Below are 50,645 nucleotides of genomic sequence, written 5' to 3'. Positions count from 1 at the left end.
GAAGCTCGGCCACGCTGGGGGAGAAGTCGCGCGAGCACTCTTACCTCTTCCTCAGCCACGAGCAGCTCGAGACGGAAACTCCTGGGCTAAACTTCGGGCAAAGGGAATGCTCCCGAAATGTATGTGTGTAACTTGCTACTAGTTAAGTCAGTCTTGTTTTCTCTGTGGCTCGAATTCAGCTAAATATGGCATTCGATAATAAATAGTTTCTATTTTTGAGGATTTCACGTTCAAAGTCTTGAATCTCAACTCTGTTTTATGGATCTGTGTCTTATACTCGTTTTTTGTGAGGGAAAAGTTCCTTTAATTTAATCTCTTTTTCACGAAAATGTCAGAAAACCCAGAAAAGTCTCGCTTTGAAGTTTCAAAGCTTTCTTCCTCGCCTAATACAAATTCCACGCAAGATCTGAACTGAAATTGATCAAAAATATGACTTGTACAGTTTTGCTATGCAGTCACAGAATTCTGGCAGTAGTCTAGAAATTCTTTCCCAACTTTGTCCAGAGATACGTCTCCATGGACGATCATTTCTACACGGTCTCAAAATTTCGTTGCAATCGGATGCATCCATGGGCAGTTGCTCTCGTTTACTCGAGCATGAAGCCTATGAGTAATGAAGGAAAGTTTGGCCACTTTTGTTCTTCCTCCCTTCGCTATCACGCAAGACGCACGAGAACGAAGCTAACGAAAATTCTACGCGCGTGTTTTACTCGTGGAAACGCGAGGTGAACTCAATTCGAGGCGAAACGAACTGCGGATAACCGAGGGCTGCTTATAGATCACAGACACGCGCGGTAACTGGCCAAGTACGCGTTTTGTCACGAGTTACAGCGGATAAGTACGAGCAAGTTTCTATATTAGTTTAGTTGCTCGAGATTGCTTGGCTTGCCCTTGCAGGTACCTGCTCGCATACCTATAAGGCTCGCGCATTCCCCATAGGTACAAAGGCAACTTTAATTGCCACAATAATATATGCGCAGACATTTGCATCTGCCGCCGAGTCGCCGACTCGTGACCATGCAGCGCCGTGCACCCCATTTAATTTCAATTTTTACGCCAACCCCTCACGCGCCGAGACAACCTTTCCCTGACGTTCAAAGTACTGTACAGAGCTGGTAAGGTTGCATCTGGATAAGATGCAGATCTCTATGATTACAATAGATAGGATCGCCTGATCACACACGCACTTTCAGACGTAGCGTATTACTTCTCCAAGTGGTCACAACTGCTAACTGAGTCGACGTATCACCTACATACAGAAAATTCCTACTATGTCAATATGTGTCTAGGGTGCAACCAGAGGAGCTCTGCACAGTACATACTATAGAGTGACCGAGAAAATTTCTCAGCGACATCAAACTCAGAATGCATCGACTTTAGACTCACGAGAGCCATTCACGCGAAAAAGAGGTGATTGTTCGATTAATTTAGCAAATAGGATTTGATTTTTCCCTGTACCACTCTCGAAAGTCGATTTTCCACAGAATTCACGCGTCTTGCAATTCCACAGCATTGACTTGCACGACCTCGAGCATTACCGTAATGGTTGTAACCGCCTCAAAAAGTGGTCTCGGGCGCCATCGAGCAGCGCAACATGCAAATTGCCGGTTGTTCGAACCGACAGGGCATCCCGCGACCCCTCGATTGGCTAGCCAGCCGATGCGCACGTCGCTCCGTGTATATTTTGCCCGCGTGCAACGGCCACAGGGAAATGGGAAAAGATTTACACGGCCGAGATCCGTATAACCGTAAGAAATTGCACGATCCTGGGTCCAGGAAGTGATCTGACGTTTCGTGGAATATCGACGACGGTCTACTGTTACGAGGGATTATCTGTGCTCGAGAATCGGACTCTGCATTCGTTTCGCTAAGATGAAGATATCAGGCTCGAGCAAGTCGTGTGAAAACGAGATGGTTGAGCTTCTTCTTTGACTCGCAAATCGCGTGATTTCAGGGGTTGCGGGTAGTCGTGAGGTTCTGGGGGGAAGAATAGAGTACAGTTCAGAATCTGATTCTCTGATGATAGTCTGTTCATGATTAAAATTCTTTTATGCGGGAAGAATTGTTTTACGGAGATTAGAGGAAGATTAGGATTGTAGTCTAGTTAACTGAAATATTCAAAAATTCAAATATTCAAATATTTAAAAATTCAAATATTCAAATATTCAAATATTCAAATATTCAAAAATTCAAATTACTCCCACTAAAACAGTTATAAAAAAAGAAGCTCCACAGAAACCGAAAGAACACCATAATTTACCTAGGGGAATTCCAGGCAAATGTCTGCAGAGGAAACAGGAGTCTCCTGAACGGTGTGAAAAAAATTCAGCGATACGAAACGCGACAAGTAACAAATAATCTTCGTCGCGGCGGGCCCTCGTTATTCCTTTGTTCGAAATTTCCCGAACGATGGATGCCCGTAAAAGTGTTTCATCGGCGAGCTAGCACCGGACGTGCGTGTTCCGCGTCCCGCGAGATCAATGGATTCGTGGCCGAGGAACAAAGGGCTAGGAAGGCGAAAGAGGCGAAGGGGAGGCGATCAGAGGGACAGAGGGTAGAAGCGAGAGGCTCGAAAGTGTGACGAAGAGGGGGGAGTCGAAGGGCGACAAAGAGAGGCGAAAAACGGGAGTAGATCTGTCGTGGCGATAGGTGGTCTGCGCCTGGTGGCCGGGGACCCATGAAAAATAACGAAAATTTAGTCGAGGGCCGGCGCAAAGCGATTAAGTCCATTATACAGTTTTATCAGCATGAGAAAGATCTAATAGCGGCCTACCGCCCCCCTCGTTCGGCCCTGCCGCTCGCTAATTCTCACCCCTCGCGTGTGTACGGGCAAAGGAACCCCCCCGATGTGTCATACGCGCCACTTCTACTCGCGCCTCTTCGTCTATCGAATGCTGCCGCCTATTGCGCGCAAAGGAGCAAACGCCTGTGTAACAGCATAGGCGTGGACTGGTCGAGATTGATACGGGGTCGTGGCGTGATTAGGGTGGGCTGGCCCGTGGCCCTCGAGAAAGTGCGTAAATAGCGTTTCGTACCGTTTCTTCGGTGCCCGAGGGCGAGCCTTATCGTCGAGGTTTATCGTCGCCATAGTCACGGTCCAAGGAGCTTCTCCACGATCACGTGGACTGTTGATTGATGCCCGATTCACGTTCCCGATGGAAATTAAGTGGCGCAATTGTCGCGACTCTGAACGCGAGGTCGAGGCGATTCGCGCATTGTCTTTCGATCGGCTTTTTGGGGGCTGTTGCAAGGTCGACGCCTATGCAGCTGCGTGCACCGCACAAAAGAACACAGAGTCGCGGGCCTGTGTGCGTAACAGGCGGAACACACGGTATAACTAACGAGAGCTCGACCCGTCAACCCTCGCCGGTCGAAACACCTGCAGGAAATCACAACCCCCGAATGCAAATATTATCTTAATTGCTATAGAAAAGTACCGCCATTACCTGGAAACGCTTTTTTCTTTCAGCTTTCTGTCCGAGCCGCACACTAACGAGCGAACAGTGGTCGAGATTGCCAAAGGGGGTGGAGAGCGGACGCGTTCTCGACCCCTCAAAAAACCGCCCACGCCCTGCGCAATCTTCGACACGATGACTCGGTGGAAACGGCGTCCTGAAACGTTAATAATAAATTCGTTAATAGAAGCTATATTAAGAGAGGGTGGAAACCATAGCTTTAACTGTCAGCGTGAAAATTGTGGGGCATGGAATTGTGATGGAGCTTAACCCTTTTTGATCTGAGAATAGCATTTTCTAATAATGAAAATTGTGGAATTAATCCTTTCTGATATACAAATAATATTTTTGTTTTAAATTTACTGTTACTGTGAAGTACCTTCAGAACAAATACATATATCTTATAAAAGAGTAACACTAGGAACAAGGATGCAGCAACGCGCAAAGTGATTGGTTCCAGAGCTATCGTGCTCGCTATCAATGCAAATTGTCCGTAATGGAAGCTCTTAAGCGAAATCGGATACGCAGAACGAGGAGCTCGCGTTGTCAGTTCTCCTTACTCGTTCGGTTGACACGAAAACAGGATTGGCTTCTCGAAGGGAGGTTCTCCAATCCCATTGATGCTACGATGAACCAAGAGCAGGTGCATTCCTCGACACATTAAACATCTTTAGAAACCACTGTTCGAATAGCCCTGATCCACATACGGTTCATAAGTCTGTGAACGTGTTCTCGATCGAAGTGAATCCATTTCAACAACCATAGGATGCCGAGCAGTCCATTTGGCAACGGCCTTTAGGCAACTTCCGCCTGCTGTCAATACCATCAGCACACTTCTCTACCTCGCCTTTAATTAATTTCTCATGCATACCTGCCGTGGAAACTCGGATAGTTCGCGCGAATCCGTGCATAATGAGTCGGCGCGAACGAGGTTAAGAAATCGACAGCAACTCTTGTCTGCTCGTCAGCTTTCCTTCCTCCCAGCTTGTTCGAGTAATTAACGGTCGTTGTTAGAGACAGAAGAGCTATAATCTCGTTTCACGTACTCCGACTTCCGCTGTGCAGGTGGACTAGAAATGTAACATGGTAAATTGAAGCATCGACAGGATGTGCTGTCTAATATAAACAGATAATAACGAATCGTGATCTGGCTAGAAGATGAAACCCTCATCTTCCAATAATCCTATCACTTCACTTCACACCTGAGCTAGAAAACTGACACGACTTAGGTAAAATGGCCTACAAATTACTATCATAAACCAGTCTATATAAGATACACTTTGGTAAACTTATTTTCTGATTTGCAGCATTTTTCCATCAAAGATGCAATTTATCTAATGCCCAAAATATGTTCATTTTACTCTTCAATTAATCCTAATACACATTAGGTATATTTTTAGCCCAACTATACCCAGACATTTTGGACAAATGCTGCCCTCAGCGAGTACCGCCTAGCATCGCTGCAGTCGCGGTTCCACCTTCGATTAAGCGACCCCTCTCCATCCGAATTTCCGACGTTGCGCGCCCACGGGGACGCGTAGCGATCTTAATGAGCACTTAGCATAACAAACGCGAGATCGGATCGGGTTGCCAGGCGGCGCCGTGCACGCGCTCTCCAAGGGTTGTAGGGAGGGGGAAGGAAAAAACGGTGGAAAAAAGGTGACCAGGTAGGAGGAAACGCGAGGTAACAGGCGAGGGGCTGCAGCGAGGGAACGCAGAAGTCGCAGAACGGTGGGTGGAGGGCGGGAAGGCGAAGGTCCCTTCGAGTGAGAGCCTTTGGTTTTCGCCGCGATGCGCATGCGAGCGCCTCCGACTTATGGAAGTTTAGCCGTTAACTTAACCGGCGTTTACCTTAATCTAAGATCAGCTCTGGCCTGCCGCGTGCACTGCACGGTATAATGTATGGCCGTATGAATATGCATCGGACACGGTATGAGGTCTACCACCGACGTAAACGAGCGTACGTGAGCCACGTTGCTGCGACTCTGCGTTTACCCATCCACCCGTCCGTTCGTTCCGTTCCTACGTCTGTTCGTTTCCCTGGCGAGCGAGCGCAAGCCTCGGCAGGCGGATTCAGTGATACTGCCCAAGCTGAATACGAAATATCCTATGTTCCTATCCACGATTTCTTCAAAACTGCGAGAGAAGTTTCTCCACGATCTAATACGAATCAGTTACTGCAAGAGATTTAGGTGTATTATTCGTATTGAAAATAAAAGACAAGACATGCATATGAATTGATGATAAACCACTGTTTTCGAATTTCTGCAAGTTTTAGTGCTAAAGCAGTCAAATGTGTGCTCAATTTTCTATGTCTAACACAGATATTTATAAATATTTCTATTTTATTGATCCTTTTATCAAATGAGCAGCTCGAATAACAGAGACAAGCGAAAGAGAGGCTCAATTAATTCCCTAAATCTCCTGCAATGAATGCAACAATATGCAGCTGCATGTATATGTTAGCTGCATCGCGTGTTCCTTCGAATCGCCTAAACGTTCCGTCCAAGTCGGCGATTCCACCTTCATAATTCACCACAAAGAAAGAGTGTGATTTCTGCGATCGAGGCTGGGCCCCGGCGCGCGAGAAACAGTCGCGCGTAGGCCGAGCGCAGGTTGCACGCGCGAAACACTGTTAGCGCGCGTGGGAGTAATTTGTGAGCTCGCGAGTGCGTTTCGTGCGTGCCGGCCGATAGGGGCCTCGGAGAGGAAGCAAGTGGAAGGTGGATCCTTATCTGGTCGAATTTTACGAGGGTTTTAAAGGATCGTTAATTTTCGGCCGTTTATCGGTTGGCCCGCGGACCGCCAGCGTCCTCTTCGATCGCGACGGCAGCCCTCGAGACTGAACTCGACGGAAATTCGAGCATCGATTCCCCGTGACAATCTGTTTACGATGCGCTCCGAGAAATTAGAAGCGAGATACGCTTGTACCCGAGGCGCTCGAAACGAAACGACCTTTCGTGACGCGATTTGCCGGAAGCGTTGCGGGTTTTACGAAATTTATCCCCTCGTAAAGACGGTTTTACGGCCGATTTGTAACATTCTTTTTTCAAAGAGTTTCTCTTTAGTGATGCACGGAACGTGAGCGAGGCATCGATGGAATTAGGTTATGGGGGTAGTTTATTTTTATTGCCGGCGGAGCAGCGTTTAACAACCCTGTGGAATCCTAGTCCCTGTTACACCTTGCTCAAAGGAACATATTCTCCGAGTCGATGGACTCTTAAAAGCCCTTTTGAAAAGTGTCTTAAGCTAGCACCGTGGAGATTCATGAGGGCTAATTGCGTGTTAATGAAAACAGTTTTAACGCTTTTAACTTTTCACTTGCTCTTCTAGACCCAGAGCTCTCATGTATATTTAATAAACTGACACGTGGGTGCACTTGTCTAGGCCGTTGCTATGATACGTGTATCCATGTTAATTCCTGCCACGGCTTTAAAAGATTCAACGACCGAAGCGTGCCCGACACCTGACCCCTCCTCCTACGACCTCCTCTCGAGTTCCTTCTAATCTCTTATCTCCAGGAGACTCGTACAATTTTCCTCCAGGGTGGAGGCTCTCCAGATAGAAGGAAACTGAACGAGCAGTCGACGGAATCTCGTTTCGTCGCCTCGTGGCCGCGACGATCGTGACTAATTCTCATGTTCCTTTAATGAGCCGCCCACGATCCTGTTCCAGGTGCGCAAGTACGCGAGCGGCCGTGCGCACATCCGGAAAAGGGCAGCGGCGTAGGTGCAAACGAAGGGAGGAAAACTAAGCGGCGCGTTGCCTGGCTCCGACGAGCTTTAAATCGTGTCACGGTTTGATAGTCTCATTACAGGCTCCGTTAACCTGTTTTTTCACCGAGCCACGACCACTCTGCGCCTCGGCACGCTCCTGCCGAAAGAAAACCGTTGATACGCCGCTCAGCTCTTTCCTCGTTCCAGCATAATGGCACGCCTCGCGAACAGCCGAACACGTGACAGTGGGAGTGTCCCTGAGACTCAACCTGACCCTTGGAATTTCTCGGTCTCCCATGCCCTCGTGCAAAAGAACGGCGACATACCGTTTTGTTTTTTCCGCGATCCGAAATAATGCTGAGCGCCAGGAATAGTGGTGCATGGGAGTGCCCCTGAGACCCAGCTTGACCCCTTACAATTTCTCACTCCTGTACCGAGGGCACTGGTAAGGCAAGGTGTATATGGAAGAATATTCTATAAAATGGGCTGACTAATTATGACCTTCGTTATAAATTTGTCAATGAGTCAGAAGCCTATACTGTTCTACTATAGAGAAAAGCAGTAACTACAGAAAATATGTGAAATTGAGTTATTTGCATTTTACTTTAGTGCAAAATACCAGTAAAATATGTTTAGTAGAGGGAGCACTATACCTTTGAAGGCTCTCCACACGCAGTGGATATGCATATAACCACAGCCTTACGCAAAAAGGATTGCTCAGGTCTGAGTGCGCCATATGGGTCGCCGTAAACGTGAGTCGTCCATCGACAACCCCCTAATTAAATGATGCCGCTACCCTAATTTCTATAATTCTTCCATTTCGACCCACTGCCGCGTGGCTAATTCGATTTCGAACCGCGCCGACTGATAGCGGAATAATTATTCCTTTATGGATACGCGTCGATTAGGGTGACATTGTTTTGGGAGCGTGAACGAGCTATTTCTGGAGAGGAGAGTATAGTTTCCGGGAGACTGGTGTTCCTGAATTCGGCGAGGATCTATAGAAAGTGAGAGAATAGTATTCCAGCAGATGGTCGTTAGATTCGATTCAGTGCACCGATGGCGAAATTTTTGTTGGAAAGTCGTGTTTCCTGTCGGAAGCGTCCCTGGCTTCAAGCAGATTTCCCTGCTCGCGTCTGTGCTCACGAATTCTGTGTCTGACCAGTCGATCGTCTTGGACAGTGGAGGGGGAACGCGCATCGCAGTAAGTAGAATCCATTCGACGTAGTACGGCGCGATTAGCGGAGGCACTACCGAAAATTTGTCTGAGCGCCACGAGTACATTCTACTGGCTGCGTAGAGGAAGGCGTCGGGCAGGGCCTACTAGGCAGGCACTTATTCTACTGAGCTGTTGGGAGCTGGGAAGACGGCTGACAGGTCTGACTAGCTCCACTAAAAGAACAAACTGTATAAAGCCAAACTGAGCGAGAGTAGCTCCTACTCGAGGCCTGCAACTCTTTTCGCCTCTGTATCCTGCCGATGTCTGACTACTCAGCTTTTAATAGGAGATATATTAATACTTTTTTTCTACACTTTCTAGAACCAGTGAAGCACACTATTTTCTGGATACAAGTTCTCTAATACACTCCTACAGTCTTAGAATTATTTTTCCAGTTCCCTCAGTCCTCACTCGAGAGAAGATAAATTCATATTGCAAACTGATCTCAGAAAAGGATCTCTTACACTCTCTAACCTCTTGAGAGGTCGCAAATCCTTAGCTCGTAGCGAGACAAAACTGTGGTACGCTGGCAAACGAAGGACCCACGAGTCGATCGTCCAAGTCGACGGAAGCTAGGACCACCCTCCGGCCTCGATGGCTCTTCAACCCCTTCCAGGTGGTCGAGCCTCTCCTCCCGCTCGACTGCTCCGGGAACCGATCTCGAGAACGCAGCGGCGAGGAGAGAGAACGAGGGCAGACCTGCTCCAAGTGGGAGAACTCGTATCAATCTCTCCTCTGTTCCCCCTGGCGCGCAGCCCCTCGCCCCCTACCCTCCCTAGCTCTGCCCCACCACCCTCGTCGCTGGCCCCCTTCCCGCGCTATAATGAAAGATATTAACTACAATTTTATATCGAATTACCGCTGAAACACATTTCAAATTAGTTGGGCGTAGCCGCGGCACCGAACGGAGGCGCCGAGGTCGCGGCGCGTTCGATTGGTCGGCTGGTTAGCGCCGGGTCAGGGGATTGGTCGTCGAACAGCGGCAGAGGGGAAGGTTCAGGGCGTGCCAGAACGCCGAGATGGCCGCCCAGGAACGAGCGGAGGCGCCTGAGGTCTGCTCAGTGCGAGCAGATCAGTCGAGGCAACCCGATGCACACGCACGCCTCGCCCCAGACTACGCTCCCGACGCCTGACACGCAAGAGCCTCATCGTCCACCACCGCCGGGACAATTTCGAAATTTCCCGCGAGAAATCCGCCGATCAGCGGCCACGGATGTACGCGTCGATCCGCGGGTCAGGTGACACTGATAAGACGAACTGATAACCTGGATACCTGGAGAGGAGTCGACCCTTCGACGAGTCCAACCGAGGGGTGTCGCGTGTACTAAGGTGAACAGAGATCACAGAGGTGAACAGATGACCCAGGAGCATTGGACTAAGTGGATCGAGCAGTTTCGAACACGGTTCGCGTGGGAGTGACTCGGATGAAAGACACTGGAGGCTCGCTGAACGCTCGGGGAACAGAGAGTTTGACAAACCGGTTCGGTGACTGTCCATTAATCGCGATCGGGTGATAGCCAGACGATCGAGTGACTTATCGGAGGCGACCAGTTCTGCTAAGAGTCCTTGTTAAAGCGACGGATATAACCAGGACGATTAACGTCGCGAGCTGCCGTGACAACAGGCCTTTGACGGTGCTCAGTGGACAATCGGTCGCGGAGAAGCAAGAGGGAGTCGGTTTTCGCGTATAAAGAACAATTAATAATTAAACGGCCGAGGAAAGGGAGGAAAAGGAAAGCGGAAATGGCCGACGGACTGGCTGTTACGCGCGGCAATTATGCTAAGTGGCCAATTAGCAATTAGCCAAGGAGACCAACCGAGCGGCCCCTTAATTGCGGCTCAGAGCGCGCAGAAGAAGAGGAACAAGGCGGAGGCGGAGGTGGAGCAACCGAGTGAACGGGAGGAAGCGCAAGGTGCATCGCAACCATCTCACGCGCCATTTACTCGCGATTCTCGAGTCGATATCAACCGCGGGACTCCTGGGGATCGGTAGCTTAAGAAAACATCCCCAAACTCTAAATCAGTTCTCCGTGATACCTTACCAGCAACCTCTGAGAGGACACTAGACAACAGGAATGTCACTCAAGCTCCCGAACAGACGCTGGGGGAAGAGTCAGTGCTCGAGCGGATAAATAGGATACAGTGAAGTGTAGTTCCCTAGGAGGATTCGGTGACACGAGTTCCTGACGAAGTCGACGCCGTCACTGTCGGCAAGATTCTGTCTCCCAGGTACAGGGCGAGTCCTGGGGTGGCGACAGAGGCACCTGCAGGTGCCCGTAGCCCGAAGGAACCACCTACGTGTACCGTGATGACGGTCCATCATCATCAGAACCACCACGTGGCGGCTCTGAGCGGCGTCACCGTGGCCAATAACGGTCTGAACCTCAGCAGGATGTCGGGCCTCGAGGCGCATCGGTTGGAGAACATCGTCGAGAGGAACGGAGTCAGTGTGGAGCGACTGTCGAATGGTCTAGACGCGAGGAACAATAATCATAGTAACAACAACGGGTTGGAGCGAGGCGACGCCTCGACTACTATGCCGCAGAGGTCGAGGTTCATGATCACTGATATTCTCGGCGGAGCGTCGAGCAAGATGCACCAGGCGGGCTTGCAGACCCAGGAGCCGCCAGGGAGCCCGCCCTCAACCCCCAGGGACCTGAGTGTCAGGCACCAATCCAGGTCGTCCTTGAACAACAGCAACCTCGACGAGGATAGCGACGCCAGTCATCACGACGGTGCTTCCGTTACTTCTAATGGTAAGCGGTCAATTATGTTCTTATCTCGGTTTTGCCGCGGCTCGGTAAACGTTTCCGCGAACGAGGGCCGATTAAGTCGTTACGCGGTATAACGACGCGCCTGAATCGACCGAGTCGAGAGATTCGTCGCGTACATGGGGCCTTTAATCGTCCAAGCTGGTTAATTGGACCAATGGAAGGTGGGAGTGGAGAGTGGGAGAGGAGACAAAAAAGATTCATTTCACTGGTCGAGTTTGTTCACCTGACTTTCACGAAGGTGTCAAGGACAGGGCAGACTACTCTACCGGATGTTCCGCGCGGAGATTGTGTCCGTCGCTGGTTGCCAACACAAAACGCGAGCCGATCAGATGTTTCCCGCCAGATAAAAGGTCCATCCTCTGTCCCGACATCGTTTAGGGATTCTAATGGTCTTAAATTGGGCTCGGTCGCTCCAACGCTTTAATTATCTTACCCTCATTTGTTTCATTCAACTCTACTACCTGTGAGCTGTCCCCCAGACTCAGCCCCTCGGGGGCGTCAACTGCCCAAGTGAATTTACCGTTTTCGATCGAGCTGGACCCGCGTCGCCTCGTCAGTCGATGGATTTATGAAGGGAGGAAGGAAAGTGTTCAGATTTCAGTATCTGTTTAGTATCAGGTTCTCGGCGCTCGACTTTCGACGGTAAAATCAGAAAAGAAACCAGTCAGCGCCTCGCGTTTCCTCCATTCATCATTTCTGACCTGCTGCGGGCCTATCGCGAGTTCAGGCTGGGTCTACTCCATTAATTGACCGATGCTCCATGCCTGTTGACCCTTAACGACGCCTGAGCTTCGTGATCGACTCTACTTTCGAAATCTGATAGAACGGTGCGGTTTTAACGATCCAGCGAGTCTCCGTTTTCGGCGTATCACGTAATTAGAGGCCTACACGGTTTCCCTTGGGGTTAACGGAATCCCCGAGCGACCATTACGCGGGCTCAAGCTGACCGTTTCGACACTTCCGTCGATTATTCCGCTCAGGTCCCCCGTCTACACGTTTTTTATCTCGATTCATCTACCTATGACTAAGTATCCACCTCGAGTCTCTACTCGATGTCCGAATATCGGATATTTCGAGGAACAGGATTTCCATGCAACAACGACGATCGAGCATTACGCGCGTCGATGATTTGTCGAGTGACGATCACCGACCATAAGAATGCTAATTATGGCTATTTGTCAGCTCTCGGTCGCCTCAGAGGCGCATTGACAGAGGCATCGAGGATGGTACTGCTAATGCCAATCATCTCGGAACAATTTCCGTCAATTTACAAGCCGCCTTTTTTCCACCACGTTCCCGTTCTGCGTGCCTACGGTCGATCGACGTTCCACGGTACTTTCCTTTGAGGCTAAGTTCATACGCTTACATCGTAATCGGCTTATTTCCCACAAAAAGCACATTAAGAACAATTACGCGCATGACTACGGCTACGTGATTAGAGACACGGTCCCGAGCACTAATACCGCTTCAGACTGTGAGAACCGGGTAGACGGTTTCTTGCGAGAACGGGAAGGATCGTCTGTCCTCTGCAAAACAATTCCCCTCCCCGCGGGAACAACGATCTCCTCTCTTTTTCAACGATACGGAGCTCGAGCTGGAAATAAGAAGATTGTTCTGCAAATATGTGTGAAATAAAATTCTCGACCGCCTCCTAAGCTTCTTTCGAGCTCAATTATAACTGGATCCTTTTCAACGCTTCTTTAACTCTGCAGAGTCTCTAGAATCACCGTCACGGTGATTGCTGATCGTCCATCTGGGTAAATTAATAACGAGAAGAAGGATGAGAGTTCGAAAACGCTTGCTATTTGAATAGTTTAAGTACTTCGAGGGAAAGAGAAACTGCAGCAGATGTTTCATTGATATTATTCACAACTGAATCACAGGAACTATAATTATACTCTGAATCAAGATTAAGTAGAAAATCATCTGTTCAAAAAAAATTGAACGTATATGAGAATTCCAAGAGGACAGACAGCATTATTTGAAGACCACAGAAAGAGTATTTATTAATACTCCAGTGAATTCACGAACTCCACTAATCCAGAAAAGAATTAATAACAGATATTGTAAAGTCCAGAGTGATAAAAAATGAAATAAAAATCGAAAATAGTGTATCGCTACTCCCATATCTGTTTCTACCACCACATCAACTGAGGGTAAATTAGCTGAGAGACTCCACAGCGTCGACTATCCCCGGAACCGATCGCGTCGCGACAGAAAGGGGCTATCAGTCGCGCGAGGCTTTCTTCCGCGCGGATATCACACAGAGGGGCGTTATCAGTGGCGGTTAACCTCGCGCGGCTAATCGTCGGCCAGGCGTCTGCTGAAGAATTAATGAAGGCCAATTAGAAGGAGTAACGCTGTTGTAATTGCCAGCGAACACGCTTTACGGATGATTGAACCGGTGATTACGCGCGATCCATCCTCTCGATCTATCAACGCTTTCGACGCGAACACCGTTTCCTTCGATATCTTCCCCCAGCGGAAGACTCAACTTTTCCCCTCTCTCCGAAGGAGCGTGGTCGCGCAACAAATCGCCGCCTCGTAATTATTTTCACGCGATCTGCTCTCGATCGCCGACGATCAGCAGCTCCGTTTATCCCCAGCGTTTCTTCAGTCCTCGAAAAACAGCGGAACAGCGATGAACCAGGCAAAAATAGTTCCCTCGAGATTATCTCGCGCTTGTTTCCCCATGTACATCTAATCTCGTGGAAGTAATCGTCGCGCTCGCTCAATCCAGTGGAGAATTAATGAGAGTCGATTAAAAAAAATAACGTCTGTGTAATTGCCGTCGGGAACGCTCGCAAGGCACCAGAGTCGACAATTTTCCGCGATCAGTCGCGGAGTTTCATGGGCTTTTACGTCTCTGTTGACCGTCGCTGAAATGATCGCTGTGGGACACGACTCTTTCTGCTTGACAGTAGGCTTCATTCTTCCTCGACGCGTCGAAGAACCGTCGCCTCGATTTGGGTAGCGATTCGAGGCGCGTTCGAGGAACGTCTCCCTGTGAATGCCTCGGTCGAGGGCACCGACGAGCAAACGCGTGGAAATCCTTCCCTTCCCCTTGATATCTGGCGCAAAATAGAGACTTTTTCGGGCGCGTGTACAAATCGTTTGTAATCCGCTTATGAAGCCAACATTCGTTCCTCGGCGGGCATTGTTGGCAGCGGGCCGGAAGGGGCCAGCCAGTTTCACGCCCTTACCAAGGCCGACTTTTCGCGCGCGACTAATCCGAGAACCGGAAATGATTGGCAACCGTTTAGATCTCGGCGCGGATTAGGAATTCTATGAGAGCCGCGTAGTCGCCGAGACGAAAGCGACTTCGACTTCGAGCTGCCCCTTCCTTCCTTTTTTTTTCTTTCCTGCGCCGCTACCCTGAGAGCACCCTGACAAACGAGAACCAGCTGTCAGCTTTTTGACGAGACTATCTGGCGAGGATTAATCCGCGCTCCGGATAATCGAGAACCGAGAATGGTGACGTGAAAGGGTAACGTGGTGAGAGAGATTGGCCTTCGAGTGTGCGAGGCTGAGATTGAGAAGAAGGTTCATATCGAAGCTTGATGAGTTATAATTTGTAGAGAGAATTGTGAGAGGAATTTGAGAGGCTAGTGCCTTTTCGAGTTAAATAGTAGTAGGTCTAATAATAATCTCACGCTAATATTTAAAGTATTTTATAATACTTCTGAGTATGGTGAATGTCTCACCTCTTTCTGGTCACGTACTTTCTTATACAGTGTTCGATAAAAATTCGATGTATCACGTGCACAGTGATTTTAATATTAAATAGCCCTGCTAATAGTAGATCGATACTGAACCTCTTTCTCATCTTAAATCTCATTCTCCACAAACGCTTGGACTCCACAGTACTCTTCTATCCCTGTCTCAATCCCAGTGCACTTAAAACTTGTCTGACGTACCTGAAACGTAGTAATCCCGTGTATAAAACGAGCACATATATCTCATAACGTTTCTCATAATTTGATTACTGGAAGGGGTTAAAGAAACGAAACAGCTCGGGAGAGTCTCAGTAGCTGTATATCGCTTTAAAAATCGGTAGCTGCTTGTTCAGCCAGCCTGAGCCGTCACGTAACGAGTATCGCCGTCAATCCTATTGCTTTCAACGAGTCGGGGCGCACGAGGACGAATTGCCGAGCTAGAATTTCCTAAACATTTCCTCGTAGCGCTCGACCGACAGCCGGTGCACCGCTGTCGTTGGGATTCGCTCGGTTGGTTCTCGACGTTCTCTTAACGAGATTCGCGATCGCAAATCCTCTTAACTAGCTGGTCCCAGCGTTGACAGTGCTGACCTCGCTTTGCGCTACCTTTAAAAAGGCGACTTCTGCGTTGTTTATCGTATCAGAAACAGTACGACTGAACGTAAAGTGGTCGTCCAGACGATGTAACCTACCAAGCAAATCATTCGTGAAGAGGATAAATCGATCGAATCAACAGAAGAACGCCAAACTAGATTTTTAGGGAGACGAGGGTATTTGCACAAGTCCTGGGCCCTGAGCTGCGATGACTTTCGGGAACAGAAACGTCTGGGGAAGTTAATCGAGTCAGGGCGTATTGTTTCAAACGCCTAACTCCACGAGTGCTGGAATAATTAATCATGTACGCTTAATCTAAGATCGGCCGCTTTGTAAACACTGTACGGACCGCGCGAGGTGGAAGTTAAGCGCGCGATAATATACCCTGATTGCGATGTTTGTAATGTTCCTCCGGTATTGTGGAATCTATGCAATCTCACGGTCATTTTACGACCGATAAATATATTTATAAACGATCGAGCGATGGCACAGATACATGCTCCCTTTCCCTTTATGACAAATTCACAAATCGATGTGGCTAACTCCACTTTCTGATTTTTTTCAAATTATCATAGTTAAAGTCACTGGGACTAATTCTACTTTCTGGCGTTAACCAATTTAGCAAATGAGTGACTTACACTTTAATCTCCATTTCCAATTTATCAGCTCCAAACACACTATTAAATAGATGAGGATTCTACTAGAGGGTGAAGTTAGATCGAAATCACAGTTCTCAGGCAAAAAGCATCCATCTGTCCCCTTCGCCGCGGTTAATTGCTCGTGCCACCTTCGTCTACCGAAATTTCCTTCCACGTAATAACATCCAATGCAGTCGCAATTAACACGCGAGCACGGTCACGAACGCGACGCACCCACACGACACGGTGCACCGTGTGCAGGGCTAGGGCCACATACAGAGAGGTGGACACGTGTACACGAGCCCCCTGGAACACCGCTGACGACTGCTAGAAGGCCACTTGGCGAGTCGCTAACACGACTTTTGCGTGACCAAGGCGGCCTTGATGTCAGAAGGACCGAGTTTCGGTGCTGCTAGAACACTGTCTATACATCGACTCGATTGCTCCAACTGTTTTCCTTTCTGATTAAAACTGCCTTCGGTTAGGCCACTGAAGCAAACCTTCTGAGACTTGATGATTCACGGACCAAGCGAGAACACTATCAATTGTGACGTTGTCTCTATTCAACTATCTGTCAGAAGTTCCCAGAGATTTTCTTTATCGGTTTTCGGTCAACGCACGCGTAACATTCGATTTGTAAATATACAAGCAAATCCGATTTGAAGTTGAAACAAGCCTCGACTACTCGCAATTAGGGTAAGCTACTTGCACTAGACTCCAGTTCCCCTAGTCACCCTGCCGCGACCGGTGTCCCCGTTTCACCCTCCATCTTGTTCGAGCCTTTTCACTGTCAACAACCTCGGTCGAGGGACGAGCACTCTTCTCGCGATCGAATTAATTTCACCCTGGCGTGGAGCACTCGAAACTGTTTCTGGGGCGCAGAAGTCGCGACGGGGGATGAAACGATCGTTTGGAAAGGGTATCGATTCTTTGCTGGACTTCGGCGAAAGGGAAATATTTGTGGTCGATGGGACCCCGTTGTAAATCTTATCCCGTGTCCTAGCTAATTACCGCGGAACGATCGCAGAGTGCAGTAGTCGTGTATTCCTATTCACCGGCCACGCGGAATGCACTCATGAAATTCGAGAAACGCGCCTCGTTATGCACCCCGCGAAACCTTAGGCTCGCATAATTCGATCTGACAGTAACTCCCGATTGCGTTTTTACCTATAATGTTTCCATGCGGAGACAGATCGTTGTACAGGTCGACACTCGACACCTACGTGGCCTTATTACGATGCTCGGACTTTATTGTTGGCCAAACTTTTCGTTAATGACTGAGAGAAGAATATCTTATGGGAGACTTGATTGTCTTTATCTGGGGTTGAAGGTATTCGATGTATTGGTAATCAAAGTACTGTGGGCATATGAAGAATGTGGTTTTGTTGTAACTTCAATTTTGGGACAGTTGAAGGAGATCGTATTGTGGAAAACTAAAAAATTTGAATATTTGAATATTTGAATATTTGAAAATTTGAAAATTTGGAGATTTGAATATTTGAATACCTAAAAATTTCAATGCTTGAGAACGTCTAAAATTGAAACCTTACGCCTAACTCCAATTAAGGAAGAAAATCGAAACAATTACTAGTCCCTCCTTCCCTAATTTAGCACTAACGACAGCAGGGTTTGTTTTCCAAATTCTTGTCGTCAGTTTGTCCCCAGGGGTGACTGCAAATAAAGTGGGCAAGCAATAAAACGTTAGCCCTATAACATCATCCCCAGTGTTCTCTACCCCCAAAGGTGGCGACACGGTAACACAATACGAAAGAGGGGTCAGATTCTACCCCCTACTTGGGGACCGCCGCCCTTCTACAGTACACAAGAGGGAGGCAAGCTACGAAAGGCTAGCGACACGAGGCCAAGCGAGGAGGTGTGACTAGAATTGGGAAAACTGAATTCCTCAGCAATCCAAAGAAAATCTACTACGCCTGAAATCTGATATCGAAAAGTCAGAAGATCGAGTCATAACAAAGCTGTGGCCAAAAATTTGGACGAAAGTGCCACAAATGGTGCACAAAAAAAATAACTGGCCTGTCTTTTAATTCCTACATCATTTACGTAATTTGAAAGCCTGTGCTCCTTTCTGTTATATTATTTTTTAACTATTTCACCAACCACAGTAACTGATGCTCACAGTGCTTGAATAGCGAAGGCAAAGGGGTGGAAATTCAGCGTCAGTTCCTGCATTATGCGTCAACAGCCGCGATTATACTTGCTTATTGCTTTATTTCCCCGTAAGCGCGCCGCGGCTAACTAGTCCGCAGGTGTGCGTTTTTACCCGCAAGGCTGGCGCAATGCCGTTAACATTCACGGAATGTAGATGTAAACCGCACGTAACGATCCGCAATAAAAAGCACAACGCGGGAGGCTGCGATTGTCGCGTTCAATGGGAACGGGCACGGAGAGCCTCGTCGGATTCTGTTCCTCCATTTCACAATGAAAAACACCTTTTCAATTCACTTCGTCTCCCAACAAACAAAATCATTAAAAAAGGATATTAAATTCTTATATTAGAATTTTTTAAATCTACGCGAATGAAAATCTTGCAAATACAAATCTTGGAAAAGTCTCTAAAATAGATTTAAAGTAGATTTAAGTAGAGTAGACTTGGGTAGGATCTGTTATAGACATTTATAAAATTAGCAAAGAGACTGCAGTGAAAAGAAACTTGTTAAATTCGTTGATCGTTTCTTAATGAATTCCATCGCGAAGCTCTCCCATTCCTGCATTCCCATGATTTCGGAGCTGATTTAATCTACTGTAAGCCTGAAAATACGCATCGCTGCGTTCGGCCATCGGTCCTCCAAGTGCACACACTCGCCCCGTAATCGTCTGTACATCCTGCAGGTGTCGCGTTTCGTTGTAAAACAGGGAACGTTTTGCGTGAACTCGGCCGAAGGAGATACTCGCTCTGTCCCGCGGTGACGTGGACGACCATGCTGGCACTAATTGCGCCGGCGAATAATTGCTCGATAAACATCCTGTTAATCTCACTTTTACGTCCCATACATTGTACCGCGGCGACGACGCCGACCAAGCACGCGAGGCCCTCGTTTTCTCTCTCTGTTCGTCGCGCACGAAACACGACAATTTCCATCGGTGCATACACGTCGTGCATCCGGTGTCGTGTCGTACGCCGACTGTGTTCCGCCGATCGTCGGCTGCTGGCGTAATTAAAGCGACGACTCGCGGAAATCTCGAGTTCTCGGAACCGAGCCGCCGCTCGTGATCCAACTTCGAGGTCTGACCGATTTCTTGGGAAACTTTCGAAGCAAACTTTACCGAGGGACATATGTCATATGGAGGACTAAGATGCACGATGTTTGTTGAGAAGTTCCAGGGGAATGAAAAGTGGAAAGAATACTTACTGTTGGGAGTGGGAAGGAAAACAAGCGGGAGAGGGTGGCATTTCTGGAAAGTCTGAGAAGAACCTTCGTAGTTCTAGGGAATTAAGATACAGTGGGGCTTTGATTAACTCGGTCACAGATTGTTTTGAGACTTTGTTGTTCTAGTAGGACTCAGGAGTATCTAGAGTTGAAATTGAGTGGTGAGTAACTAACCCTCTGTTAGCCCTGCTTTATCTATAAGTACAGATAGTCACTCCTGTTCTCACTTTCTATGTCAAAGTATAAATTATTCTTTACTTGAGACGCGACGAAATATTGCTTGTTCAGACTTGAAATTTTAGTAGCTACGATTTTTATGGCGTATAAAGAATAACATTTTTCGTGTCACTTTAAAATCTTCTGTTAATCAAGCCTAGCTCCACTCCAATCGCAAACTCCAGCGAACACAATTCCGTTTTCAGTTCGAGACTCCGTGTCTGCCATCACAATCGTCGCAAGAACCGTTTTCCCGAATCCCCTTTGAGAGTTCCGTCTCCTATTACCCATCGGGGCAAAGTGAAACATACAAAGCGAGGAACAGGCATGTGAAGACGCGCGAGCGCACGAATAAAGCTCGCGAGTACGTGCTGCGGGAGTAAGCGGTGGAAGAACCGTAGAAAACGTACCTTTCCACGACGTCGAGGGTTGGGGGGAGTCGGGGGTTAGGTGGAAGACGAGAGGAGACGACTGTTTCGCGACGGTTCTCGAGTTACTTCAAACTCTCTGCGGGTGGGGTTCGCAGGGGGTGAAAAACTTCCAGTCCAACGTCTTGGAAGTGTCTAAAAAAGAGAACTGCGTCGGTTGAGACCCGGGGCACTAAGTGTATCACATAGTAAATTTAGTTTTCCAACCTCCGTTTCCACCGTCCCCATCTCCTTCTCTCTCGAGTCCCGTGACTCGATCTCGGGCCGCGGCCGTCTGCGATGAAATTCCTTTCCTGAGGGATCGTCGGCCATCTTTGCCAACATGGCGGATCCAGTGCTGGAACCGTTCGAGCGAATCTGGCCGATCAAACGGAGGCTAAGAGCCACGCTTTCGTTCGAGTTAACTCAATCCTCTGCCTCTCTCCGGCTCTTCCCTCCCTTCTCTCGCGCTGCTTCCTACGCCTCCCCTCCAGTCCCTTCTGATTCTACTACGTACGTACTCACTCCCCTGATGCATCCCTCCAGCGTCTTTCTTCCGCACCACCCACGACCGTTCCAATCGATGAGCTCGCGACAACGGCCCTTTAGATACTTTTAGAAGGCCGCAGAGCGGCTCCCAAGGGGTGCCTTCCTGATCGGTCCCCTCGCGGGACTCTCTCAGACTTGTCAGGGAATCTTAACATTCTTTATCGAGAGACATCTAAAAGACTAGAATTCTACATTGCCCATTCCCTTAAAATAGACTGCCCTATAAGCAGGAGATCAAGTGACGTCTTCTGGATCCTCTCTGATAATACCTGTTTAAGATATATTTTAAGAGGGATAATTTATCTTCCTTTGGCTCCCGATAGGGGTGGTTTTTGGAGAATAGATAACTCGTCGCTAAAAGAATATTATATAAACACAGAGGTGTTTCTGAGACTACAAAACACAATAGTTCAATTCGCCACTGAAATACCTCACCGCGTCACATCACTCTGAAGCAATCCATTGAAAGAGTATTGGAAACGAATTCCACGTGACTTCGATTACTATTCAAAAAGGCTTCGCTCCCCCGCGATATAGATTGCTGGAAAATGGTACCTCTATCAACGGCGAAAGAAAAACGTAGAAATAAAGGAAGCAGCGTTAACGAGATTCGTGGGGGATGAACCGAGGAGGACAAGGGGTGTCTGTCCATTCGTCTGTGTGTGTGTGCCCGCGCGTTAGATTTGATCCGGGGTGCGTGGCTGTGTGCGTGTCAGCGCGTGGAGGCGCAAGTTGCCGACGTGTATCGGGTGTAATCGGTTTCCTCGGGGAATCCCACCCTCTCCGTGGGTGCCGGCGAACCGGGGGATAATTTGCGGCGTCTCGACGCGGCTGCGTGGTCCAATCCGCGATACCAGCCAATCGGCTCTCGGCTGCGCGGACTCCGACTGAGAACAAAAGGATCTCTGCCGATAGAGAGGCGGCAGCGATCGCCATGCAGGGACCAGCAAAAACGGAGCGCACCCAGGCCATCGATTGCTTCCCCCGCGGCGTGCAATAAAAGCCTCTTCTCCGACCGATTTTACTCACCCCCCAGAGTTTGCCCCACCGAGGTATATTTGCTGACCTTTGACTCTAGGGTCTTTTTAATAGACTGATGCTTTGTCTAATAGGGATTGGAGGATGTGGTTCTGTATGAGAAAATTGGTGCATGGTTTAGGGTGGATTTAAGGGATTAGGAAACTTGGAATACAGTATAAAAAATTGAAAATTTTACAATTTGAGAATTGAAATATTTGAGACTTTCAATATTTGAATATCTGCAAAGCTTAAAATCCCAAAAACGTAAAGATCAAGTTTAACAAACGACTCTTTAATGGGGTTTCAGGTGGCAAGGAGGACGACCCAAAAAGTTCGTCGTCCAGCACGCTCAGCTCGGCGCACAGCAAGAAGCAACGAAAGGCGCGCACGGCTTTCACGGATCAGCAGCTTCAGACCCTGGAGAAGAGTTTCGAGCATCAGAAGTATCTGAGCGTGCAGGACAGAATGGAACTAGCGACCAAGTTGAATCTCACCGACACCCAAGTGAAGACGTGGTACCAGAACAGAAGGTAGGATTAAAACGACATTCATGAAACCGTTTGACAGACTATACACTTACTCCCCGCGATAACAATAGCGACCTGTAAACCTGAATACTCTCGATAAACAAACTCTCTCGTGACAAAAAGGAGGGAACAATGGTTTTCATCTGAAAACATGACTGAACGAGCAACACGAATTTCAAGCTTGATTACCGTTCGATAGACCATGTTACCACTGCAGGGTTTATTAACTCCGAGAAAGGGGACAAAGAAGTAGAAAAAGTAGCCCGTTGTTCTGGCCATTTAATATACCCCGCGGGTTGAGCCTCGATGAATGCTGTCGTGCAACAAAGAAACGCAACGATCACGATTGCCGCCCTTCGAGAGGCAGCGGTAAACGAAAGGCGTCGGATAGACAATGGGAGGATTGACTTTGTAAACGGTCGAGAGTCGCGATAAGAAACCAGACGAAGAAGTCGATCGATCAAGGGCAGGCTCGACACTTTCGTTACTTTGTGCATGTCAATCGGGGGATGCTCCTCATCAAGGTGCCCCGAAATGAGAAGCGTAGCGGCGCGGTGTTTCGTGACGGCGCGTATCGAATCCGAAAATGGAAATCGCGGCGGCTAACAAAGGCGCTGTTTACGTGGTTAAACGTGAGGATCATGGGGCCCAGGCTCGCCTTGGTATCTCGAAAGTCATGTACCACTTTGAGGCCTCGCGGACATCGATAATCGACTGTAGCGTGAACGAGCGTTTAAAAAACCGAGCACCTCGGGAGCCGTGGCTTTTTGCTCGACCTGCCTTCATTATTCTATGAATACCAAATCTTTGTCTGTTTCCAATGTCTGGTTGAATAGAGACGGGATTTTGCGTTAGTAGGGATTTCTGGAGACCTGTTGGAGAAGGTTCTGGATTGTGATAGTTTGAAGATCTGCGGTTTTAAGCTATAAAAGGTGATGTATGGCTCTGTGTTTGAGCTCTAGTGAAGAGATGAGTGTTAGAACGGATAGAGTCAATTTCAGAATACCCAGCGGCATCCTTTGTGCGCAAGGCCGTTTCTACCGAGTCATTCAGTGGCGCCTGCAATTTCGCCCTGTCGATACTTCGCAGTCCTATCGTTCCTCGATCATCACGCTCGTTAGTCACGAGAATTCGATGGTTAAGATCTACCGAGGAAAATTAAAATCACAGCTGCTCTGCTACTCTGGGTTACCAGCGAAGAAAATTTCCAAAGATAGTATTTTAAGACTCCAATTCCCACAGCTCAAATTGTGACAAAAATGTGGGTATTTATTAATATTTCAATCCTGTTACCTCACTTTATATATGTAAGTTCTGGAGGTTTGAGGACTCTACGATAGAACGAGGCTCACTAATCAAAGCTGATTCAATTACTCGAACGAAGAGGCTACTTGAATTTTAATCCTGAGACATTGAAACACCCTTCACGCATCTCTTTTGTTCTCCCCTCCAAAGAAACCTAGCTCCCTATAAAACACGAAAACTACGCGTTCTTTACTTAAATTTCAAAAGAATATTCAAAGAGTTTTCTATAAAGCGAAGAAAAATGTTAGTTTCTCAAGCGTCTAAGGGTCGCCCAGCGTTCACAGACGACCTTTCCAGAATACACCTCATTTTCCACGAAGCAAAGGAGCCTCGTTCGTTTCCCGCCCCGAAAGTGGCTCCACGCCAATTTCCACCCCGTCGTTGCACTTGGTCGGGCCGACAGCGCTCTCGAGAGGTGATTAGCTGCGGAACACCCACAACCAGTGACTCGCGACTTCTCGGCCGTTTAGTTTGGACAAGCGGTCGATCGAGCTCAAAGAAAGCGAATCGTTAATGAGGATCTCCGAGGCTCCTGCGCCACGTATGGCGGCGAGTTCAGGGCAGAGGGGAGGAAAGAACCGTAGACTCTAAACCGTGCCATTAGACTGTCAATTACGAGGCGAGCGAATGGCGTAATGACAGACGTTGTCAGCAGTTGCATCGTTTCGACTACCTGCATTTCGGTGGAGCTGCCTTTCGCCACTCCAATTGCAACTCTGGTCTTTGGGTTTGGGAACAAACAGTGTATTTATCGATAAACAGCGATGCACTAGCAAGTGATCAATTTCTATAGTGAGAGATTTACTGTGATTTCTAATTTGTAATGGTGACTTGGTTTGGATCCTATGAGACACGATTCTTCTATCGATATTTCTATCAGATGTTTGTTATGTTTCTAACAGAAGAATATATGGGGTTTATTATCAATGGTATATTGTCTTCATTATTTTTGTAGCCAGAGTCTACATATGTTTGTAATTTCTGGTCACCGAAATACCTTTCGCTACCCCCCTTAATTCAGAGACTCATCTATCAGAAACCTAATTAACAATATCGCCCAAGGGTCACCCATATCAGCAAGCTACTCACTAGTCACTAACCTCAACATACGAAAATCCCCTGCGCCATGAGAACACGCTTCATCAAAACGAATCGCAAAGGCCGGCAAGCACGCGTGCCACGATTATCGCAGCGCGGAGGAAGGTGGTAAAGAAAGGCCGCAAAGGGCGCAAAAAGCCTGGAAAATTAGTGACGCTTCTGTCGGGCGGCTTCTTAAGTGCCCGCTTAAAGTTTTGTTGCTCGACGCGCTGACTCGGCGCCTTTTCGCGGAGGCGCCGACCACACCTCGGGCGCCACGGCGACGGATTTCGTGTCTCTTTTCCGCGGCCACCGCCTACAACCCCGTCTGATCGACCAGTCTCGGCTAATCGTAAACCAGGACGAGCGTCATTAATTCCTCGTTACGTTTTGCGCGAGCTAAGTGCGCGATTAAGCACTCCAGCTTTCTCTCCTCGATCCACCGACTGTCCTCCTCTATCGGGTGGATCCCCGTCGAGTCTCCTCGGCAATTAGAGGCGTCGTGGCGTTGATTCGCTAATCGCACGTGTAACGAGACGCCGAGAGAGAACGGCGGTGGCTCCGCGGGACGAAACAGGTCGCGGCGTAATGAATACTCCGCTCGACCAGTGTTTAACCGCTCTTGAGTCTCTCCCGTGCTTGGATAGGCGTTTAAACCGTCCGGTTACGGTGATTTTCTCGGGCGAACGTGTTTTCCTCGGAATCGATCGAGGATAGACTACACAGACGCTAAATCGCTTCTGCGGACGCGATAAGCGATACGCGCTCGTTGCTTTTTCTGCGCCCAGAGTCTCGGTTATTTAGAAGTCGTTAGGACTCGCTGCTCGCGCGAATACCCTCCCTACTTATCGGCTAATTACCTACACAGCCCAGACGGTGCGTCATAAGAGAGCACACGCTTCGAACACTGGTCGCTTGCGGTCTTTAACGTCCCTCGAGAAACTGCATTCTAATGAGACGCACCGAGCTCGCTCGTTTATGTAATTCGCAACGAACATCGAGATTTATCTGGTCGAGGGGAGATTTATGCGTTCTAGGCGAATTTATCGCCGTGAGCTGAGCAGAGGAGGTCTGCTACCCCTAATTAAGTGGCGTCGTTGTGATAGGCTCGGCTAGCCCTTTGCTGGATCGCTGGAGTGAAATTCACTTCGATTAATGTTTCTCTTACTTTATGAAAATACTGTAAAAAGCCTGGTAAGGTTCAAACAATGAGAAGTCGAGAAGCTTAGGCTTGCAAATGAGGAGGATGATATTCTACAAAAGAAGGCTCGGAGCCATAGGGGGACGTGGAGCGGCGATTTTAAAAAACCCGAGCCTAGCTAGAAAGCATCATCGAGCTACCGCATAATACTCTAGAATTACGAGTCACGTCCTCGGGCAGGGTTCTCTAGCACGAACAAGCTCCTGAATATCTCAGGCGCACGTACAGCACTTGGCCCCAAAAATGATGTCAATGTCACTTCATTAATAAACAAAAGAGAAGGGTAAGGTAAATGTCCCAGTAATTGACCATGTCCCCATATCTAAACACTGACGTTAATTTTATTTATTTTTAGGCATAAACTCTAATACATTACGTACACAACTAGTATCATAAAATAGTATCCTCAGTTTCTGGGACCTCACAACTAAAGCATGAGAACATACAGTTTTAAATTGTTTACTTAGTGGGACATTTGACATCTCAAACGTTTAGGTATTGGGACATTTACCTGAATATTCCTAATAACTATTCCTAATAAATCCTCAGCGATAAAAGATATGGAGTGAACGCAACTGTGTTACTGTCGAAAATTCCATTTCCACTCGGAAAGAGAAAGTTATCCTTGGCACGATGTAAATCAAAATACGACAAGGTGAAAATGTCACGAGAAGACAGGGCTACAGGACTTTCTTATGACGCGGTGGGGGCCGAGAATCCTTCGCGTGGTTTTGCGCTCGTTACACGCCATCAACGTTAAACACCATCACCCGTGAACACGCTGTAATACTTTCCTACATGGCTATCTAGAAGTACACGGGATGGATGCGAACCGAGAGTGATACGGGTATAACGGTCCATGGAACGTAGATGCCGTTGCGATAATAAGATAGCGATAACCCAAGAGGAATAGAAGAAATCGGTAGTTGGAAACAGCGTACGTGTGAACGTAACGCTTCAATCTCACTCGCTGGCGAAGTAAATTCATTCTCCTACCTTTGCAGTAGAAAGGTGATCCTCAAGAGCGTTGATCAGTTGCAAAGTCACACAAGTGAAGCACAAATTCGAAACCGCATCGAGTAATCGAAGAAGACCACAGGATCAATCCACGCATACACAAATTCAATGGAACACTGGTGGCATAAAATGTCCACGATTCTAGCGGCGAATCCGCGACGCGATAACGTATCGAACTACCGTGTTACGAGTCCAGACGAGTTACGTAAAGTAACTATGAAAGGGCTCGATTCAAAGCTCCTTCCGTTGACCTTTGACTTTGCCTGGAAGTCACCATGTAAGGGCCGATAGGCATTTCCGTTGCACCCAATTAATAGATTTTCTTCGAAATTAATATCTCTCAATTTTCTTGGAAACTCTGCGATGCAACCGAGTCCCCACCATTTTCCCTATAGATTTTTGACTATAAAAAGGCTAAGAAACTCGGTCTAGCGGGCTCACTCGTAATCCAGTTTTGAAGTTAGTACGTGGCTTAGACCGGAAAGCAAGATCGAGCATTAGTTCTCCTTCAAGCAAAAATCTTTGAGTACAGTACGTAAAAACTCACTGTAACGTAGTCTTAACGACGCGTCCCCCGCATACCTCTGTGCGTAATCGAGAGAGAGAGGACTTAGTTCCGCGACACGTAAAATCATAAACACTTGTATTCCTTCGAGTCAACTCAAACGTGTAATTATATACAGTTTTATAAGGTTTGTTAAATTGGATTTAGTTCAATCAAAACCTTTCCTAAATCCAATAAGAAGCGAACGCGTAAACGATCCCACAAATAATATATCTTTACCGCTCGAGATATATATATTGTAAATTTAAAAGTTACGAGGCTATATTAACATCTTCGCAATCCTTGCGAAGGTCCTTTTCCTAACCTACAAGTGGCTCCCGGTGTTGGCAGTTGCGCACTGGTTCGTCCACGTCCCGGTGGCTCCTGGCGAGTGCAAAGTTACTCGCTGGTTCGTCCACAGTCTTTATTCCATCCTAGTGGCTCCCGATACTCGCCAAGTTGAGTGTCGGTTCGTCCACGAAAACCTACCCAAATCCTAACGTGGCTCCCGGTGTTGGCAGTTGCGCACTGGTTCGTCCACATCCGTGAGGTGGCTCCCAACGAGTGCAAAGTTACCCGTTGGTTCGTCCACGAAAAAATAACAATATTCCAAAAACCCTGACCCTCGGTCAGACCATCTAGCCCTCGGCTCGTAACAACCGATATTCACTCGGTGACAGACTAGCAATGACTGAGTGACCTGACAAGGAGACAGAGGCATCGACTTATTTGTTATTGCTTCGAACGCGTGGGTCAAATCGATGAACAACAAATACCTGTGTCTCGAGGATTCACTCCCCACTCTTTTTGTACTCAGTACCATAGTACTCTATTTGAGGGCTCCCTGGATTTTCTTTTAAGTCAAAGTGTTTGACTTTGTATCGACAGAATTAAAAGAGTCTTCACGAAATTGTTTTTGGGAATTTCTACGAAATTAAAATGTCTCTAAACTTAAATATCATTGAGATAGCTAACGTTAGTTCACTATTAGAAATCATAGATGATACAAAAATTCTACCTCTATATTTTCTTCTAAGCATTTTACTATTCTCAACAGCGCCGCATACGTACTCAATTAAGACAGCATTTTCCTCTCCAATGAGAAACTAATCTCTGTTAGTCAATACTACGTAACACCTTCCATTTATCATATTTTCATTAGCCATTGCAACAGTCCACATAAAACTACCAAGTTCCACCTCGAACAGCCCGCTAGAAATCGCGGTGAAAGAAGTAACCCGAAAGTCATCGAACAAAAAATCCACCAATCCTCCTCTCTCCATTCAAAACTCCGTTTCACGTGCACCGAAAGAATGTTCCTAGCGCAAAGAGAAAGCTACCATAAATATAGCAATTATCCTGAACAGAGGATCGACGTTCGCATCGAGGTACTAAACACGAGCAAAGTCGTTCTAAGGCGATTCGTTAATTAGAGACGCGCGCGGCATTCCCATTGAGGCCGTTAAATTAGGTGCGAATTCTGCCGCGGGAGCGAGGGAAAAGAAACACGTTTGCTAGGAACGCAGAAAAAGAAACGGGCGCCTAGTGTCTCTGTTTTCCCGGTGTTTCCATTTTTTTGCGTGATCCGCGGCGCCGCAGCCGAGCGGCGACATCGCCTTAACGCGTCGTGATACATCGCGATCGTGAGAATCCTGGCTCCGTTGTTTCTTGAGGCTTCGCCGACGCCAGCCGGAAGAACACACGAGCTTCCCACGCCTCCAGTAAACCGCTTCATAACGGGCCCCGTCTTGATTTCTCGGCTAGCCAAACGCGCTCGAAACGAGGCGATCCTTTTTCTCCCCCTCGGTCGAGGCAGAAATTCGTGTCACGAAAGCCATTCCCTGCGATTTCGTGTACGATTTCAAGTACACGAGGAATTTCACGAAATAGGTAGAAAAACGAGGCTAATCGGTCGACCGACGATAACCCCGAGGGGAGCGAGGGTGTACCGATGTAACGATGTGTTTGCATGCGCGTTTGTCGGCCTGCTCCCTATAATATTCCGCACGAGTTTTCCCTCGAAAAATGCTCGGGCGACACGGCAGCGGGAGACCTCGGCTCTGAGACCGATCGCTATTTTCTCGGCTCGTTACGTGTTACCCGTTTAAATTCGTTTATCTGTAACGAGCGTACACGGCTCTCTAAACGAGGTTGAATTTGTTCCCGTGTTATCTGAATTTCCCTCGCGGAATTCTTCCACCGATTGTGTGTGCTCTCTTAGTATCTCAAATATTACTTCTTTGCATTTCAATGTTTTTAAATGTACCTACGTGTTTACATTAACGCTCCAATCTCGATTCAATCGTGCGTTAGAAGAATGTAACTCTAAGAATTGATCATGAGCGTATCGATAGTGTGTCTCGACTCTTACTCCAGGGAGGGTTGTCGCGAAAATTCCCTCTTTAGGTATAGTAGCAACAGTAATAACGGGTGACCTATTGGTGCAAGTCTAGGTACCAGACTCAAACAAGACCTTAGCAACACACTACAGCAGGACACTCAGTACATCTTCCTCCTCTATAGTCGAAGAGGGAATTCGTGTGGCAACCCTGATTCCAACTCTCTTTTCCCCCTGGTTACATTCCCTGAAACGTTGACTCGAAATTGGAGTAGTCTAGATGCTCCCGTCGAACATGTGTTCCGAAGCCAGCGAGGCAGGTAATAATTTAAAAATATGTCGCCCTATTCATCGCTTCTCTGTCGCCGTTATTATCGCAAGTCGAGGCAGCAGCTTGGGTGCATTAGTGTCGCGCGGAGTCGTAACCGCAAAACCACCGACCAGTCCCAACCACCATTATAAATGCATTAACTCTCCCCCGTTCGGTTTCGTCCCCCCCTCTGTACCTTGCGTCGCCCACGTAATTCTCTATCCTCCGTTGATTTAAGTAAACTCCATAATTCACGCGCCTAAACGGTTCGCTTGGTGCTCTCGAACGAATTTCCCGCTGGCTCGTAGCAGCGTTTCCCAGAGCCGGAAGAACCCCCTTCCTCGAAGACTCGACGATCATTAAGCCCGATGGAAGCGATCGTTACACTTTCTTAACACTTCTCTCCCCCCTCTGCGTCTAGGTCCCTGGCCCCTTTCGCCCTTGTGTTCGAGCAAGATCGAGGCAGCCCCCCTGGGTACCTCTCGAGAACGATAAATCAATGACTCTCGCTCTTTCCGCCGCCACTTCCGACCCTCGCTCTCTCCTTCTCCCTTTCGCGGTTATTCAATGCCGATACAAAGAGCCGGCGCGGCAATTAAGGGTGTTTTAGAGTGGCTGCACTCGAAAATGACCGGCCACCCCTAGCCGACGGTGGGGGTATTAAAAAACATTACTCATCACATAATCGCACGAGTGGTTTTCATTGCAACTTGTCGTCTCCGTTCTTCTCTGTCCGCCCCTCTGCCCTGTCCCTCTCCCTCGTTCGAGCGTGCATCGGTGCTCGCCTTTTCTGCAGCGTGCCAGCAGAAAAATGAGAAATGATCGTGGCTCGATTCATAGGCCCCTGTTTAAAATTCATGAACGATTTTACTGCTACCCCCTACCCCCGTCGTCGACCATCACAAAAGGTCAAGTGAGAGAGACAGAGTGGCCCACATTTTCGACGATGCACACGTTCGCGGAGTTAGGAGAGAGCGAGAGAGGGATACTGGTGGCGAGAGGGGTGGGTTAGAGAACGAGAGGCGGGAGAGGGTGAGAGGGATGCGCCCCACGAAATATATTAATTGTCGAATTTTCCGTGCGAGCTGCATATCCGTTAGAGCCGCTTTGTCCCTTGCCAGCCACGGATCTCCTGATTATTAATTACCCTGACAGCCCAACTTCATCCCCCCTCTCACCTGTCCCCCCCCACTCGGTTCTGGCGTCCCGTGAAATTCGCGGCCTCGTTTCGAAGCTATGACTATTTTTTTTTCGCCGTTTTAATTTTTATTTCCCGCTGCCGGTTTTTATGGAAAAACCCGTAACGAATGTACCACCCCCGCCGCTCACTGCGCCCGTTAATTATCGTCTCGAATTCCGCAACGAGCGGATCGTCGGCTTTTAATTGAGTGGGATAGGTGGCCAGGCGTCGGGCTGATTTATCGCCGCTGGTAATCGCGATGTTTGACTGCGCCCGTCGACAGGCTTGGTTAACCGAAATTTTATTGGCGGTTTCACCCTGGAACCTCTACGCGAAATCCACATCAATTTTTCTCATTATTCTACAGTAATTACCGCGGACCGATCGATGGACGATAATTGGAGCGCGAGCTTGAATGAGGATCGATTACGCGTGTAAGCGTTGTTAATCACACGAACCGAGGAATTATTTTTTATTCAAGAACTCCCTAGCGTTGCACAATAAAACAGTGTTTATGTTGTGAGAGCAGAAAGACTGGTTAACACAAGGCGACAAAAATACTTAAAAAATTCTTTACCCCTTGAACCCTATGTCCTAATCTGTACCTAGTCACGAATTCCTATTTTTCTCAGAAGACTGTTATTACCCAAAGCAAGGATAAGAGAAACCTAAGCGAGTCTATCTTTCATACAGGATTAAAAATTAGAATTGAAACCTTTAAGTAGCTGCAATAACTGGAGCTGAATTACTGTGAACCGTTTCACGAGAGATCTCTGCACTCTTTACCAATTACACGCGATGCAACGAGTTGCATAATAGATCCGATTGAAACGCTATGGATCGAGCCTTCTTCAGAGTCCTCTTTTATACCGTTCAGGTTATTTCCATAATGGCGGGAGTCTTGATAGAACCGGATTCCTATCGCCAAGCTTTTTCTACGCTCACAGACGGATGCATTTCCCTATCGCTGCTCGCGATCAACCACTGCCCTTCAATTTTCGCAAATGATCGTAATTCTCCTGGAGGCATCGCGACCAGCACCGTGGCTCGCGCTAGATCGCTCATTGTTTTTTCACCCTCCGTCGATTTTCCCCCCCCAATTGGGTCTCTGACCAACACTGGTCGCTATCAACCCCCATCCCCGACGATATATCTCTGGCGCGTCCAAGAGCGCCTTCGCAGGTGGCGGCGTAGGAACTTGCGCGCGTGGCATGATACGTGATGATTAGGCAGCGAAACTCCACGGGCTATTTGTTAGTATAATAAGCCCTCCAACAGTGTGGCCAACGTAACCGCTCGCCGACACGCCAGCCCGTTTTAGCGTAATTGTCTCAGATGGAGATTTACATACGCGAACAAAGATTGGGAGGCGGTACAAAGGGAGGGGGGCAAAGTGGGATTCGGGGAAATTGCGGCATTTTCCTTATCCCTCAATATCACTCCATTTTTAATCCTTTGCATTCCTACGTCGAGATCAGTTTCATTACAGGTACTCCTGTGTAGAAATCAATTTCTTTACAGGTTCGAACTTGGACTTAGAATAATAGGGAATTATGGGAAAGAGGATTTTAAAAAAAAATTGAGAATGCAAGGGGCTTACTTAAATCAAGACACCATCGATGTTATTGCAGATTAGGATATTTAGACATCTATGTTAGCAGAGGTAACAAACGAGAAGTAGTCCTAATCTACCCTTCCCTTCTCTTTCCAGAACGAAATGGAAGCGGCAGACGATCGTTGGCTTCGAGATAATGGCGGAGAACAATTTCGCGGTGGCAGCGTTCCAACAGCTGTACAGCAGCGGCGCAGCAGCAGTCCCAGCGCACCCTACAGCAGGACGATACTGGCCCTATCCGACAGCACACGCGCTGCCAACCAACGGGCTCTTCTACCAGCAAGCATCAGCAGCGGTGACTCTACAGAAGCCCCTGCCCTACAGACTCTACCCCCCGACGATGATCCTGGCAGGGCCTAGCAACCCTCTAGGTTCCCTCACAGCGAGCTCCAGTTTGTCAAACCTGAGCAACTACTACAGGGACAGCCCTGAAATGGCCGATGGAAGGGACAGGGAGAGCATGGAAAGATCGTCCAGGCAGAGGGACAGAAGCAAAAGTCCTGTGATGAGGGAGAGGTCGCCGCTGAGGAAAGAGGAGAGACTCTACGCACCTGCGATGGTTCAGGCAGGGTCGAGCAACACTCTTGGGACACTTACTGCTAGCTCTAGCCTGTCGAATTTGAGCAATTATTATAGAGACAGTCCTGAGGTGGCGGACAGAGGAGACAGAGAGAACAGAGCGCACAGGCAGAGAGACAGAAGCAAGAGTCCTGCGCTGAGGGACAGGTCACCCCTGCGCAAGGACGAGAGACTATATCCACCCACGATGCTCCAGGCTGGCCCAAGCAACACTATGGGCTCCCTCACGCCAAACATGGCGAACTATTATAGAGACAGTCCTGATATAATAGAAGGCAGAGAGAGGGAGAACCTGAGCAGGGTGAACAGGCAGAGGGACAGGAGCAACAGTCGTGATACTTCACCTATAAAAAGGGAAGACAGCCCTCAGAGTATAAGGGCAGACAGTGATGAAGAGAGTATACACGATATCTAGGGCACAGAAGCTGAGGAAGACGAAGAAGAAGAGTTGAATTGCAAGATAGAGGATCAGTTAGATCCTCCAGAGAGTGAATAACTCTGTGACAGTGAAGATTGCGTCTCCACACAGCAGCTACTATCGCAAACTATCAAGGAGGCAATTTCCAGATCACGTCCTCGATCTACACAAAAGTTGATTAAAGAACGATGTCCTAAAAATCGAGGGGCAGCTTGAATCCCACGCAAGCATCGCCACGGGAAGCATTTGGCAAGGTGGGGCACAGGAAGTGACATGGCAGGGATTTCCTAGATGATAATGGGGACTGGACAGAGGAAGTATTATGCGGTTAACCAAAGTTCGCGATTTGAGCGTTTAGTGAGTGAATGGTACAGTGAAGCAGGGTTCGTGCTTTCGATGTAATTGTCGTACCAGAACGAACACGAACTTCGCGCCAGGATAGGTGGTCCTTTGAATTTCGAACTTCCTGCACCTACGGTGACCACCGAAACAGAGGGTGAAAGGGAATCGAAGCGCAGCTTACTTTCCACAGTGTAAATAAAAAGTGTCGATCCGTCTGGGAAAGGGGATAAACCACAGGTTAGAGCGGCGACTAGGTCTACCATCGAGAACGGTTACAACAGTCGCGCCAGGAAACGAGCCGATCGCATACGAACGCGAATCTACAATTAATATGACATTAGAGGGGACCTGCCTGCGGGGGAAGAAATCTGAAATGACACGAAATTACACGCGGTCGTCGGACAAAAAAGGTGGGGAAAAAAGGGGGTTGGAACGGGGGACTGTCGAAGACCCAGTGAGGCCTGAACTCGGGGCCCTGGAGTATTCAAATAGCCGAGCGTCTCGTGTTCCGCGGCGAAACCAGCACTTTGCCATTCTCTCGAGACACTGGGATGATCGGCGAATCCGAGGGTATGTGTTCAGCTGAGAGTGGAACGCAGTATTGATCAATTATGCAAAATTAGAAATTTCGGAGCAGGTATTGTAGACTCTCGAGTGGACGTGTACCCTCAAGTGTATCGTGATTACTAAATACACCGTTGTAAATAGAATCTCGTCGAGATGCAAAGCAGAACTGTAAATATCCGCAAGCTGAGAAGTCGTGTGTAAGTTTCATGCGCGGTTGAGTGGAAGCCAACCGTGGTAACGAGATGTTTCGAAGTATTTTCCAGATTCCAGTATACGTAGAGGAGCGCCGAGGACGTGTTTGGATGGTCCAAATCTCTGATTTCACAAATATTTTATTTTTCCTTTCTGTTCGTTTCTCGAGAACTTCCGTTGTCTTTCGACAAGAGAAATAAGTTGGACGATACAGACACGGTACTAGGCGCTCGCTGATGAAATACCAGTATTATGAATGTATAAAATTAGGCTGTACGAAGGAGGCAGGTGTGTAAGAGAAATTAGACGCTGCGAATTCGTCGAGGCTCGATTGAGCCTCGCGATCGCGCGACTTAACGTTAAGTAATGCAGCAACAAGTACATAGTATAAAACCATGCTTTGTAAAATAATGTCTGTATAGCGAGAATTATTATATGGAAAATATATTATACTAAATTTAACGCTTCGTCTTGTTCCTATCGTTAACGCGTCCTTTCCCCCCCTTAATGAGTTCGTTAGTATTCCGGGATAATTGATATAATCGAGATAAACGACGCGAGTAGAGAACGCTAGAAATCGACTGCGCGAACCAGTTGTAACGGGACGACTCGGTGATGGTAGCTACTCGCGATTATCTTCCCCGCGGACGTGAAATTTAATTGATTCCTCAAATTAGCACTTTCTTCTGTGGGAAGCGAACGAAGAACCGGAAGCGATCGTAGATCGTCAGTGGACTTAATTCCCTGTTTATTCAGAGGTAGCCACCGTCGAAATCCTCGGCCCTTCTCTTTTGCTTGTCAATCCCCTCTCTTTTCAACCCTCTCTCTTTTTCTCGTGCATAATGCGCGCAGGCCAGATCGGTCTTTAAACGAGACTTAAGCCGTACGAGGCGCTTTTCACGCGACGATGCATATTGCAAGACTTTTACGATCGGGTTAATACCTGTGCAGGGATCGTGTCTACATCGTGTTTCTCTATTTGCATTTCCCCATTTGCATACACATGCTTGCATATACGGACCGTTTAATAATACGCCTCACAAAGTGGGGAAGAGGAAGCCAAGGCCTTGGATTAAGGTTACAGGAGACCACTCAACTTTTCAGGACTCTTTAAAGCTAGGTAAACGATCCAAACTTTATTAATCCAAGAAACCAGAATTAATATATAACTTATCATAAAAATGAGCGCAAGGAGGCGTTTATCTAACTCGTCAAGAAAATCCTCAAAAAACAACCATGCTTGGTGATTACCTGAAACAATTTACTTTCTTTTTCTTTCTCGCCAATCATGTCAGAAGACCAGAATCAACCGATACCAACTGCACACTCATAACTCTAGCTGTTCCAAGGTAAATGAAGTTTTATCCCCGATTCGCGTGAAAGAATCCCAAGCGTAAAGATGAGAAGTCATTACGAGACCACTGGCAGCGGGCCATCTCCATTACCCCTTCGAATTTCGGCAGCGTCGGTCAACGGGTGTAATTTGCGAGGGCCTTATACGCTCTCGTAGTCGAAGGGAAGAGCCGGGGGACCGTGACAGCAGCGCTCTCTCTCCGGGGCATAATCGCGTTTGCTTATTTCCGGCGTTGGCCAGCGGACGCTGCAATTATGTAGAAGCGAGCGCGAGCGCTAACTGCTGCATAAGGGCTTATTTTATTCCTATTAGGGTAAAACGGGTAGCCAGGGGGACGCGCGCGCGGACGCGTTCGCCTGCCTATCCCCAATTACGTGAAATTAATTTGGGCCCCATTAGCGGTCGGCCACTACCACCGCGCTAACGATTTTTCCCAACCGACCATGCAGCTCTCCTCAATAGTTACGTGCTTTAAACGGGAACTACTGGTTGTGTGAAGTCTCCTAGTGGAATAGAAATTTGGGGGCTGTCTCGATATAAGCTCGAGGGGGTGTTATCGTAGTGAGGCTACTTTTGAAGTGGATGAAAAAGAATTGGTCATACAAATCTTGCAAAATTTACCTGTCTTAAGTAGATTTAAGCAGAGTAGACTTGGGTAGGATCTGTTATAGATCTTTGTAGAATTAAGAATCGTAGCTTGACTACAGTGAGTGTAGTACTCTTAAATTCATAAAATTGACTCCTAGTGATTCTGTTAATAATTTCAGCTTAACATTTTTTTCCGTATATGTCTACTTAAACTTTTTAGAAGAGATTTCGTGGCGATATAGAAGAATCTTTCGGTGAAAGGAAACAGTTGAAGGGGAAAGTGAAATATTAATCCTTCCCCTCTCTTTTTTCCCGCCTTTCGGTTGTTTCGCTTTCTATGGAAGGATCTCGCTCGCGAGACGCGCGTCACTTCCGTGGGACAGCAGGGAATCCGCTAAATAATATCGCGGTTCTTTAATGTACCGGCTCGTAAAATGTTTTAAGATGCGCGGTTTGCATAATTGCAGGCTGCGCAGGGTAGAACGGATGCGCTTATTAGCTGAAAGCAGTAGGAAATCACAGTTTCATTTTTTCGCGTTCAGGTTCCACGCGGTTTGTTTCCCGAAGGTGCATGCCCGATGGAAACCGAAGAAGAAGAAGACGGGGAAGGGGAGAAGGGACCGAGTGGCCGAGAGAGGATGTGGTTAACCCACGGTCAAATCGAGCTTTTGCCGGGCTTCTGCATCCTGAAACTGGCGACAAAAGAGAATCACCGGAACGAAAATACGCGTGTACGCTGCCCCCGCTTCCTGTCCCCCTGTTGGGCCTCCCCTGTCGCTCGCAAATTTGCTTTCCTGCAGTGTCAATCGCCCTGTAATGATACTCTGTTCTACAGTGTTAATTACAGTATTACAGGATTATAGGTAGGAGATTACAAACAATATTCACTTGTTATAAACTAGTCATGTTTAGATAGAAGAAGACCGAATACTCATTTTGTGAAAAGTCATTACACTGAAATGCAATACCTGAACCCTGCAGCCAAGACGTATCATTATCATGACACGCAAAAAATAAGTAGACTTGGAGTACACTTTGACTCTGGTGTTCAGATATTTAATAGGTAATCTAAGCGACTAATCATTGGCTAAACTACTGAAGCACTGAAGTAGCAGAGTCTGCTATAAAAACAAAAATGATAAACTTCTATCGAGACAACACTCTATTAGGAGTCATCATATACCATATTTTTGCACTGCCTCACGGAAAACAAGTACCCACCCAACGTGATGTCGCGAAACTGGCCGAGTAAGATGCTCAGCATCTCGTTTGTCAATGTTTAAAGCCACACGATGGCCCATTATTATCCCGTTATCTTAGGATTGACAATTTACGCGGTCCCAGGACATGCCAAAAATCGACACTGACCGACACCTACTTAATATTAATGAAGCGTCCCGAGGGAACACAGCGGGAGCAATTAACCGTGGCCTTTTAATCAAATGCAAATAACCGGTCGACGATCGATTACAGGCGGCAAATAAAGTTATTTCGGCGACATCGCGGTCCGCGGTGGATCGCGATCGGAGCGTTCCGCTTGCGCGCGAGCAGGGGGAAGAACGAGTGGGTCGGGAGGTAGCACGCGGTTCGAAAAAGACGAAGAGGAGATCGGGGCGAGCAAGAGAGTATAATGTGTCCAAAAGGCACCTGCCTCTTTCGAGCTTACTATCTTCCCATCGAGTGGTCGCAAGAAAAGGAGCTAGACTCGAGTCGGCCGATGTTATCGCGGCTCGAGACCAGCGAACCACTTATATCGTTAATTGCTCCCACTTCCGGCCTCCCCCTGCCTCCCTCTTTCTCCACCTTCCGCCTTTGTTCCTCTCTCTCTGTCTCTCTCTCTCTCTCTCTCTCTCTTGGCTCCTCCCTGCCCCTCGCTTTTATCTGCTCGGTCGATGCGTGCGCGCGTTAAGAGCACGCATTATGGCCTCCGCTGAACTTAGAAAAGCCAAGCTACGGAATCTTCTGCCCTTTTAAGCGCCCCGATGAACGTTCAACCTGGCTAGCCTCCTCGAGCTGATGCAGCTAATCGACAAATTATTTATCGCCGCAGAGGCAGCGGGAAAAGCTTGTAATTGGACCGTGCTGCAAGGAAATCGTGCAGCGTTTTTCCGTGTACTGAGGGCAGCGCGGACCTGGAGTAATTAATTGCAGAATATGCGAGCGAATTCTCTGACACGGCCTCGGGCCGTGCTGGAATGTAAAATCAGCGTGCAGCGATGACGATTAACCTCAATTTATGCGGGATTTTACGAGTACATTAAACAGTTAACAAATTGGTCAAGTTTCGTTACTCCCAGATTCTACAGATCTATGGTATGTCTCACGATAATAATTGGTTCCGATTTTTTCTATTTTCAAGGTTGCCACGAATTCCCTCCTTGGATATAGTTGGGTAAATTAGAAAATGAGAGAAAAAATAACGAGCGTCCTATTCTATTACATTACTAAAGCTTCATTCTAGGCCTTAGATCTACACCAATGGAATACTCATTATTTCTTCCCTCACCTCCCAATTTTCCTCCCCATACCCAAGAAGGGAATTCACATGGTAACCCTGCGAGCAACCGTCACACGCTGATGCTGCTACACGCTCCTAGCAAGCTGCGATAGGCTCCGTGGATGAGTTCGACTCGCTGGGTTGTATTATACGCCATTTAGTGCTCGCAGAAGATCCCAGCGACAGGTGTAGCACGCGAGGCAACAAAGTGGCCGCGATTCGGAGCGATAGGACGCGGCGAGAAACGGCGCGTAATCGGTCGTCGCGCATCGAAATATCGCTCGGCATTCCTCTTGGCGTCGTGTTAACGATCTTCTTTTTCCACCGCGGCCACGGAGATTCGTCGAAGAAGATTAAGACGAAACCAGTCCGTCGGACTGGCGTGACAGGACGCGGAACGAGAGGAGAAAAAAGAAGGGCTGGGACCACGGGGCGTAATCGCGGCGCGAACAGCTACTTGCGTAAACGCGTGCGTGCACCAAAACTCGACTCGCCTCGTATTTCCAGGATGTTCGGCAAAATGAACGTAATGCCGAACACGGGCCGATGTGCTGCAACTGGTCATCCTGTCTTGTGGGATTCACGCTATGCCCCTTCTGTCTTTATAAAGAGTCGCTACAGTGTACTGCAGGCATCAAATATTTTGGAGTTCTTCAGAGGGATCAGTTTGTACATACGTGAGCTGATATTATGTACCTAAATTTTGCTGGAAATAGATTCATTTATTTTGGGGAAATTTATAGAGCACACCTCGTCAGCCGAAAAATAATGAAGTATAAGTAATTAGCTTAATTATCTGAAGTACCTCATGTAGGGATTGAAATCTGTGGCTATATTATGTTTAGAATTTCTCAAAACGATCTCATCGATTTTAGTTATCCTTCTGTACCTAATCTTCCCACGAGTTGCTTCATAATTTCTACTCGAATTTCTAAAGCAACTTTCGTTTAATCGAAGGTGATCGCCGAGCGCTTATGCAAATAAAATTTCTCAATGTATGGGGGCTTCGTGATCAAAAGTAAAACCCCGCCGAGCGTAACTCATCTTCGACGGCTATAATAAATTCTGAAACTTGGGAGTAACGGTGTATTGAGATCTTTATCGGGTAATCGAGAATGCTTCAATTGCGCGCCGGTTTCGGGACAGATCCAGGCGCGTGCAGGTGTGCGGAGGCAATATCCGATATAATCGACAGTGTCTCGTCATTATCGAGTATCGTGTATTATCGAGGCTCATCAGTGCGACAGACAAGCGAGATTTGTCGTTCGCATCGTTACCCACGCGGCGACAAATCATCGTCGACCGCTTCGACACGATTCTCTAATGCCACTCTAGTTACATCGCCTTCATTAAGGAAGAAAAAACTCGCCCTCGCGAGAACGTAAATAATTAAGCCATTTGCCAGTGGAGATAAGGGGCGTGCACATTATGGCGGGTTATTAATCGCGGGAAAAAGTCGTAAACTGCGGGAAATGGTTGACTTTGAATTCTCAGAACATTATAAAAAAATCCTAACTACTATCTACAGTTTATCAGAACTCGAATCACATTTCCTTGACGAGATTGACCATTTCACGAAGACAGCCATCTTAAACAAGTCTTGTATTTTTCTTATCGAATTAGATAAGATCGCTTCACTACTTCCAACGACTACCAAATGTTTCTCAAATACTAACATTCCATGAATTTTACAAAATGACGAATTGCCACCGATGAAAGTATTAACTAGAATATTTGAACACTTGAAACATTTTGACATCCAAAAATTGTTTAATTTAAGGATAAAGGTCTTTGGAAGCTTCCAAATCTTCAAACCATAAGTCGATGTTGTGTTATTCACATATCAAGTACTACAGATTAACTTCTAAAGAGGGAGCGTGACAAAGTCACATGTATCGCGTGTAAGAAAAAAATAATTCATCCGATGGGAGGGAAATTATCGAAACAAGCGTCGCGCTTCTTCTGCCAACCAGTCACACGTACTATCTGATGTGGCCGCATTATAGGGCAATGAATTATCGCCGACCGATCGCGATAACCGTCGAAATGTTTAGCCAACAGTTTTCTCGACTACCCTCGCGCAATTTGCGTGCGTAAGCGCGCGTGCCCACGCGATCGGCTGAAATAGACGCATCACCGTGTCGGCCGATAAAGAACAGGGACACCGAGTTCCGAGCACATGGCCCTGCTCAAATTTGAATATTGTAATTAAGAAGAAACCGCGCGCAATCGAGATGAAGCCTGAGCTTCCTCCGCCAAACGTTTCGGTGGGCGAACTTCGAACCAGCATATGGCTGGACAATTACCACGCGAACACTCAAAACACAGAGGGGGCACACTGTCCACAGCTTATCTCTCTTCAAGATCCTGCCCATTTTCGGAACCCTGGTTCGTCGGTTGAAACGCTCCTTCAAGGATAGCCTACCCTTCTAACGAACTTCCTTGAAGCCCAAAGTTTCCTTTCAGGGAACATTTAGGAAAAGTGTCAAGTCAGAACTGAAGTGAATTTTATTGCTTCATTACTCAATTTTTTATTGCCTTTCTCCATAGTTGAGCAACTTATAGAATCATAGAACCCCCCTTGTGAAACTCTGCTCCAGAAGACACTAGGAGAGATGAAAAAAAATACACTTATTAATTTTATTCTCTCTCAAAAAGTTCCAACTCTTTCCTAGATGCTTACGCAGGCAAATAGATTCACGTAGGACAGCAGGTGAGTTCGATTACCGATTACAGGGATGAGTAATGCGCGCGGCAGCCGTTCGGCAGTCGACGCGAAGACAGAATCATTACTTAAGCTCTGGTGCACAGTGCACGGTGGGCAGAAACTATAAGTACACAGCGGATGCCCAGTTTACGTGCGTAAAGCCGAGGTCTCCAGCGGCGGTAAATTGATAAAGTGGGTGACAAGTCGTTAAATCACCGGCAGGTACGGTCATCGAGATGCGATTGCATGTGCACTCGCGTTCTCGCGTGTGCGCGTCGCTGCAGCTCGGGAGAAAGAGGGCGAGAGGGGGAAGGAGGATCCCAGCGGCGGAGAGGAGAAAGGAGGAAGCGGAGAATCAGATTTAGCAATCGACGATATATTTCAACCATCAACATTTTTGTAAGTTATCGTTTTAGCGCGCGGCAAACATTTGCATGCGCGTTTCGTAAATCATTTATAAAATACGTTAGCCACGGAATTTACGGCTTTCCCTCGCGACTGCTTTATGAACGATTCGCCTTTCTTGTTGTATTAATATTCTATCGTTTAGGTGAAACCTTGGTACTTGAAAATTTGGTTGGAGTCCAAATTTTGAGGCCCCTATGATGAGAAAAATGACTCCAATAATAAATAACTGGAGTTCCACTTGCCGAAAGAATTGGTTCATAATCACCGTGGAATTTGAAGAAATTAGCAGGTGTGTCGCTTAAAGACCGCCACAGCTGCCCACTGAACGTAGCTAATTTTTTGTTCCTTTCACCTTGCTCCGAAAGGCAAGATAGAAATAGATTCTTTCATTCGATTTAAGGAACAATCGCTATTATTTTAATACGTGAGTCAGCAGTCGGACTCAAGTTTGTGGTATCCACTGAAACGACTTCTAGAGTGCCAGGGATAAAAGACTGAAAAGAACTAGAAGTGAGTCTAGAAATCGAGTAGAATTTTATTGAACTGACGATAGAAAATTAATTTCCTGCTCGTTGATGTGACCTGAACAATCGCGAATGAATCGCTGGAGATCGAATAGGCGTTCGCGATATTAAAGGAGGAGTGACGGTGGGAAGCGGTTTCTGGGAAATCGAAAGGCGAAGGTTCAAAAGTCGGACACGCGATGATGGATGAAGAATCATTTAGAGACGGAGCACAGGGGTCTCGCGGGGAGGACTATTAATTACGACAAAAGGGGCCGCGGTTCGGCGTCGAGTATATAAGCGGCGGGACTGAAAAGGGCGAACGATTAGTTACTTTAACCAAATTATCTCGCGGACAATGGGGCCAACAGGTGAGAAGTCTTCTTTTGCTTCGTGTTTCCACCACGAAAGATCATCATCCTAGCATGTTACACTTTACAGAAAAGCTTCCCTCCCAATCCTCACGAAACCATCCACCTTCACCTTCCACTCGTCGCAGACTAAAGTCAAAATCCAAATAAAAAAAGGGATAATGACAATTGAAGTGGCTTCAGACAGCCAAACCTCAGACACACTTGTCGGCTCGAAGGCACCTGTAACGCCAAAGGGTATTCCACTTTCCCATTGCTAAGAGGAGCTGCGAAGGGCAATGATGACAATGACAGGGCAAGCGGGACAAAATGATCCTTATTATACCGAAATCGGTGGTCAAATTGAGCGCGGGCGCTGTTAAAGGAGAGCACAGGTTATCCAATATATGTAGAGTGTCGTGACGGCGTCTGGCAGCGGGGTCTCAGGTCGTTGTCGTTTCCCATTGTGTCTCGAGTGGACAGGATGATCGTCGCTCATTTGTTTCCTGGCGGGACGGCCAGCGGGTAGGGACAGGGATCGAGAGGAAGCGAGACAGAGCGAGAGGGAGGGCGAAAGAGAGGCGTCAAGACGGCAAGAGCAGCCACCGGCGGCAGCAGCAGCAGCAACAACAACAACGACGATGACAGGAACGCGGCGGACAAGGCTGCCTGTAATTTCATACGTCAGCGCCGAATATTAATTCGAATTCCTCCCTTAGACCGCTCGTCCTCGCAACGAACCGAGGCAACGGCCGCCGGAAGGAGGGGAACGGAGGGCAGTTTTTGTCCGGTAAATGAAATATCTTCGGTAGCTGGGCGTCCTGCGGCGATCGAGTTCGCTTCCACTGGCTTTTGTGCCAGCGTTGGATTCTTCGGGGACTCCCCGTCGCGGATAAGTGGAATCATTTCAACGATCCATGAGGATCGAGGCCGCCGCTACGCTCGACTACCGAATACCGTCTCTAATACAACTCTCTTCGACCGATCCTCGATGCTCTCAGGGAATCTATCTCGAAGATTGGATCATTTTTACCGAGGCACTGTCCAGCGTCTCGGTGCCAGCTCCACCTCGAACGCCAAGAAGAACCACCAACGTGAATGCATCTACACAGATTCTATAGGGGCTGTAGGGCCAATAGTGGCTGATGGAAGATTTAAGGACAAATATTTGAAATCTTCGTGACCTGATAGAAACGTAGAAACCTGAAGTTAAGAGACCGTTCTCCACCCTCTAATCTTACACTCTGATTAACCCAAGAGAAACTATAGCGTCACGCCTCCATAATTGAGACCAATCAGATCCAGGTAAGCAACGATAGAATATATTAAAGGAATTAATTAACGAGTGGTAAGCTTATGTTAATGGGACCATCTGTAGCAGCGGTTATCAAAAGGTGTACTCCCAGCGTTCGATAAGGCAGAGCAAGGGCAGTGGCAGCTGGCCATTGGTTCCTCTCGAACGCACGCGGATCGGCTCGTTTACACGGTCGAGGTCCGAGCACGGCGTGTCCGGTCGTTAGAAGGAACAGACCGATCGCGGCAGATATCAGAAAAGCACGAGCACCGTCGTCGCGAGCTAACTGACCGCGCCAAAAGAGAGGGCGAGAGATAATTAAGGCGGTCCGTAGTAAATACTTGCTCGTCTCTGATGCGAGCGTGTTATATACATATATCGAGAGCAGTACATATCCCGTGACACATATTGATGATGGTAGCACCGCCATCTTTTAACTACCACGCTCCTCTTTTTCGCCTTTCGTTTTCTTCCCTCGACCCGCCGGATAAATATTTTCGATAACGACCCGAGGGGACCGAGAGGGGCGAGGAAATCACGTCTACCGAGAGACTCGAATTTCCTGGCCAGGAGCAAATTCCTAGCTCCTGCGTCTCGTTGGGATAGGTGTCGTTGCTCTGACTATGGACGGAGAAATGCTTCCTGGCGCGACGCCGTGAAAGAAATAAAGTTTAATAGAAATTTGCATATTACTCCCGTCGAAGACGTGGCGGGCAAAAAACATGATTAATTCACGAAATAATGGCACACCACGGCGCGCGCTAAATGCTGCGCCGCGCGCATTATATAATATAACACGTATACGTGTAAAGATAAGCGTATAACGCGATGACACGTATTGATGATGCCAGGCATCGCCGTCCTTTCTTTTCCTCGGGGAGCGGTCGCGTTGCCAACGGAGATCGGAGAGAAACGACACGGGAATCGGTACAGGAGGAGGGCGTATCGAGAAGACAATTTGGCAGCGTGCCGGTTGTTAATTTTAATTGCAAAAATAGCAGGGCAAAAATTTTCGCGCCAATCCAACCACTCACCCTCCTCTGGACCATCTTCTCTTAAGAACCCTGAATTACGAATTTTATCTTGGACCGAGGCACCCTGGCACGTCTCTGCCAAGCCCTTAAGCCAAATGTTTTGCGAACTATTAGCGCTGGCTAATTTTCCTTTTTGGCACTGCTGTTTGTCACTGAGAACTAAATTGTGAACCACAGATTGTACTACTGACGAATTTTTATGGTAAATATGAGAAGACACTAAGTACTAGAGGAATTCTGAAAATTCAGCTGTAATGGGAAAAAAGTTGAATATTTGAATATTTGAAAATTTGAATATTTGAATATTTAAAAATTTGAATATTTAAATATTCGAAAATTTGAAGTTCTCTTGAAGCTGAGACATGGCGAGCTCTCTTCTTAATACACCCTAAGCAACACGATCGCGGATCAGCCACCATATCGTAAGCTGGAAATTCCAGAAAAACGAGCCCCGCGGCACCCTAATGACCGAGTTTCTTCGAAAAGCATGGGCTGGTTCGTGGCGATGTAACGCGAAAGGCAGATCCTTTGAAGGGCCTTCCGACGGGTTTCCAGGCACCGCGAGGACGTCGCAAGCTGCGCAGACCTCGGCGGAATAATTTGTCAAACTTGTCACCGAGACAGCGGCGCGGCCGTGGTTTCGCCTAATGAAGCGTCACGAAATTCCTCAGCGAAACACATTGACGATTTATCCGGCCCATTGCTTTCGAGCGGCGCGCGTTATGGGAATGGAAGCGGGCGTTATTTCACGGAGCGTTATGACGTCTTTAGCTCCGTTCCGCGGCCCCTTTTTTGCCCAGAAAAGTGTCCGCGCGCGGGCACCGCGCTTAAGGCCTGCGATCCGCGCCGAGATGCGCGTCTCCGCGGCTGTTCCCCGCCACAGGTCCATTAAATTAATTACTGTCATGCTCGTAAAGGGAGCGATGTTCCACTTAACGTTCTCTAATCGCTTTTTTCCGCGTGCGTTTTAATTAGCGAACGCTGAATTATGCAGCACCGCGTTAACGCGCCAAAACGCAGTCGGGAACTAATGGCTACCGTTAATTCGCAGAGTCAATAGTGTGAATTTCCGTGAGGGACTCCAAGACGATACGCCAGGGACTCTACTAATTGAATTAATCGCGGCGATTAATTAGCAGTTACCGTCAGTGGGAGAGGAACCCTTAAGACGCGATAAGAAATGATGGCCCTTTTTTTATCTACTGTACACAGCTGGTAAGATTGCATCTGGAAAAAATACGTAGTTACAGGGGAAGCCCTCTAATGAGTAAGAGAGTTAACCATTTACTATGCTAAAAGCATTTAAAATAGATGCTGCCAACACTCAGAGAGTTTTCAGATAAACTGACCGTCCTGTATATGGTTACAGTAGATATGACCCCTGATTTCACACGCACTTTCAGACTTAGCGTGTCATTGTTCGAAGTGGTCATGACTCGAGTGGAATCGACATATCCTCCACATACAGAAATGACCACTATGTCACATGTGCCTCGAGTGCAGCCTTACCATTTCTGCAAAGTGCAACTCCCAGTCGTTCAACGACCCATTTTCGGGTCAACTCTTTTCAAAGACGATCCCCCTCAGTGCCTTTCGATCAACGAAAACCACATCCTCGTCGCGGCCGATGCTCACTTAATAAGCCGACCAAAGCAGCTGGCCCTAAGTGAAATTAATTGACTCCGATAAGTTAGCGTACAGATAGCAGACCGTGAAGGCAAGTAGCACGGGCCACCGCCCGCGTACGTGCGGTTTCGCGTGCACACTGCGCTCGTGTGTGTCCACGTACCAGAGCAAAGAGAGGTTGGTGTAGGTGCACTATCCTGCTGCACGGTCGCCTGCATAAAAGGCCAGCTCTGCACATTGCCTTTATGATGCAAAGAAGGCCAGCATTAGCCGGCAACAATGCCTCGACCAGTGCACCTTCCATCCCCTCCCGTCTCTTCAACCCCTTCCCGCGCCCCCGCTCTTCTCTTATGGGTTTTTTTTACTTCTGGTAACAGGCTTGTTAAAGTAATAACTCTAATTACACACCGTTCGAATACACCTTCTCACCTTTTCGAATGGACTGGGGGAGGCCCGTCTGCTGTTTCATTATTTCCTTCGTTTCGTCGACGAGCTCGAGTCGAATGTTAGTTGCATCCGGTGCAGCATCGAGTCAGGTGTAATGTGGGCTTGGGAACGTCGTTTCAACATGGTTGAGAAAATGGAGCAGAGTGGGTGGTAATATGGAGTTTATGTTTGATTAAGTGGAGTTGGGTCAGATTTTGGGCCCAAGTATAGATTTAAGTTCCTATGTACTTAGCTCTTCTATTCTTGTGACAGATATAACTTTCATGGTTACCATTGACATGGTGCTTGTGGAAGTGAAAGTGCTTTCAGCTTTATCCTTGAAGGTTAATTGTTTCGTATAAATGATCTTTGAGTGTAGTAGAAGGATCCAAAGGTCCAGATTCCACTCCTCTTCAAAGCAACCTAATATTTAACGCTCAAAAAAATTGCAAATTTATTTTTCAGCAACCACCACAGTTGAGAGTTCCAATTTCAATAAGCTACCCCTTCTCTTCTAGTAGAAACCATTAGGGAAAGGGATGATGACACTTAACTCTCATCAGCGTCAGAATTTTCACTTATGAGAGACCTCGTTGCGGTGAAAAACGAGAGACTCTAGCGTCTCAATCTCAGTCAAGCTTCCAACTAAAGGGGTTGAGGTCGGCGATCTTCAACTACCCCTTTACCTCATCGAGCAGCGCGTAAACAGTAAGGAGGCGCAGAGTCCTCTGGTCGGTAGGACGTGGTGTCGTGGTAGGCTTCCAAACAATTCGTCTTTAAATCCAATTAAGTCGAGCCCTGGAGTCGGTCGGCGGTCGCAACAATAACACTTTGCCCTTTACAATGCGGTGGCGCGGTTGCTTAATACCGCATGTGCCACGCCTCCTAGCTGCCCCCTCATCCCTTCCTTCTTCCTTTTACCCTCCTGGACGACTGGCCGAACCCCACTCCCCATCTATTGCGCCGATGCCCTTTTGTTTCGCGGTTCATTTGTCTTTCTTCCTCGCCCTTCCTCCTCCCTGCCCTTTTTCTTTCGCTCCTTTTCGTACCTTCGCCAGCATCCCCCTTCGCCCCTCGCCGCGTCTACCATCTCCCTCGCTCGCCCTCCGCAACCGCCGCTCTTTTCTCTCTTTTCTGGCTGGCTGACTGGCTGGCTGGCTCGGCCCATCCGACGGGGTTCTCCAGCACCGCTACGGTCGCCTCCACGCAGCCCCCGAAAGGACCATAAAACGATAAATTAAGCCGCACCGAGAGCAAGAACGACCGTAAAGGCATCATTCACGGCGCACCGCACATTATTGCCGATCGATGAGGAAGATGTCACTCGACGAGACGAGTCGGCTAGCTCGCGGAGATTTACGGGGTGAAATATGACTCGTTCCGTCGACCACTCTGGGGGTGGTGCCCCGACGCGAAGCTCCCACCGTCGAGCGCTCGCTGATAATCGCCGCGATGCTAGTCTCGTTTTGTTTCCCCCAGCGTAGACTATAAGCCTCCTTCTTTTTCGACTTTTTTGCTAGAACCGTGGATCGTGCGCGATGAAAGCCAGCTACGAGGACGGGGGTGGACCACGCTTCACCCCTCGACGTCCATGGGCCAGCTGCCCATGGCGCAGGGGTAAAGGCCATTAAAGAGGTTTGTCCCGAGACCGTTGTTTACGCGGCGGAAGTGGGCTATAATCAGGCCGTGGTGCACAAAACCGCAAGGCAACGATATTACTGTCATTTGAACGGGCCTCTCCCTCGGCCGACGGAATCCTCCCTCGCACCGAGGCGAGGGGGACCCCGAGAGACCTGGAAATTAAATGGCTCGGATTGTTCCGTCATTATTAAGGGCAAAGGAGAACGCGTAATTGCCGCCCGATCGCGTTTGACTCGTGGAAAAAGCTGCTTGTGATTGCGACCGATTCGTGTCGCCGGAACGATCGTGGCCAATCATCGTGCCTGGCCCTTATTATCAATCTCGAACGAGCCAGGAGTCTGGACTTAGGCGAATCGGGCGAAAATTAAGTGTCTCTCCTCGACGATCGTTCTTCGCGATTATGGGGTAATACCGTTTTGCCCAATGATAATGATACATTCGGGGAGATATAGCTGCCCAGTTCGATACGGATTTATGCACTTGGTCTAGAAACTATTTCGATGCTATGAACATTTCAAGACCATTGGAATTCGTTTGCCTTTGCGACCGAAAAGGGAACGACTAGATCGGGTCATGGCGAAATCGTCCGGGTATTACTTTAATTGGGACTGCATTTTGCCCACGAAAGCTGCGTCGTAGCCGCTGCACGCGATTTCACGGAACGTTCAATTGGAAATCGTGATCGACCGAGGCCGTGCTTTGACCATCATTATTACTCGGTCATTACGCGATCAATCGAAACGTTGCCGTTAGAGACGGAACGAGTCACCGAAAATTAAACGTCGACAGTCGTTACGAAAGACATTTCCAGCGCAATCCTCCGGACAATAACGAAATTGGGAAAAAATTGTGTCTCTTACAATGGCTCTTTGTTATCGAGAACAAAGTGGATTGCCCAATTACCAGCGATCCCGTTTGTCTTGGAGACTTTCACGACCATGACTTTGTACGATAACAGATTTTATTCCCAGTCAGTCTCGATAATCATGTAACTCTACTTAATATGGTAGGACCTCGATTAATCAACTTGAGACTAAATTTGGGGCTAAAGAATTCTTTTCATAATTTTCTGAATTTTAATATACCTGAACTGTGGATCGAATTCTACTCTTGGAATTGCTATACTCTTACCACTAGAGTGATTTCAGTAGTTGCAATTTCGATAACTCGCACGCGAACCTTATCTCTTCCACTTTGTCAACACTTAATGGAGAAGATAACTCAGGGGGTGTTTTCACCCCTAGGACCAAAATAAAAAAGATTCTCTTTATAAAATCATTTCATCTATATCTCTGCAAAGTTTCAATTTTCT

General features: G+C 47.7%; 1 protein-coding gene across 1 annotated transcript; it reads left to right on the top strand.

Annotated features, from left to right (window-relative positions):
- Window positions 1–10,651: 10,651 nt before the first annotated feature.
- LOC143178001 (uncharacterized) lies at window positions 10,652–34,540 on the top strand. The gene is made up of 3 exons (XM_076376383.1): window positions 10,652–11,146; window positions 22,001–22,223; window positions 32,904–34,540. Exons 1-3 carry the CDS (start codon window positions 10,699–10,701, stop codon window positions 33,799–33,801), a joined length of 1,569 nt encoding a protein of 522 aa, XP_076232498.1. The 5' UTR covers window positions 10,652–10,698; the 3' UTR covers window positions 33,802–34,540.
- Window positions 34,541–50,645: the final 16,105 nt, after the last annotated feature.

This window comes from Calliopsis andreniformis, chromosome 4, assembly GCF_051401765.1.
Source record: "Calliopsis andreniformis isolate RMS-2024a chromosome 4, iyCalAndr_principal, whole genome shotgun sequence".
Taxonomy (NCBI): domain Eukaryota; kingdom Metazoa; phylum Arthropoda; class Insecta; order Hymenoptera; family Andrenidae; genus Calliopsis; species Calliopsis andreniformis.
The sequence above is the reverse complement of the archived record's forward strand: the minus strand, read 5'-3'. Positions and strand labels throughout refer to the sequence as shown.

Coding starts and splice junctions, on each gene's coding strand:
- LOC143178001 (XM_076376383.1), top strand. CDS start 10,699: ATGACGGTCCATCATCATCAGAACCACCACGTGGCGGCTCTGAGCGGC. Junction 11,147..22,000: donor TGCTTCCGTTACTTCTAATG/GTAAGCGGTCAA, acceptor ATGGGGTTTCAG/GTGGCAAGGAGGACGACCCA. Junction 22,224..32,903: donor ACGTGGTACCAGAACAGAAG/GTAGGATTAAAA, acceptor TTCTCTTTCCAG/AACGAAATGGAAGCGGCAGA.